This window comes from Elephas maximus, chromosome 4 (assembly GCF_024166365.1).
Source record: "Elephas maximus indicus isolate mEleMax1 chromosome 4, mEleMax1 primary haplotype, whole genome shotgun sequence".
In the NCBI taxonomy this organism is placed as follows: domain Eukaryota; kingdom Metazoa; phylum Chordata; class Mammalia; order Proboscidea; family Elephantidae; genus Elephas; species Elephas maximus.
Genome location: NC_064822.1, coordinates 107803128 through 107873451, shown reverse-complemented (window position 1 = coordinate 107873451; position 70324 = coordinate 107803128). Strand labels below are relative to the sequence as shown.

General features: G+C 47.7%; 5 protein-coding genes across 5 annotated transcripts in view; all 5 read left to right on the top strand.

The window, feature by feature from the left end:
• Window positions 1-1401: 1401 nt before the first annotated feature.
• Window positions 1402-6908, top strand: LOC126074727 (keratin, type II cytoskeletal 6A-like). The gene is made up of 9 exons (XM_049881550.1): window positions 1402-1920; window positions 3180-3394; window positions 3754-3814; window positions 3936-4031; window positions 4156-4320; window positions 4815-4940; window positions 5961-6181; window positions 6544-6578; window positions 6691-6908. Exons 1-9 carry the CDS (start codon window positions 1402-1404, stop codon window positions 6906-6908), a joined length of 1656 nt encoding a protein of 551 aa, XP_049737507.1.
• Window positions 6909-16115: 9207 nt separating this feature from the next.
• On the top strand, window positions 16116-25740 carry LOC126075449 (keratin, type II cytoskeletal 75-like). The gene is given in 12 exon segments (XM_049883203.1): window positions 16116-16403; window positions 16406-16469; window positions 16472-16623; window positions 17187-17401; window positions 18372-18432; window positions 18787-18882; window positions 19922-20086; window positions 22024-22114; window positions 22117-22142; window positions 22296-22516; window positions 23893-23927; window positions 25360-25740. Coding segments are annotated over 12 exon segments (1659 nt in total). The 3' UTR covers window positions 25605-25740.
• Window positions 25741-28021: 2281 nt separating this feature from the next.
• On the top strand, window positions 28022-42791 carry LOC126075452 (keratin, type II cytoskeletal 5-like). Its single transcript, XM_049883205.1, is given in 9 exon segments — window positions 28022-28501; window positions 30302-30510; window positions 33780-33840; window positions 34634-34729; window positions 35917-36081; window positions 38843-38968; window positions 39624-39844; window positions 40450-40484; window positions 42592-42791. Coding segments are annotated over 9 exon segments (1593 nt in total).
• A 3866-nt stretch (window positions 42792-46657) lies between these two features.
• Window positions 46658-59373, top strand: KRT82 (keratin 82). The gene is made up of 9 exons (XM_049884885.1): window positions 46658-47062; window positions 48858-49066; window positions 52280-52340; window positions 53071-53166; window positions 53572-53736; window positions 56588-56713; window positions 57898-58118; window positions 58533-58564; window positions 59132-59373. The coding sequence occupies exons 1-9, from the start codon at window positions 46658-46660 to the stop codon at window positions 59371-59373; spliced, it is 1557 nt and encodes a 518-aa protein (XP_049740842.1).
• A 9202-nt stretch (window positions 59374-68575) lies between these two features.
• Window positions 68576-70324, top strand: part of KRT84 (keratin 84) — a 7998-nt gene continuing 6249 nt past the window's right edge. Inside the window, exon 1 of the mRNA XM_049883202.1 lies at window positions 68576-69127. Coding sequence (XP_049739159.1) covers window positions 68576-69127 — 552 coding nt within the window. The remainder of the gene's footprint in view (window positions 69128-70324) is intronic.

Sequence of the window (70324 nt, the reverse complement as noted above, 5' to 3'; positions counted from 1 at the left end):
CAGGAGATTTACCCAATGCACTGTGTTGTTTGATTTCTTGACTGCTGCTTCCATGGCTGTTGATTGTGGATCCAAGTAAAACGAAATCCTGGACAACTTCAATCTTTTCTCCGTTTACCATGATGTTGCTTACTGGTCCAGTTGTGAGGATTTTTGTTTTCTTTATGTTGAGGCGCAATCCATACTGAAGGCTGTGTTCCTTGATCTTCATTAGTAAGTGCTTCAAGTCCTCCTCACTTTCAGCAAGCAAGGTTGTAGATTGTAGAGTTCAGAAAAACCCAGAGAAAAAAAATAATAAGCCATCTCAGAAAGGAAGGCCAAATTAAAAACAGTACAAAAGGAATAGACATTGCTGAATGCACAATCATGAACATACAGAAGAAGATACTGAGAGAAGTGAGCAGTATGACATGAGAATCAGAGAGTGTGAAAAGAGACTCAAGAGAAAATATAAATATGAAAGACAAAGTGGGCCCAACATAAGCATAATCAGAAATCTTAAGGAAATGAGAATTATATGAGAGATTAGAGATTGTATACAGAAGGAGAGAACTCACACTGAAGAAAGGCATAAAACAGTACAATTACTGGAAAGATATACAAGGAGTTGGTAACAGTGCTTTCCTACAAATAGGGGAACTGAGTGGGGGATAATCTTAAGCACGTATTTTGTTTCGTAAATGTGTACTATTCAACTTTTAAACATGTGAATGAATGTGTAAATAAAATATTAAATATTATAAACAGACATTTAACTACATTTGGAAAAATGTAAATACATAAGAGAAACTTCTTAAGTTTTAGATTTAATTACTAGCCTATATGGAGACAGTGGTGGGTATACAGTCCATTTGTTGTTCTACTTTTCTAGCTGCTTGAATTTTTAAAAAGAAAAATTTTAAACTTAACATTTGTATTTATTTAAAAAACAGTGATCTTCCTGTTAGGGCATATGCAGTGGATTACATCTTATCTTTAATGTCTCAACTAGTAGGAAAGACTAGGTTAGGGAGAAAAGATCCCTCAGTACGTTGTAATACACAAACATAACATGTCAAACCTTTGATGAAGACAGTGACTAACTCCTGACTACAGTGAATTGAGAAGAGTTTTATTGTATTGAGATCAAGTCAAAGCTAGAAGGCAGGAGAATTTTTCCCTGACTAAAGGAAATTAAAACAGCAATCTTCATATTTCATAACTTTTCTAGTAATCTGGGTGTGACCTCTCTCTTTGTAAAGCTCAGCCCTTGTCAACTTGCAAGCTCATCTTCCAGGACTGAGCCTAGCCCATTCTCACCATATATAAAGTACCCCAGGAAGCCCTCCTCAGAGTTTCCCTCCTGTCAGCTCCACACCACAGCTTCTCACACTTTCCTCACCTTCTCATCTTTAGAGAACCATGTCTAGCAAATCCACCATCATCCGCCGTGGCTTCAGCACCAGCTCGGCCAGAGTCCCTGGAGTAAACCGCTCAGGCTTCAGCAGCGTCTCAGTGTCCCGCTCCAGGGGCGGTGGTGTCCTCGGTGGGGCCTGTGGAGGAGCTGGCTTTGGCAGCAGGAGCCTCTATGGCCTGGGGGGCTCCAAGAGGATCTCCATTGGAGGGGGCAGCTACATCACAGGGGGTGGATGTGGCAGCAGAGTCGGAGGTGGCTATGGCTTTGGAGGAGGAGCCGGGAGCGGATTTGGTTTTGGCGGTGGAGCTGGTGGTGGCTTTGGGCTTGGTGGTGGAGCTGGCTTTGGTGGTGGCTATGGGGGCTTCCCTGTCTGCCCACCTGGAGGCATCCAAGAGGTCACTGTCAACCAGAATCTCCTCACTCCTCTGAACCTGCAAATTGACCCCACCATCCAGCGAGTGAGGACTGAGGAACGGGAACAGATCAAGACCCTCAACAACAAGTTTGCTTCCTTCATCGACAAGGTGAGACATGACAATGTTTTTCTCTCCATCAGGTATTTCAGAGTCTTCTAACTGAGAAACAATGAGTTTGCTGCCAGTGGGGAGACTTAGGAGGAGAGAGGAGGGGCCCTGATTAGCAATCCACGAGGATGCTACACTGGCTCCATGTTGGCAACAGGCAGAGGTGATGCAAATAATTTTGAAATAATTAATCTCTTCAATGACCCTCATTCCTGCCTAGGAAGAGTTATCAACTTGTGATAATATTGAAGTATAGAAAGGAAATAAAAGAATGTAACGTGTTCGCTTTTACTTCTGAACATTCGAAGCAGTTACAAAGAAAAGTCCAGTTACAAAGAGCTCTGGAAGGAAGGAAAAAATATGAGTTTATGTTAATAGTGGAGGAAAAATTTGGAAAAGGATAGCTAAAATGTTTGCACAACTTGACGACTGTAATCAATGTCACTGAATTGTACATGTAGAAATTGTTGAATTGCTATCTTTTGTATGTATATTTTCCTCAAAAATTAAGATAAGATATTAAAAAAATAAAAAGGGAGAATATTTTGCCCAGGCGCAGAAGGGTTTATATAATTTATAGAAAAAATTGCTTATCCTAGAAACAGAGGATGACCATCACTCAAGAACATTTAAGGCGATACTCAGACACTAAATGGGAAGTTGGATTCTAATCTAGCAATTAGGGAACAGCTAACATCCCTTCTGATTGCTCCCAGAACCAAACTCATTGCCATCAAGTTAATTCTGATGCATAGTGACCCTGTAGGACGGAGTAGAAATATCCCCATAGGGTTTTCAAGGCTGTGATCTTTAGGAAAGCAGACTACCACATTTTTTTCCCACAAGGAGGCTAATGAGTTCAAACCATCAACCTTCAGATTAGCTTCTGCTTAACCAATGAGCAACCAGGGCTACTATTTAAAAAAAAAAAAAAAGTTTTGTATAATATATCCAGTAAATACTATTTTTGAACAAGATTTATGTTTCTTCTTGTCAAGAGGACAGACATTGTTGAAAATCACTGATAGGCTCCATAACTACAGGCTGAGAAAATCTCAGAAGTGCATGGGGGAGTTCCATGGAGGGATCTGTGAGGTGTGAAGGAAAAATATCTGGGGAGCAGGACTCTCAGCTTGAGCCCTGAGCTGCTCCTCCAAGGCCAGAACCATGGAGACTTCCCAGACCTGCTTGGAGACCTGAGAACACAGACATTTCATTCTTTCCTTTGTCTACAAATGACCACCTTGTTTCCTCCCCAGGTGCGGTTCCTGGAGCAGCAGAACAAGGTCCTGGACACCAAGTGGACTCTGCTCCAGGAGCAGGGCACCAAGACCGTGAGGCAGAACCTGGAACCCTTGTTCGAGCAGTACATCAACAACCTCCGCATGCAGCTGGACAGCATCCTTGGGGAGAGAAGCCGCCTGGACTCTGAGCTCAGAAGCATGCAGGACCTGGTCGAGGACTACAAGAACAAGTGAGTTAAAGAGAATTTGTAGGGTATGGTCCTTGAAGATGGATCTTCAAGAAATAAGATATCACCAGATGTAAAATTGGCCTTATAATTCCTTAGCAAAACCAGTACAATGGAAATAAAAGTCACAAATTAATGTCTATAACCAAATACGAAAAACAAAAGGGAAGTAGGGGTAGAAGAGGAAAGGAAAAAAGGGGGGGACAAATGATGATTCATAAAAATCGTCCTTTATGCTGTCTGTGGAAAGAAAGCTCAATATGTAACTATTAATCTTTATGGGAAGCATTGGATCTCAGGCTGCCTTTTCTATATCATCTTACCCATTGGCTAAATTATATTCTACCTTTTTCTTTTTCTAGGTATGAAGATGAAATTAACAAGCACACAGCAGCAGAGAATGAATTTGTGACTCTGAAGAAGGTTGGTTGATTCAGATCATGGATTCAGGTTTCTTTATAGGAGCAGAATTGGTAGACAGCCCTAAAAGTGAATAGGCTGGGGGTGAGGACTCAGCTGATTTAGGTTGTTGGTCTTTCCCCAGGATGTGGATGCTGCCTACATGAATAAGGTTGAACTGCAAGCCAAGGTCGATGGTCTTACAGATGAGATCAATTTCCTGAAGGTCTTCTATGATGCAGTAAGTATCTCTATCCCCATGTTATGTAGTCTAGTGGGGTTCAGTAATGGGTGGAAGATTCTTGGGCTGGGATCCCCTGTGAATGTCTCTGGGAAAGATAATCTTACAATCTTCTTTCCTGCAGGAACTGTCTCAGATGCAAACCCACATCTCAGACACATCTGTGGTCCTGTCCATGGACAACAACCGCAACCTGGACCTGGACAGCATTATTGCTGAAGTCAAAGCTCAATATGAGGAGATAGCTCAGAGGAGCCGGGCTGAGGCTGAGTCCTGGTACCAGACCAAGGTGAGCAGTAAGCTGGCAGCTGTGAGGAATCCTGTGCCCCTCTCCCTGATGATGCAGTTAGCAGAACCAGCAAGACTATGTCTTTATTTAAGAAATGTATTTCAGAGAAGCTGAGGTCATCTCACAGAATGTACATCCTTACACTATTAAAGTAGACATTTACAGAATTTATGCCCAAATATATTAAGTAAAAGAATGTAAATGCAAAAAGAAAGTGACCATTGCTTCCAGATTCATCCTAAATCCTGGATTTCAGAAACATCGTATAGAATATCACCAGCCTAGAAGACAACAAGGCCAATAGTGGTCCCATAAAAAGGATGTTCTCTGATTCAGTAGTACCACATCTAATCACCTTGCAACATCAACTTTTCCTACATTCCCTTGATGAAAAACTATTAGCTCTGAGTTTTCTTAATGTCTAATTGAGAACTGAAAGCTATTGTCAGTATATGAAAACCCATACACACTGTCTCTCTCCCTCTGGACCACAGTATGAGGAACTGCAGGTCACAGCAGGCAGACATGGTGACGACCTGCGCAACACCAAGCAGGAGATTTCTGAGATCAACCACATGATCCAGAGGCTGAGATCCGAGATTGATCACGTCAAGAAACAGGTACGGTGATGGTGGATCAATGGTGAGGAAAAGCAACATTTCTTTGCTAGACCATCAGGCAGCCAGTCATCATTTGGGCAAGCTCCTGGGTACTGACAGAACAGCAGGGGAGAGGAGGAGATGCAGTGGCTGCCTGAGGGAGTCCCTACTGATTAGGAAAGATGGTCCAAACCCAAAAGCTGGATACAAACATGTGGACTGAAGCAGTCTTAACTGCTCAGAGCTATAAAAATAAAGGCTAGAGGCATTAAAATAAATTTACACAATTAGAATGATTGACTTGGGAATTGCAAAGGAACGTGTTAGGAAGGGAAAGGGCAGAAAGCTTGAGGAAGATTGTTGTGAATGCAATCAAAATTTAGGGTAAAAAGGGAAGTGGAGCAAAGGCAGAGGATCGAGAGCATTGTTGCCCAAGTATGTGAGAGACTCTGAGATGGGAGAAGGCAAGATCTGAAGAGTCTGATGTGAAAACCCATCACCTCAATTGAAGGTGTTTGTAATTTTGTATAAGTGGTTAAGAGCTCAGCTGCTAACCAAAAGGTCAATAGTTCAAATTCACCAGCCACTCCTTGGACACCCCATGGGGGATTCTACTCTGTCCTATAGGGTGGCTATGAGTCAGAATCAACTCAAAGGCAACAGGTTTGTTTGTCTGTTTGTTTTGATTAGTGTGGCATCCACATGAGATCATTAAAAAATGGTCCTGTTTTGATTTGGTACACTACACTACAAAATAAATAATGAGGACTCTTCTTTCCAGTGTTCCCTGGTCTTATGTCCACAGTAGTGTCTTCCATCAATCATTACCCACATCCTCATGGAAAGTGGTTAACATGAAGAGGCATGGGTTTTTCTCAAGCAGTTCTCCAACTTTACAAGACTTGAAAGACAAAAATAAGATAGGAAAAGGCTTCAATTCTGGGCTGTAGATTTCTTCCTCACTGGGAAAGAACAAGAATCAAGGTTAGTCTCCTCTGAGGAACTGGATTACAAATTCTTTCTGCCTATTTTCCCTTCTAGTGTGCCAACCTGCAGGCCGCCATTGCTGATGCTGAACAGCGTGGGGAGATGGCCCTCAAGGATGCCAAGAACAAGCTGGCAGACCTTGAGGATGCCCTGCAGAAGGCCAAGCAGGACATGGCCCGGCTCCTGAGGGAGTACCAGGAGCTGATGAATGTCAAGCTGGCCCTGGACGTGGAGATTGCCACATACAGGAAGCTACTGGAAGGCGAGGAGTGCAGGTAAGTTACGCATAAAAATTCCTCAAATATCCGGCTATATCACCAAGATATCCAGTCCCTGAGCACAATTTTAGGGCACTCTAATGGTGTAGTGGCTAAGTGCTAAGGCTGCTAACCAAAGGGTCAGCAGTGCAAATCCACCAGGCGCTCCTGTTCTACTCTGTTCTATAGGGTCACTATGAGTCAGAATCAACTTAACGGCAATGGGTTTTTTTTTTCCTTGTCATGGCCATATTGCTATTCCTGGAAGACAACCAAAAGGGCCATTCCCAAATGGACTGTTCCTCAGATATAGTGTCCCACGCTGACCCAGGTAATGGCTCTCCAAGGTCTCATCTTCCCTGTGTTTCCTCTTCCCCTAGGCTGAATGGGGAAGGCGTTGGACCAGTCAACATCTGTAAGTACCTTTGCATGGCTTCCTCATCTGCCTTTGCTCTTCTGCCTGGACTCAGGCTGGCAGAAGGAATTTCACCATGTTTCATTGTTTTCCTGTTCTTCTCCCCTCACAGCTGTGACACAGTCCACCATCTCCAGTGGCTATGGCAGCTCCAGTGTTGTTGGCGGTGGCTTAGGCCTGGACGCAGGCAGCGGCTACTCCTACAGCAGTGGCTTAAGTTCTAGCAGTGGCAGAGGCATTGGAGGTGGCCTCAGCTCTGTTGGGGGCAGCAGTTCCACCATCAAATACACCACCACCTCATCCTCCAGCAAGAAGAGCTACAAGCACTGAAGTTCTACCACCAGCTCCCAGTTCTCCAATGCTTCAGGCACCTCTCCAGCTGCACGGCTTTCACCTCAGGCTCCTTCTCGTCTCCTGGCCTCTCATCTTCTCTGCTGTCTGAGTTACAGCTGACGCTGCCTAATGTCCTCATTTCCTTTCTCTTCCTATACCTGCTCCACTTGAGCTTCCTTTGCTCACCGTCACAGTGTCAACAGTGTTTCACAGACATGCAAACATTCTTTTGATGTCCCCATGTTGTTACCAGATTTTTCAGTCTGAAGTAATTTTGAACAGAAAATGACTTAACACCTATTAGGAACAGAAACTGTGTTCTGCTGAAGAACGGGGCAGATTCCCTTTGATTATAATTGTCCTGTCAGTCATAGATAGCGCTACCTTTAAGAGTTCCCTATCTTACAAATAAATTGTCACAGTCTTCCCTTGCTGTATCCCTGGATGGTGTGATGTACAGAGACTGTATCCCTACAACATTTTTCTGAGATCTCTTAGCTTTCTTTTTTCCTGTTGAATAAAGCAGGTTTATAACATAAAAATTCCATGTTAGATTGTATTGCTCATCATGTAATGGTTCAGAAACTTTCTCATCCTATAAACTGTTCCTCATATTTGGAGAAGTAGTCCCTTGCCCACTGACAACCCACCATACTTCTGTGGGCAGAAGCCTACTAACAACTATGCAACCGTTGGTATTCAAGATTCTTTATTTAAAAAAAAAATAGTCTGTTTTAAAGTATTAGGAAAGTCAGGATCCTGGAAACTGGATCAGCATAATCTGATAACTGCAGAGTTCTTTCCCCACCCTGATCTCTGAGTCTCCCTCAGTGACACACCCTACACTGCCCCTCCCACTGAGGAAACACTGCACTGATCCAATCAGAACAGAGGACAGTTGGTAGGAATAGCAAATGCTTGACTCATCTCTATGATATTTAAGACAGTTGCCACAAAGTTGTTTTGATACAGTATATGAGATGCATCACAGTCAAACCAATTTGTACAGAAAAGGAACATCCCCAGATCTTGGTGTATGGATTCAAAGCCACTTGGTACTACCTTAGTGCGAATGGATTTTGTGTGTGTGTGTGTGCCCAAAGATACTTGGGTTGGACTAAAGAACTTCTCATGAAAAATGCTGGCAAAAACTCATAGAACTGTACACATAAAAAATGGTGAGTTTCACTCTGTAAATTATATCTCAACCCTGAAAAAAAGTGATGTCATAAAAAATTTTTTTAAATTTCAAGAAGTTGTTGGTTGCCCTAAGCCAACTCTTCAGACAAAGATTAGGCTGGACTATAAGACATAAAATGATACTCATGAAGAGTATGCTTCTTAGTTCAAGTAGATACATGAGACTAAATGGGCAGCTTCTGGTCAGAGGTGAGATGAGAAGGCAGAAAGGGACAGGAGCAAGTTGAACGGACCTGGGAGATCCAGAGTGGAAGGGAGGAGTATGCTGACATACGGATAGCAACTAGAGTCACATAACAAAGTGTGTATAAATTTTTGTATGAGAAACTAACTTGAGCTGTAAACTTTCACTTAAAGCACAATAAAGAAAAATGTGGGTTAAGAGACTTTGTTTTGAAGTGCTATTGGCAGAGATGAGTTGATGGTCCATGGAAAGAGATAGCCCTCGAATTAGCACGGAGGTGGCTCTAGCTGGGGAATGGTATCATTTTGTGACAGAAGATTAAAAAAACTATTTTAAGTGTAAACTTTTATACAAATTTTGACAAACAGATGTTGGAGGTTCATTTAAATCTATCCTGATATTAGTGCCATGGTTATAATTTTGACTTTTAGACAGAAACACAAGTTTATTCTAAAATCCAATCAGACATTCTATACAAGGCCTTTCCAATATGCAAAAAGAATAAATAGCAAGGAAAAAATTCACAAGAACAACAATAACAAACTCGGTTATAGTAGTATTTTGCTAACTTGAAGCTATAGCAAAGACTCTCTGCCCTGGGTCACAAATCAAGTTGATATCCAGCCTTCTTCCCATGGTGTGCAAGAAGTCTTGTTGCTGAATAGGTCACTAGACAGAAGCTTTGGAGCTGGGGGAGACTTTTGAGTATTAGTGACCTGGTTTAAAGTTTAAAAGATTTCCTCAAGGTAATAGTTTCAGGAGGTCATCCAGCCTCAATGGCTCCAGAAGCTGGATTCCACAAGAATTTGAGATTCTGTTCCTCATTTGACTCCCTTTTAATCAGGATTCTTCTATAGAATCTTTGATCAAAATGTTTAGTAATGGTAGCTGGGTACCATACAGTTCTTCTGGTCACATGGTTAAAGGAGGTAGTTGTTCATGGAGGCGATTAAACAGGCATTCCAGTTCCTCCTCTGATTCCTGATGCTCCTTCTTCCTCTGATGCTCCCAGTGAATAGAGACCAATTATCAAGTTAAATTAGGTTGTTTTAAGGCCAAATTCTACAGGTTTTGACAAATACATGTCATATACCCACCATTACAGTATCGTGCTGAATAGTTTCACTGCCCTTAAAATACCCAGTACCTCACTTATTTGAAGTACCTGGGTGGTATGAACAATTAATGCCCTTGTCTGTTAACTAAAAAGTTGGCAATTTAAGTTCACTTAGAGGCACCTCAAAAGAAAGGTGTCGTGATCTACTTCCAAAAAGTCATCCACTTAAAACCCTATGGAGCACATTTCTACTCTGACACATATGGGGTTGCCATGAGTCAGAATCAACTCAATGGCAACTGGTTTGGTGGTTCCCCCCAACCCCCAACCATTTTGAACTCTTTTGTCTGCAATATTTTCTAATTATTTAAAGAGTGTATGAAAACCATTAACTTCTATAACTTGATCTTGCAACCAACGACCTTGCTAACCTTTACCCCCACTTTAATAAGGAGGAAATCAACCCTCAGAAAGTTAAGTAATGTGGCCAATGAGTGGCAAAGCCAAGATTCCAGAATGGATCTCCCTGCTTTCAGAGCCTGTGCTCTTCCTCAACACCAGGTGCAGCCTGGCTGGGAGATGTGGTCTTGCCGGTGAATTCCAGCCCATCACCTCTATCACCTCTGCCTCTGGCCATGGGGAGAGCTGCCGATGTGAACAAGTAGGAACTCACCACAGCATCCTCTCCAGTCCATCCTTCCCTTGGTTTGCTGACCCTCTGGTGAAGGTACCGCCGCCCGGGGTGCCAAAAGCATTCATAGGACCAAGTTCCTCACATAAAAGGGACATCTTCTGGGCAATGACATCAGCCAGTGACATGGTTCATACACCAAGAGCATGCCCTTTAGCCTGAGAATTCCAGCCCACGCAGGGAGGAAGATGAATTACTGCTTTTGCCCAAGCTGGCACCACTTACCCCTCTTTCCTCCCCCAGCTCAGGACTCCATCCAAGATCTATTTGGCCTTTCTTCATCCTGAGAGCCCTTCCTAGTCTCTGAAGCCTTAGTTTCCCTGTTCTGACTTCTTATTTACTCCTTGGTGATGAGGGGAATGTGACTGTCATTAGTCTGTGTGACCCTCACCTCAAAAAATGCCTTCAAAACCTCTCTATTTTCTTCTATGTGGCTTATGTCACTCAGCAATCTAGGTTAAGATTACCTGTGGCCTAGCTGGGTTCTGGATACTGCAGAGCAATTTAGAAGAAGATAGTGCATTATAAATGGGTGTTGAATCCAATTGAATTATGTCCCTACCCTTGAGAGATGCCTCTCACCTGGCAGAGCTAGAAATACATCCATTACAATATACACACACAGCCTGCATAACCCAAGAGGCAAGGGATATGGGGGCAAAATATGAAGGTGCACATGTAATGGCAAGTCTGACTTCAAAGAGGCCAAGCGAGTGACAGCTCCTTCAAGGGAAAATTGCAAAGAACATGAGGAAGCCCTCTTTTAGCACTAAATCTATAGAACGTAGATGATCAAACAGTATTATCAGGGTAGAAATTACAGGTGCTTATTTCAGACATTAAATGCTCCAGAAAAAAAGTCTCCATTTATTGCAGACGCCTCCAAACCCCACTGCTGTTGAGTCGATTCTGACTCATACTCCTAAATCATTCCAGAAAGAATCTACAGAAATCTCTGCAACTTCCCTGTAGAGAGTATTTCCCTGTTTACCATTAGAACCTAGAAGCTCTTTGATACTGAATTAAATTTTTCTTGCTGAAGATGAAGTTCATTCCCTGGTGATTAAAATGAAGAAGGAGGAGGAGGAGAAACAGCTTGGTCTCCTATGTAATTCCTTTCCCCTTTCTTCACACTCCTATTTCCCAATTCATTCGTCATTTTCATTACTCTCCTCCAAGCTCACTCCAAGCTTGCCAACTCTTGCCTAATAAATGTGTGAATGAAAAGCACTTTCAGGCAGTTCCTTTAAAAGGAATTCTTCTCTCTCACTGGCTTGATGGGAGCGTATTTGGGCTATCTAGGCCCCACAGGGCAGGAATCACACAACGGGCACTGGGGCGTCTACCCGTGGTGTATGGTTTTTGCCCTTTTGTGGGAAAGGTGGCACTTCCCAGAAAAGGCTGCTCAGATGTAACCTGCATCAGACATGGCACTGCCCTGTTCAGTGAAGACTGTTTCACCCCCATCTGACTCCAGCAGTATAACTTGTTTTACCCTCTAGATGCCCTCCTGCAAAGCTGCATGCCAGTCAATTGAACTTTGAACACACACAAGAGGAGCTGGCTAAATGAAACAGCCCTCTGCTGAGTTCTTCAAAGAGACGAGTTCTTTTGCAATAACCAGTCATGAGCCCTGATTTTTTCATTACTATGTGTCTGGGCTTTTGAATATTCACCCATCTTAAAGCAGACCATGGAGAGGTTCCTGTTTTCCAGTTACCCTGAGTCAATCACTCCCAGCTTTCCCAACATCCTAGACATTATCATTGTCACCATCCTTATCATCACTGTGTGCTGATTTGGTGCTTGCAAGTCAATCTGGGCACGCTGCAGCCCAAAGCGAGGCAGGGTCTCCAGACCAAGGCTAGTGCCCTGTGGGATCATGGAAAACACCTCCAGCTGCTCCTGTCCTTGGAAACACCCAGGTAAATGATGCCTTGCCTAGATATTTCACATAGGTATGCAGGTTTGCACAAACAAGGTGGGTATACATTCAGCAAATAAACACAGTCCCATCTTAAGTATCTGTGAGTGAATTCATTGTGGCTTATCCAAGGTAAATGTGCAAACCCAGCCAGCTACCGCAGCCTCCCCATCTACGCTGAGGAGGCTGCTTCCTGCCAGCCTCTGCTGTGGGCCTGAAATGTGATATTTGGAGCCAGTGGGGAGGGCAAAACCTCTCTGACCCCTCAAGACCCATCTTGTCACCAATCATGCTATTCACTGCCTCAATTTCATATCTTTAAGGTATTTTACATACTGTTTTACATGACTTCTTATTCTTTCATATGTGTCAGCTTTATCTCCCTCTCAGCCCAGCAAGCCCCCAGCAAGAGGGTGGGAATCTCATAGATTATTGTATATCCCAGCACACTGTTTCCAGCTGTTTTACTTCCCAGATGATGACACACACTTCAACCCCCAACCACAAACTCCAGGCCCCCGTAACAAGCCAATGAGATGGTATCAACAGCATCCCAAGGCACACCAGTATCCCCCAGCCCACCCAGCCTGTGCCCACAGGCTGTTGCTACATGCCAACACTTACCTTGCTGGAATTTCTAGGTACTGTGCCCCTTGGTCCAGACAGAGCCTCTCAGTCTCCACCTGCTAGGAAGGACCAGAGAGCCATTCAGTTTCTCCCCACTTGCCTCTCCCAGAAATTTCCCATTTGGCAGCCCTCCTAAACACAGACCAGGGAGACTTGATGAAGCATCCCAATTCTGGGAACAAATAAGAAGATTAAACTGGTCGGAGGCACATGGCCAAGACACCCCTGGAATTTTTTCTCGTCTAAATCCCTTTGATCACTTTTTGTGGGGGTGCATCCCATCCACACCATTCCTCAGGCTTCAGTCATGCCTTGTGTCTCCCTGCCTTGTTTTCTTTTTCCACCAGTCTCAGACCCCTGATCGCCTCCATGGTCCAGTCTCTGGAATCCATCACCTGCCAAGGGCCTCAGTGGAGCAGAAGGGGGAGGAAACAGGGAAATTGAAGATGTTTGGCTCTCCCAGCTTGGTCTCCAGAGCACATACCATAGCCCTTGAATCTGTCACTCCCAAAAACCTCAAGAAAACACCTCCCAGCCAGACTCAGTAGTACAGAGTTGGAGAGACTCAGGAATGCTTAGAAGAGGGAAAGGAATAAATGAGACAACTTTTACCTTCAAAGGAGACAAACTGTATTAAGTGAGCTTTGTCCACAATTATGTTTAGTGTGCTAGGAGGTAAGCTGGGAAAAGGAGAAACACCCCTATCCCTCAGAATTAAATGAACACCCAGAGCACTAGAAAGCTAAAGCAGTGGAAAAATACACTGAAGTAAGAGCCAAATACAGGAGTTCTAAGGGAATAGGTGAAAAGGGCCAGTCTTTGGGGGTACTAGTCACTTCTTGGGAGTGACTTTTAAGCAGAACAATAAAGGAGGTTAAAAACAAAACAAAACAAAAAACCTTCCTTGGCAGAAAGGAAAAAAGAGTTTTCAAAGTCTGTGGCGTTTTTAGACGTTAAAGGGCTTGGTGACACAAGCTGTCAGGGAGACCATGGTGTCCTAAGCATTAATGTAGACAAGGTCATAGTGAAGGTAGAAGGTTAGAGAAGAAGGAGTGAAGGAGAAGAGAGGTGAAAGACTTATTCATGTCAACTTGTTTCACCAAAGTTGGTGATTAAGACACCTCTAGCTTCAGAAACAATCCTGGTGGAAAAATTAGAGAGTGGGAGGGAGAGATAGAAGTAGATGATCCCACACAAGAGGCGATGGCTGAGGGAAAGAAAGATGGAAATAAAATGAGATGAAAATGTCTAGGAATGGAGGTCCCAGGACAGGTCATGGGAAAGAGGAATGACCCAGGAGGAAAGGAAGCTTGGAGAGAGTTTCCCACTTGGGGAGATCAGTGGGAGAATGCCTCAGCAGCCTCCATTCTGATGGGTCTGTCAGATAAGACACTCTTTCCCTGGCCTTTGTTTGTTAGAGAGTTCTGCATAGGTTTACTCAGCACTGCTCAGGAAACAAGTGTCCCTTCTTCTGGGAGAGAGATTATCATGTACTAAGGAGTACAGAAAACAATGACAATTATTATTTCCACTCCAGGAGCATGCACCACCCCAGCTGGGACACCGGCATGTTGGCAACAAGCTTAGAGAAGCCCTGTGCTCTTCTTGGCCTGTATCAACAAAAGCTATGATTCATTGTTCCCTGTGGAAACTGAGACTCTCAAATGATCTCCAGATGGCAGGGAGGCTCACCTTCTGGCTTGGGCCTCAAGGAGGAAGCAGTTGAGAGAACAGAGAACGGCCACTCCAGCTGCCAACCTGCTGTTCCAGCCAAGCAAAAGTGCCTGCCAAACTCTTGGTTATCTTTGTGCCTCTGAAAGGACAACCATGAGGAAAGACTATGGAATTTGGTTCTGCCTCTCACTAGCGAGGCAGTATTGGTCTGCTTAAGTAACCATTCTGGGACTCAGTTTCCTCATCATCAAAATGGAGAACGAATAGACTTCATTTTCTCTCTCGTTCTCCCATCCCTCAAAATCACAGTAAGAGGCAAGAGGTCAGTAAGCTAAGAGAAGATCTAACAATGTCCCCACTTTACAGGCACATAAATTGAGGCTCGGGGGAGTTTCATGGCTTGCTCAAAGTTCCACAACTAGTAAGCAGCAGGGGTAGAACTCAAACTCAAGTCATGGTAGAGATGGGGAGAAGAGATGCAGAAAAAAGGACAACGAGGAGCCATGTAGACTCCCTACCAGCTTGTAGACTAATAGGGAATAACAGTCACAGTCAACTAGACTAATGGGGAAAAAAGGAAAGAAAAGTATTCTCTACAGGGTACAATCATCAGAGCTCTTTCAATGAAGGAGGAAGGAGTCTGGGATTCCCAGACCTTAGGAGGAAGAGTGACCAGTTTGGGAGACTTCTGGAATGAGGGAGCCTTAAATAGAGCTTGGAGGTAGAGCTTTATTGTATACTCTTTTGTTCATTATTTAATGTACTTCAGTTTTGTCTTCTCAGCAGGTCCATGAGCTTATTATTAAAGAAAAAAATGTGTATTGTGCTTCTTCTGAATCCCCAGAGGCCTTGTCACAGGACTTGGCACACAGCTGGCCCTTCATCGACACTCACTTGATTGTATTGGAAGGAGAGAAGACTCAACAAATATTTACTTAGCATTTGCCTGTACCAGGCATTGCAAAAGTCATTTTCACATGTTAGCTCACTTAATACTCACCATAAACCCCATTCTACAGATGCACAAATAGAGGCTTAGAGGAGTTTCATGACCTTCCCAAGATTCAACAACTAATAAATGATAGGGTTAGGATTCAAACCCAAATCTTTCTTACTCTCACAACTACTCTCGCAGAAGGCAGAAGGCCTGACTTGAAAGTCACATTATACTGAACTAGGGACACCTGCACACACACACTCTAATGCTCCAAAAAGTCGTTTATGAGCTACACAATAGAGATGGAAGAAGCTCTATAGCAAAACAAAAGGACCATCAAAACTGGGTGGATTCCTAAGGAAGATGCGTGTACAGCAGAATTTTCAAGATCTGGAGCTTGGCGGGGGGTGGGGGGGGCGGGAATTGGGCAACAGTGCCTGAGAAAATGCTCAGGAATAGGAAGGAAACAGTGCATAGCAGCCATTTGTATTGACATAAGATGTTTGGACTGGAAAGAGTCGGTCCCAGGCCTAGGAAAGTGGTTTGGAAATGAGGCAGTGTTTGTCCATCATAGGATGCATGATTAGGACATGACTAAAAGCGATTAACATGCTTCTCACTCATCTGCTGATCAAGTTGCAGCTAGAAAGGAGTTTCTATGTGGGGAAGGGATGCCAGGGAGCCAACCAGTGGTTTTGACCCATCTCCAATGGGGCACTGAATGTGAGCTCAGTGCTGGCAGGTGCCTGGGGGATGCCATCAGCAAACCCTCCTCCATTAGTTGTGCCCCACCCTTCCTGGAGAACCATAAAAGCGAAGGGGGCCTAGGGCTCCCCAGAGACTGTGTTTCCTCTATCCCCCTTCACACGCCTCCACCCAGGGCTTCTTCTTGCAGCCTTCCTCATCCGCCATGTCCCGGCAGTCCTCCATCACCTTCCAGGCTGGCAGCCGCAGGGGCTTCAGCACTACCTCGGCCAACACCCCAGCAGCCCAACACTCCCACTTCAGCTCCATCTCAGTGACTCATTCCTCAGGGGGCAATGGAGGGCTGGGGAGGATCAGCAGTGCAAGGGCTGGCTTTGGAAGCCGCAGCCTCTACAACCTTGGGGGGACCAAGCGAACCTCAGTTGGTGGGTGCAGCAGCAGCTTCAGGAGTAGCTTTGGTAGCAGGGCTGGAAGCGAGTTTGGCTTTGCAAGTGGGTCAGCAGTGGATTTGGCTATGGAGGTGGGGTTGGAGGGGGCTTTGGGAGTCCTGGCTTCCCTGTCTCCCCTCTGATGGCATCCAAGTGGTCACTGTCAACCAAAGCCTCCTGAGTCCCCTCTACCTGCAAATTGACCCCACCATCCAGAGGGTGCGGAAAGAGGAGCAGGAGCAGATCAAAACCCTCAATAACAAGTTCGCCTCCTTCATAGACAAGGTAAGTCAAGAACCTCATCTGTTCTACTGGGTCTGGGTTGAATGAACTCTCAGAGGCCCAGGCCCAGGGGGAAGCACAATAATGCTGTAGCCTCCCTGTGAGGAAGTACCACAGTTTATGCAGTCCCATGGGGCTGAATATTTTAAAGTTAGGCCAGCTTGCCCCACAGAACCTTGTAGAAATTTCTCATCGGCCTCTTTTACATCCATATGTTTTCGTTCAGAGTTAACACCTAGGGGAGAATCAAGTTGATTTTCCACAGGGAGGAGAATATCCACTGAACAGACTAACTTAACCAAGAGCAAGTGGTGTCAAGAAACTCAACTCAAGAATATAGGTTCCCCCATAGAGGCTTCTACACCCCAGTACGCTAATTTTATGGAAGCCGTAGGGGACATTGGGGTAGCTGCATAAGCTTTCTCAGTTTTAGCTGGAGTTGTCAATTATATAGCTGCCAAATGTGTGTCATGTGAAAAATATCTTTCTCTTCTCACCCTGAACAATAGAAGTGACTGGCTGTGCCTCCTCAGTGTCTCGAGATTTACTTCTCTTCTTCCCTCCAGGTGAGGTTCCTAGAGCAGCAGAACAAGGTCCTGGAGACTAAGTGGAACCTCCTGCAAGAGCAGGGCTCCAGGACCGTGAGGCAGAACCTGGAGCCCCTTTTTGATGCCTACACTAGTGAGCTCCGACGGCAGCTAGACCGCATCACCACTGAAAGAGGCAGGCTCGAAGCTGAGCTGTGAAACATGCAGGATATCGTAGAAGATTTCAAAGTCCGGTAAGTGGGGGACAGGCTTCTGGCCACACATGGCCATCCTTGGACTCCTTTTTAAGAGGACCAGAGAGGAGCAAAGGAGCAAATACCAATGTCAGCTGAGAGCTTTGGAACTTGCAGTCATTGTCCCATAAGATGAAGACAGCATGGTGTGGGGTCACCAAGGGACCCTCATCTCATGCATTGCTAGTAACAAATAGTCTATCCTTATCCATCTACATGCCTGCAAAAGGACACTGGTATCACCTAGAAAAGCATTACTGCTCACCCTGGAGAGCATATTATTTTACAGTCAGCTTGTTATTTAACACCACTGACCACGAGCCCTATTATTGAGATGGTTTGCATTTCCAGGACACGCATTAGCTGGGGAATGAAGAGAGGTGGCAAGGGAGAAGTGGGCGTATAAACGAGGCAATCTGACCCTCCTAATGAGGCAATTTTGACTGCACATCATTCAGGCTTCCGTAGATGAGGTATCTGATGGAAAGAGATGGTCTTAGCTAACCACTTAGTGGGCGTACCCTTGGTTTCTGAGTTTGAGCTTCATCTAGTCACAAAACACACACTGCTCAACTGCCACCTTGAGGTTCCGTGAAAATATATCAAAATCTTCCAGGAACAGTGTCCTGAACAGACAAAATTTACCCTACAATTTCAGCAGGCACTTGAGGCAGGAAATTTTTTTTTTAAGATTGGGACTATGCATCTATTTAAAAAAGTTCCATGCTCACCTTTTAGTCTTGAGGGAAAAAAAAAAAAAAAAACCTTCGGGCAGAAGAAATTATTCCTATTTTTTCGAGGGAGAAATAGAGGTTAAATGAATCATGCAAAGTCACACACAGGTCAGCAGAAGAGTCGGGAAGAAGGATCCACATTCTTTTTGCTCTTGCTTCACCGTTACAGTCTTCCTCGGCGTGGTTAAAAGTTAAATTGAACACTTGCTCAACAGCACACCTCTCTCCCCTTACAGGTATGAAGATGAAATCAACAAGCGCACAGCTGCTGAGAATGAATTTGTAGCCCTGAAGAAGGTAACTGGAAATGTCTCTCTAAGCAGAAGACTTAAAGTGGAATCTCAGAGTGCACTTGGCCCTACCCTTCGGCCACCCAAGAAAAGCCTCATCAACCTTGAGGATATCTAGAGAGCTCACACCTGCTGAAATGCTCCCTCTGTATTTATGGCCACACTGACCCTGCTTGGGTTTCTGTTAGCCCAGGGAACTCAAGCCCCCGGTACTGAGTATATCACCGAGCCCCAACCCCAAACACTCCAAACAGCATTTGCTAAAAACCAACCTAGAAGGACCAGAGAGGGGTTTTCTCAGCTTCCTTTGGGTGCCCTGCTTGGTGCCAGGGTCTCAGACGAGCCTGTGCTGTCATTCCAGGACGTGGATGGTGCCTACATGAACAAGGTGGAGCTGGAAGCCAGAGTCAACTCTCTGACTGATGAGATCAACTTCTTCCGGATGCTCTATGAGGCAGTAAGCATCTACAAATTTTTTGTTTGTTTGTTTGTTTTTCCTCTTAGGTTTGCAGCCTGGAAAGAAATGGATGCTCCGGAAAGTGTAACCTACTTAGTGCCTCTATATGGCATATGGCCCAAATACTCCAAACTCGGGCTTAGGGGCTAGTGGGGATCAGAGATACTGCTTGAAACCTTGAAACCACATGAAACCCCACCCCACAGCAGGACAACCCCTAGCAAGGAGGACATGCTGATTCGCGAATTCCAGGTCACTGGATAGTATTTTCTAGGACTTCTTGATCTCTCCTTTCCCCTTCCAGAAAAGTTCAAAAAGGTCAGCTTTCCCTCAGTTCACTGGCCAGGTGCTCCTTGCCCTCTGAATATGCCCCGTTCTTGTGCTGCCACTCTGAAAGCAGAGAGCAGGGTCTGTGGGAAGAGACAGAGAAGAAGGAAATGATAAAGTCACATTATGCAGGGGCACAGAGTCCAAAAAATCACTGCAAACCAAACCCACTGCCATCACGTCAGTTCTGACTCATAGCAACCTCATAGGGTTTCCAAGGCTGTGTATCTCTACAGAAGCAGACTGCCACATCTTTCTCACAAGGAGCCGCTGGTGATTTTGAACCACCAAACTTTCAGTTAGCAATCACTTTAACCACTGCACCACCAGGGCTCCTTAAAAAACTCTCAACCCTGAAGATACCTTCTATGCTGGTATATGAAAAACATATGTCATATTCAAATCTACGTAACTTGAATACAGAGAACGCTTAACTTATCCTTCAAGCCAGGGAAACCCACAGATGGGGGCTTTGAAAAGTGATGCTGGGAAAACAGTCCCATCACACAGATTATGGCCCAGAACCTTCCTGGGCATTAGTATGAGACTTCCTGAATGTCAGTGAGTCCCCAGAGAAGAGCTGGAAGAATACCTACCAGGAATATCAAAAAAGGGATTCCTGACCTAGTGGGTAGTCAGCTGGGCAATCTCAGGAGCCCTTCCAGTTCACAAGTTGTATGTCTTGGTGATGCTGAGTTTACTGGCTCTGCAGGAGCTGTCCCAGATGCAGACTCAGGTCAGCGACACATCTGTGGTGCTGTCCATGGACAACAACCGCAGCCTGGATCTGGATAGCATCATTGCTGAGGTCAAAGCGCAGTATGAGGACATCGCCAACCGCAGCCGGGCTGAGGCTGAGTCCTGGTACCAGACCAAGGTGAGTGTGGCAACTGCCATGATAGGTTCCAGGGCTAGTGTTCTCAGTGGCCTCGTATCATCCTTTACCTCTCAGCCACAAGCCTCGGGAAACTCATGAGCGTTTCCATTTATTTAAGTTGGCAGAAACTGTTTTGATGCTATGATACGCATGTGGACACCTAACCATGCATACTCATATGTGGTCAGAGGGACATCCACCATCCCCACATTACTTAGGATCTGGTTGGGGGCTGGATGAGACTTCAGAACAACCAGGGAACAATCGTAAAACAAATCCTAGAGAGCTTATCTGTTCACTACATATTTACTGAGCTCCAACTCCATGCCAAGCAGGGTTACAGGGTTGTGAGTGGATGCACTGCAAACAGAGAACCCAAGCACTAAGACACCATGAAATGAGTGGAAAATCATGGAAGGAAAAAAGATGATATTAATAAAAAAAAATAAAAAAAAAACCTTCCAGGAAGGTGGGCCTTTAGTTCCATTTGGGAGCAGTGAGAATCTAAAGATTGCCAAGGTGGGGGAGGTACTTAAGGCTAAGCAAGCAGCCCTGTGGGGCTGGAAGGCAGGATTAAGCACTTGGCCAAACAAGACAGCCAGTGTAGAGAACGGGAAAAGGGAGGTTGGGGTGACTGTAGAGAGCTACCGATTCAAGAATCAGATGGCCAGAAGGAGGTTTGGCTTTGGAGGGGTATAGACCCAACAATCCAACCAGATGAAATCATCTCTCTGCCAGACCCAGACCCCTTACAGGCAGCTGCTCACCCACAAGCGGCTCCTATCTCTTGCCCTGCTCTGTGCACTGCCTTTGTTCTGGTCAGCAGTGTGGTGGATGGGAAGAAGGGGGTCAGACTTCAGGGCTCCACAGTGCAGAGGCAGCCCCTTGACAGTGAGGGGGGGTGCAATACACTTAACCCCAAGGTGAAGTGGTTTGAATTAATAGTGAACAATTTCTTGTGTTGCTGTGGCTGTTGTTCCCTTAAATTTTGTGTGTCTGGGAACAGAGGAAGCTGTGCTATTCAGCACTTTCAAAACTGGACAGATCTTAGTTCAGGCAGGGGCTCTTCAGCTAGAAAAGGTGTTTTGTGTGCCACTCCAGTCTACTGGAGGAGATAGGTGCATTTATTTCTCCTAAATGATTGTGTCCTGGGTATGTACCATCAGATGGAGAGCTACCTGAGAGTGGGGATTCTTTTGCCAAGTCTCCAAACATGTGCCCTTTATATCCTCTGCACTACCCAACACTATTTCCCTCATCTCTTTCCCCAACTCCCCAGAACTGGCATTTGGAAGTCCACCAAAATTCATGGTCACTGTTGGTCTGAACACATGCCCCACAAGCAGGACCTCCCCAAGGACAGTGACCAAGTTACATCCTCAGTTCTGGAACTCACCATGCTGCTTCCTCCTGGAATCTTCACACAGGCTGTCTCCTCTGTCTGGCATGCCTCCCCCAGTGCCCACTCTCCCCCATCCCCTGCCACTTAGGTAACTCTTTGCCGTTCTCTAGGCTACAACTAGAGCACCTCCCATCTCCAGAAAGACTTCCCTGACCACCACCCCCCACTTCCAAATCTAGGTTAGATTCATTTACTGAACACTCTCCTAGGACCCTGTTCATTTCCTAAGGAGCCACTTGTCTCAGTTTAGAGCTACAAATTTAATAATCTGCTGATTTGATTAACTCCCTATTAACAGTAAGCTTCAGGGGAGCAGGGGCCCAGTTTTGCTCATCGTAGTATGCCCAGAACCTAGTACTTGCCTGGAAAGTAGATGATGTACTTAAGAAACTTCACCTGAGTAAATGAGTGAGGCAATGAGTGAACGATCAGTGAATGAATGGCCAGCTTGTGGCACCTAGGGCCAGAGTGTGCATGTAGGGAGTACTAGTCCAGGCATCTGACACAGTGACTGAGTCTTCTCTGGTTCTATCAGTACGAAGAGCTGCAGGTCACTGCAGGCAGACATGACAATGACCTCCGCAACACCAAACACGAGATCTCCGAGATGAACCGAGTGATCCAGAGGCTGAGATCGACAGCGTCAAGAAGCAGGTAAAAGTTTGGCTGAGCCAGGACCCCCCTGCACACTCATTTCTACCAGGTCATTCACCTATGCTTATAGATCTCCTACCAAAAAGCACCAGACCTCCAGAAGCCGTCAGAGGGAAACCCAAGTAGGGCTCATGGCTTCCCCCATCCTTGCAGTGTGCCAGCCTGCAAACTGCTATTGCCGACGCAGAACAGCGTGGAGAACTGGCCCTCAAAGATGCACTAGCCAAGCTGGTGGACCTTGAGGAGGCCTTGCAGAAGGCCAAGCAGGACATGGCGAGGCTGCTGCAAGAGTACCAGGAGCTGATGAACGTCAAGCTGGCCCTGGATGTGGAGAGTGCCACCTACAGGAAGCTGCTGGAAGGCGAAGAATCCAGGTGAGGGTGATTGCACTAAGTCTAGCTCAAGGCAAGTTGTGCTCACCCCAGATGCCTGGGCATTCCCGGGCACTAAGGCTGCTGCAGCCCCCTCTCACCTGGAAAAGGGAGCAAAAATCCAAGGTGGAATTGGGCTATGACAATATGACAAAGATTACTTCCAGGTGAGGAAATCATTAGCAGATTCCTGTATTTGAGATACAACTACTTTAGCACCCCATAGAAATCTAGGGTCTGATCATGTCTAAGTAACCAAATCTATCAAAGGAGAAAGTTGGTTATGAGGCAGGTCTGGATATGTGGTCTAAAAGGCTCCATATTGAAAATAAACTACCCTCATTTGGGGCTTACAGATCTACTTGTAACTAGCTATCTGACCTTGGGGAAGCCAGTATCCCCTCTCTGGACTTCAATCCCTTCAATGACAGAATGAGGCGGCCAGATTATATGATCCTCAAAGCTCAGTATGAGCTTTGTGCTCTGCCAATTATCAGCTGTGTAACCACCGGCAAAGTACTTAGCTTCTCCATGGCTGTGTCGTCACCTATAAAATGGGGATAGTAATAGTTTAAATAAGTGATATATGCTGAAGCTCTTAGAGTAATGCGTGGCATAGAACAAGTGCTCAGTAAATGTTAGCTGTCATTCAGTTTAGAGATCAAAGATGTAGACGTGGAATCAAATGAACCTGGCTTCAAATCCAGCTTTGTCACTGTAAGCAAGTTAGTTAACCTCTCTGAGTTTCAACTTCTCCATCCGTAAAATAGTACCTATCTAATGGGGTTGTTGAAAGAATTAAAAGACATAATGTAAGTAACAGGTACTCAATAAATGTTAGCTCTCTTGAATGTTCTAAGTATGTGTTTATGAATGGACTCCAGTTAAGTCCCTGAGATACTTAAGGAAAATTACTCAAGCTGCCAAGATAATAATAGACTGATAATTCTATTATTATTTTTATGACTCAGGCTCCTCTCCACACCTATAATAACCTCAGCACTGGCCCAGCGCCTGACAATAGCCCATTGTTGAAAAAGGAATCTTCCTGTTCTATGACAAGCCCTAACTTTCCAACCAACGCCCGTGTATGATTAGCTGTAATTTCCTGAAGATGGCTAACTAGTTTAAACCAAAAATGCAGTGCTGAGACTACAGGTTTTACTTCTCTGTGTCTCAAAAGCATATTACTTTCTTAATTAGATTATTATGTTTCATACTACTAGTATTTAAATAACTTCAACCTGTACTACTTCTGTAATCAAAATAATAGTTTTTTTTTTTTTCTAATGCATTTAGAACAATTACAAAAATGCCATTTCAAATTCCCCTAGCTGCTGATCACGGTAGTAACCTTCCTTTCCCCTTCCTCCAATCAGGCTGAGTGGAGAAGGCGTTTCTCCAGTTAACATCTGTGAGTATGAAATCCTTCCTGGGTCATTTGGAGTACATGTGGTTGGGGGACGGAGAGTTGACGGGCACGAAGGAGGGTGGGCAGCATGAGGCGTTAGAGGGGATCCCATGGATAGGGTTCATTTTGTGAAGGTTTGAGGTTTTGAGTCCGTTAAAAAGGGAGCTATATTAGCGGAGCTTCTTTCATGTCACTGGCAATGGGAGGTTTGCAGTAATCGCGACCCACAGGCCACGCCTCCCACCTCCCAGGATTCCACGCCTTTCTTTCTGGGGTTGTGAGTCCAGCTCAGAGTAAACAGGATTTATGGAAGCCTCTTTAGGCTTTGGAGGGAGCCTTCAGACTGGGCACAGTGCATGGCCAAGTAGGCAGCTGCTCCCCAGAGCAGGGTGTGGGGAGAAGCCCCACTGCTTGACTTAACTCTGCAGAGTGTAACTGCACAAAGTCGCCAAGGGTTTTCAAGGCAGTGAGAGCACCATAAAATCAAGCAGTTGGTCAGTTACTCCAAAAGAGAAGGGGCCTTGCACAGGGTTAACAAGTTGGTACAGGCTGGTGCCAATAAGACCAGAGCTATCACAGAACTCAGTGCTTGTCATGAGACCAACAGAAATCACTTTTACAACCAACACTTTACATATGAGTTGGGTTTTCTTGATGGAGGATTCATAAAAGCAACTGATCAGCCAATGATCCTGGAAGGCAGAACCGTCTGAATCACCAGGTGTTCTCCTTCCCTGGTGTCCTTGTCTAGTGGCTCCAGAGACCCTCAAAGCTAATTTTGGGACTGGACTCTGAGGCTTCCTTTCTATTAAAAGCATCTAAGAGTCCATTTTTTACTTCAATTTTCCTTCTGCTAAGCACAAAGTAAGGTACTAGAATGTTTAAGGAGATGAATGGTTGTTAAGTTAGGAAAAGAACAGATTAAGAGGGACAAAAAAGGGTTGACTGGCCAATGAGTTCATCTATCAGTTGGCCTATCAAAAATATCCAGGGATTCAAAGTGTCAGTGGAGGCTGGGGGTTACCAAGGGCACAGCACAGTTTCCCACCTAGAAGCCCCAGAATAAAGGGAGACACCAGAGCCAGGCCCAGAGAGGGACATAGAAATGGATGAAGCAACAGGGGAGAGTGAGACAGGGTCAAAGGGGAAGGCAGGTGGACTGGAATGGCTTCCAGGAGGAGCGAAGGCTCCAGCAAGATCTGGAAGGAGAATAGAGGCACTGAGTACCCGAAGCCATTCCGGACTGGGAAAATGTCCAGGCTGAAGCATGTAATACAGTGATCTCACTAAGCAGGAGGGGATAATTGTAAGGAGACACACAACTACCTGACGAGACAACCCCCCATTCCAAGGACTTCAGGACACAAAGACCCTGACACCCCCTGGTGTCTTCTCTCCTGCCTTTGATTCTGACATGTCTCCTCTCTTCTGGCAGCTGTGGTCACCAACACTGTTTCCAGAGGCTATGGCAGTGGCAGTGGCAGTGGTATTGGAGGTGGAAGCTTGGGCCTCAGTGCGGGCAGCAGCTACTCCTTCACCACCAGTGGCGGGCACAGCGTGGGTGCAGGGCTCGGGGGCTCTGCCTTCAGTGCCAGCAGCAGCCGGGGCCTCGGGGGCAGTGGCCCAAGCGTCAAGTTTGTCTCCACCACACCCTCCAGCCGGAAAAACTACAAGCACTAAGTGTAACCACTCCGTTGCCTTACTGTGCTCTAGACATCTGGGTCCTTCTCCTTCTTCTTTTCTCCATAGACCCCTCTATGCTGTCCTGGCTAAACATCATTCCTTGTCCTCTGCACCCTGACAGTCTACAGACCGCTCATGGTCCCCATCTTTGTTCTAGACATGCAAAGCCAAAGCCCACTCCCTTTCAAGATTCACATCAGCTTATCTTGCAGAGACCCAGGCAGTCTTGCAACACCCCCTTCAGCTCTACCCAGATGTGGAGATGGTGGAGACTCTGTCTCTGAGACCATCTCAATGCTACATTGTCAGCCAGCCTGTCTAACGGTGCTTATAGGTTGCCTTCTGGAGGGGGGGTGCTTCGTCTCCCCCTCCCCCGGAATGTGTCTATTAAAACGCATGTGTGTTGTGTTTGGTCTCCAGCCCTCTTTTTGGAATGGTGTGGGACACTGAGTGATTCTTCTCCTGCTAGCCTCCTCCCAGAACCAGGAGTCACACAAGGAGGGCTCAAAACACATCAGACCTTTCCCCTTCCTTGTCCTTCCTCAGAGCCAAGAAGGCTGGATTGGGAAGAGAGGAGGGACCAGGATGTAGAAGTATGGGGAGACAGCCAGACAAACTCCCCTTGCCTCTGCCCACTTCTTCCTATCTCTCCTTGGGATGCCTTGTTTGGGAAGCCTGAGCCCCTGGGCAGAAGCCCTGCCCAGCCTCCCCTCTCTGTATGTCATCCAGGGCGATGCCATCCCCTCCCAAAACCAGACTGTTCCGGGGACACTGATACAGGGTGGGCAGCCCAGCCTTCAGCCAGCAAAGGGGCTGATTGTTCCCTGACAGTTTCAAACTTGCAGACCAGAGCAGAGAAATAACAGTCCACTGTTCAGACTTAGGAAACTTAAAAGTCAGCCCTGGGGCCAATGCTTTCACAGAGCAAAGAGCCATTTAGGCCCATAATTGCACGCAGCAGTGAGACATCCAAGAAGCTCCCACATTCCTGAATTTACAAGTCTCCCGGACCCCTCTCATCAGCCCTGAGCACAGGATGGAGCCAAAGGGGCCCCCAGAGTAGTGAAGCCAGTGTTGTGGGCTTGGGGTGGGGGTGCTTTCAATGATCAGGACCAAGCTCAAGAATGCAGGGAGCTTTGAGCCAGGGGTCTGAAAATCAATCTTCCAGGGTGAAAAAGAAGGGAGTTAAATGACAAGGAAGGGAGAAACCCTGAATCAGGAAGAGAAGGGAGAGTGTGAAACCAAGGGGCTAGAATTTAGAAGAGTTGAGAGAGGGAAGACAGCTGGAAGGAGAGAAATGACAGTGAGGGCAATTGTTAAATGTCCCCACCCCTCTTAGGGATGGCAAGTCAGACCCAGGGGAGGGGCAAGAGTTATGGCGGGGGCAAAAATTTGGTGATCCAAATTTGGTCCTGACTCTGCTTCTTACCTTGGACAAGTCACCTCTCCCTTCAGAGCCTGATGTCCCCGCCTGTGAATAGCGCCATGATTCAGAGCACATGACCTGGAGTCTGACCACCTGGGTTCTAATGTTCACCCCAATATTCACTAGCCAAGTCTCTTAATACTCTGCACGACAATTTCTCCGTGAATAACTACCCCTGTGGTGTTAGGTAAAGATCACATAAGAAGATTGGTGCAAAGCAGCTACCCATAAAGTTTTTATCGTTAGTTGCTGTTGAGTCGATTCTGACTTATGGCAACCCCATGTGTTACAGATGAGTTTTCTTGACTATAATCTTAACAAAAGAAGATTGCCAGGTCTTTCCTTCTGCAGTACCAGTGTGTGGGTTTGAACCACCAGCCTTTAGGTTAGCAGACCATTTGTAACACCTGGGGAACTTGAAAGCAGCTAAACATAATAGATGCTCAATAAATGTTGGCAATTGTTATTCCTATCAGCCACCCTCACAAGGTTATTACGGGAATTGAATGAAATAATGCTTTGTGATTTACCCAGTGCATGGTCTGGCACGTACTGGCTCCTCAATAAAAGGAATTATTATTACCATTATTTTAAGTGACCAGGATGGGAAGGCATGGTTAAGTGCTGGGGTTTAGAGTTCAAGACCTGGGACCGAAGAGGGGAGGGGCAGATGAGAGGTGGCAGTGGTGTCAGTGGCACGTGGCTGAGAACTTGGGTGGGTGGGGGGGTTCAGGAAACCAGGTCTTCTCCAGGCCTGGTCCTGCCCTGAGTAGGGTGTTCCCCACAGTGATTAGCAGGGCAGGAAAATGGGCCTTGGCCAAACATGCCATTGAGATGAACTCAACAGAGTGGTCTTTAATCTTCTCCAGCTAAGCCTAGTTCTTGAAAGGGATAAAAGTCAAGAAGGGGTTGGGAGAGCTTGAACTTTTAAGGATCCTTGTTCCTTTGACATTCTTGCTCCTCTGACCCTCTGGCACCAGCTTCCACCATGACCCAACGATCCTCTGTCACCATCAAGTCAGGGGGAACCTGGAACTTCAGTGCTTCCTCAGCCAGCCTCCTCCCAGGCTGCTGGACCAGCTTCAGCTCTGTCTCTGTGTCTCAGGGCGGGAAGAGTTTTGGGGGTGGTTTCAGTGGCGGTTTTGGGACCAGGAGCCTCCGTAGCCTTGGGGGTAGCAAGAGAATCTCCATCAGTGGGGGTTACCGCTCCAACTGGGTCAGCTATGGGGGTGCTGGCTATGGGCTGGGCCTCGGGGGTATCGGGTACAGAGCAGGGGAAGCCTGCAGTGGGTATAGATTTGGAGGTGGGATGATGTCTGGAGCCGAGGGCATCCATGAGGTCACGGTCAATCAGAGTCTCCTGACCCCCCTCCACCTGGAGATCAATCCCTCTCTCCAGAAGGCAGGGAAGGAAGAAAAGGAGCAGATCAAGACTCTCAACAACAAGTTTGCCTCCTTCATCGACAAGGTGAGATCCTGGGAGCTGGACAGCCTGCTGATGGAGTGGAGGGGAAGTGGTTTCCTACCTTGTTGAGCAGAAAAATGTCCATCCCCAGACTTAAGTGTTGTCTGACTCACTGCAAAGACTGCCATTTTGATGGATAGTGATCATATATTTGGCTTAAAATTAGATGGAAGAAGGGGAAGAGTTTGGAGGGAGGGGGATAACAGAAGGGAAAAGTTACGAGTTCAATTCATGGATGTGGGTTGGGGTCACTTTTTCTTACCCTGTTTAATAGGGGCTGTTTTCCTCCTGAGGCATAGGCATCTTCTCAGTGATTTGGACATGTATGGGTGCTGAGTACTTGGGGAGGGATGCACTTAAAGCATTTTTTACTTTTCTTGCTGTGAGAGGAGAGCTGTAACTTCAGCCCTAAGTACCCCCTGCTGTGTGGCCTGGAATCCTAGAGATTTCTTCAGCTCTGAGAGAGACCCCTCCATAAAACATTCTATTTTGCACTACCACCACCACATACCTGAGCTGGTTGTTTTTGCCTCAGAAGAAGCAATTCAAGGATCTGGATAATTCAGGCTCCACACCTGGGATTTGGAGAAAGAGTGGTAAACTAAGAAGCAACCAGTTCAACTACTGGGAGAGTCACCCAACTTCTCAGGTTTCAGTTGGGTTGGACAGGTGGACTCTAAAGTCCCTTGGCCCGTCTAACAGGGTATGAAATTCCACACCATATGAACCCAGATCATTGAATGTGTAGACCTAACCAAAGAGACTGCTAAGGTAGTGGTTCTTAAACTTCATTATCCCATGTCATCCCACCCTACCCAGTGCACCAACAGAGGTGAGATTCCCAGGAGCCTGGCTGTGAAGGGATTAATGTGGCCCTGCTTTTCTTTGGTTCATCCAGAGGAGATGTGGAGATTGAGGGGATGAGACTAGGGGGAACTTGGAGCCAGAGTTTCCATCCTTCCTCTGATAATCAGAGACCTGAGGGAGGGAGTTCATTTGTTAAAGACCCTCCATAGACATGCTGCCATCTCCAAAGTCATGGTGGCTCTGTTCCTACCTTCTCTGAGACTGAATATCATTCTACCTGCTCCCAGGGCAAGGATTTTGTTTGAGGGAAAGGTTATGCGTATTCCCCAAGGCTGCCTTCCAGGCTGTGGAGAAGATGGATGTAACTCAAAAAAACCAAGTTAGCAGCACAGGACCAGAAGGAACTTGAAAGAGCAGAAAAAGGAAGGGGCTTGCCCAAGGCCACACAGCTAGTGACAGACATGGCTGGGATTGTGCTCAGGTCCTCTGAATGAAACTCCAAAGTGACTCATTCTAGCATTCCTTGAATGTGCAGACAACTAGGTCCAGATTCTAGAACTGGACTGAGCACACACAACATGCTTGAGAAACCATATCAAAAAGAAATGAATAGATTGGATTTTCTACCAACAACCTCCTGGTCATTTAATGAGATTAAAAACCTCATCCAGTCATATAATGGTGGAGTATTCTTTTCTTAAGCTACCACATACCAGCATGGTTTGGTGCTTTCGGATGGCTTCCAGACCTTCTGGCCCTTGCTGCTTCTTCCCCTTCTAAACCTAGTCACTGCATGTCTCCCAAGCCCATTGCACCAACATTTGCTTGGCTCTCTACATTCCAGGCTCCTTTCAGGGTGAGGAAGAGAAGGAGCTTTCCACCTGGGCTCTGAGGTCTTGAGGAGCTTCCTGCACTTATGGGAGTACTGTATCCCAGAGTCCTTCAGGAGGCTGCTATAAGGAAGCTCTCACATTTTCTTATCTCTTATTGGTGCAGGTGCGGTTCTTAGAGCAGCAAAACAAAGTCCTGGAGACCAAATGGAGCCTCCTGCAAGACCAGAAAACCACCAGGATCAACATTGAGCCCATGTTTGATGCCTGCATCAGCAACCTGAGACATCACCTGGAAGGTTTGGGCGGGGAGCAGGCAAGGCTGGAGACAGAGCTGAAGAGCATGCAGGATGTGGTGGAGGACTTCAAGAACAAGTGAGTGGATGCTCAGCCAGTTCCTGAGCCAGAGCCCTGCCCTGGGGCTCCTGGGGAGGCCAGGAGGAGCAAGAGAAGCAGGCTTTGCTCTCCAGAAGTGCCCACACATCAGGCATGTAATGTGGCATCAGAAATAGTCAAAGTAGAAAGAGACCTGGGACTCTGGGGTCAAGAATGTGGAGGCTTTGGGAGGGGCTGAGGTTATAGATGAAAATCACATGGATACAAAGAGCTTAATACATACAACAATCCTTCAAACTCTGCAAATGAGTAAAGGAAGGCTCTGACTTATCCAAGTTTACACAAATGGCAACTCATGAGTTAAGAACTGAACTCACAGAATCTTACTCTGACATTTGTTCAACCAAATGCCACTATTAGCTTACACAGTATCTTAGTCATCCAGTACTGCTCTAACAGAAATACCACAAGTGGATGGTTTTAACCAAAAGAAATTTATTCTCTCACAGGCTAGTAGGCTACAAGTCTAAATTCAGGGCATCAGCTCCAGGGGAAGGCTTTCTCTGTTGACTCCAGAGGAAGGTCCATGTCATCAATCTTCCCTTGGCCTAGGAGCTTCTCCGAGCAGGAACCTCAGGTCCAAAGGACATGCTCTGCTTCCAGCATTGCTCTCTCAGGGTTATGAGATCCCTGTGTCTCTCTGCTCGATTCTCTCTTTAATATCTCAGAAGAGATTGGCTTAAGATGCTATCTAATCTTATAGATCTCATCAATATTGCTGCCACTAATGCATCTCATTACATCACAGTGATAGGATTTACAACAGATAGGGAAATCACATCAGATGACAAAATGGTAGACAATCATTCAATACTGGGAGTCATGACCTAGCCAAGTTGACAGATATTTTGGGGGGACACAATTCAACCCACGACAGACAGTTATGCATTCACCCCAATCCTGGCCAAGGGCAGGGGGATCAAAGAAGGAAGAGACATTTGCTGCCTTCTCCCAGGAACACACATACACACACACACACAAACACACACACACACAATTAAACATAATGGTATGCTCATGCCTATATAAACCAAAAACCAAACTCGTTGCCATGGAGTTGATTCCAACTCACAGCAACCCTACAGGACAGAGTAGAACTGCCCCATAGGGTTTTAAAGGAGCAGACGGTGGATTCGAACTGCTGACCTTTTGGTTAGCAGCCAAGCTCTTAACCACTACACCACCAGGCCTCCGCTCATACCTATAGATATGAGTAATTTACTTTTATCTTTAATTTTCTTGGTCCAAATAAAATAAGTAACTCAGGAATAAGCTTTGGTTATTGTTTGTAGACGATAATAAGAGATCGGATTTTAGAGTTACACTGTCCAATATGGTAACCACATGTAGCTATTGAAATTTAAATTAATTAAAATGAAATAAAAAATCCAGCTCATCAGTCACACTAACCACATTTCAAGTGCTCACTTGCCACAGGTGACTGGTAGGTTTTGTATTGAACAGCACAGACATGGAGCATTTTCTTCATCACAGAAAGTGTGGACAGTGCTGCAGAATCTAGAGCGGTGGCTTTAGAATCTTGGTTCAACCAATTACTAGCAGAATGACACCAGGAAAACTCTCTAAGCCCCAGTTCCTTTATTGGTTAAAAGGGGCTATTAATGGTGCTCACCTCACAGAGGGGATGTAAATATTAAATAAAAACTTGCACATAAAATACGTGGGATATAACATTCTTAATACATGTGCGCTACTTTTATTGTACTTTGATCAGGTATATGTGTGTAGTGATACAGAAATCAGAAGCAAATCCAGGTGTATAATTTATAATATTTATCTAAACATGGAGTAAGAGTTTTAGATCAAAGAAGACTTCCTGGAGGAGGAGACTAAAGCTCAAAGTTGAGATGAAAGGGAGGACAGAGGAGAGATATGGAAAGGGCTCAATTGAAGTGTGTCCCCCTGGTTAGTGGACAAGTGATGTTTCAGTGACAGGTGTCAGAGAGTCCTCACAGACAGAATGTGAGCTGGGAAACACAGCTGAGGACTGTTGCATAGAGCTAGGTGAAGAAAAGATGTTCAAATTTCATAAAAAGGCAACTCAAGGAAATGAACTCAATTTTCCCAGAGAATGTGGGAGAAGGCACAGTACTGGAGATTCAATGGCAGAAAAGAGTTTTCTCAGGTGCTACTGGACAATAGAGGCAATATGAAAGCAGGGGATATTCCGGTTACATACAAAATGTGTGATAGTACTTTGTGGTTTTAAAAGAAGATCTACATTCCACCTCATAGGTGGGAAATGGCCTCAGAGAGGTTAAGCAACCTGCCCAAAGTTTCTCAGCTGATAGGTGAAGGAGCCAAGGCCCGAACTACAGCTAACCAGCAATGCTAAGCCACTTACTATTGAGTTGACTCTGACTCATGGCCACCTCATGTGCGTCAGAGTAGAACTATGCTCCATAGGGTTTTCAATGGCTGGTTTTTTGACAGTAGATTGCCAGGCCTTTCTTTTGAGACACCTTTGGGTGGACTTGAACCTCCAACCTTTTGTTTTAGCAGCCAAGCATGTTAACCATTTGCACCATCCGGGCACTCCCCTAGCAATGCTGATAGGGTGGAATTTGCTGATGCTTGGGAGGATTGGGTGGGGAATGGGCCACCTATAACAGAAGTGAAACTTCCTACCCAGAGATGAATGAGCAGGGAGGCAGCTCCACGTGCCCTGCGGCGGGGGCGGGGGAGTGGAGCTGGGCAGGAGGAGAGTGGGGTTACTGCCTGGGCACAAATTGAAGAATGAGAAAACTTTGTCTGGGTTGCTCCAGAGTGGCTGAGAACAGAATGTGAGAGTCTCATGGGGAATAAGAGCCAGGCCAGAGCCCAGGAGACACCCCCCTCACTGCCTGTTTGGGCTGGGACAAAATCATGAAAAAAATTTAAATAATAAAAAATTTAAAAACCTCACAGAGGAAGCACCCATGCATGCACCGTCAGGGAGCCCAAGTCTTCTAAGACCAAAGCTGTGAGAAAAGAAACCGCAGAAAGAACCAGGGGTGGTTCTGTTTGATTGCTGTTGTTTGGTCTTTTGCTTTGTTTTCAGAGGGGTGGCTGTTTGTTGTATTTGGAATTTGGGGACATGTTTGTAACAGGAGAGCTGTGCTGTATTAAAGCATTTTCCAGATCTGCTCTGGAGATGCCCCACTGCCTGCCCAGCTACATCCCCCACTTCCCAACCTCGGTCCTGGAACACCCACCCTCAACCCAAGTGACCTTGATCTTGCCCCCAGGTACGAAGAAGAGATCAATAGACGCACGGTGGCGGAGAATGAGTTTGTCATACTGAAGAAGGTGAGGAGAGAGGGACAGTCTGCTGACTCCCGGGCCCAAGCAGCCACTTAAGTAGTAATAACTGCCACTATGCCAGTCACCCTACATACAAGGCCTTATTAATTTGTGCAACAGATCTTGGAAGCAGGTTTTACTTTAAAAGTGAGAAAACTGAGGCTCAGGAAGGTTAAGTAAGTTGCCAAAAGTTACCAGGTAATCAGAGGTGAGCCAGGATCCAGGAATCCAAAGTCCCTTGGGAATCATTATACTAACACCCAAGCCCCACACAGTCCTGGGCAGAAAGAAGGGGAGAGAAATGAGCCTGGTCCTGAGCTGAGTCTTCACTGGATTAGGCGCAGGAGGACAGGATCAGCTCCACAGAGTTCTGGATGTGCCTGCTTAGCAGGCACAGGCAGAAGGAGCTAAGCTGGAGCAGAATGGTGCAATAGGGTGTGAAGGGGAGGACACCACCGAGGGTGGGAGGAGAAGGGAAAGTCACCACAGGTTTCAGGGAGAGGCTTGGAGAGCCCAGAGGCAATGGAGGCCCAAGGGCCCAGGGCAGGGCTTGGCCTCACCTTGCAGAGGTGACATAGGAGACCTTCACCCATGGCACCAGCTCATGAACAGGGTGGGCATTCCCTGAGAGCCCTGGTCCTCACACAGTCTGGACACCCCCCCCCAACCTCCACTCCATAGCCTGGAATAAAGAAATCCCCTCATCCCCATGAGTAAAAGTTCTCCCACTTAACTCACCACCTGAGGGGGCTGATGAGGAAGGCTAGGACTCAGGGTGACAGTGTGTTCTGTGCCCCAGGACATAGACGCCGCCTACATGAACAAGGTAGAGCTGGAGGCCAAGGTGGACACCCTGATAGACAAGATCAACTTCCTGCAGGCCTTCTACGAGGCGGTAAGGAGTGCCTGGACTTGCCCTCAGGAGGCTCGGTGGCTGGTGTGCCTCAGATGGACACAGAGGCCGCTGGGTCCTTCCCCTGTCTCTCTGCTCCTCACCCTAGTCTTGGGGTGGAATTCCTGGGACAGACGTTGCTTCCTTTACCAGGAGAGAAAATGAGGCTCCCTGGGGCAGGGAAGGAATTCAGCCTTGGACCAAGCATGTTCTGCTGTCAGACAAAAGAACGGCTTCCTGTCATTGAAATCCGCTGGTTTCCAGAAGGCCATCTGAGCAACCTGGCTCTCCTGGCCCAGCCCAGGTTTACCTGCTGCTCTTCCTAGAACGGCTGCAGCAGGATGCAATTACACAAATTCAGTGGCAATTAGTGAGCCCTCGGGTGCTTCTAGAAGCACGCGACCCAGTTGTCTGGTTCTGGGCAGGACGCAAAATTTTGCATTTCTAGCAAGTTCCCAAGCGATGTAGCTAGTCCGAGGATAACGTTTTGAGAACCACTGCTTCAGGTGATTCTGAAAAGCGATCATTAACAAGTTAATTAGGGGCTTACTGTTTCAAAAATAATCTTACACAGATGTTAATTTATTTAATCCTCAGGAAGTTCCTAAGAGGCCAGTATTGTGAATATCCCCTCGGAGACTCACAAATGTTATATATAACTTGCCGGGCAGATCCAAGACTTGGATTCTTCAGCCTGGTGCCCCTTCTGCTGTTTTGAGCTGATTTTCACTTCCCAAGCTGGGAAATAGCATTGGGAAGAGGCAGAGCTCTCTGGCTCCTTCTGATTCAATTGTCTTTCACAAGATGATTTCTTTATTTGGTGTGTAAATCGGTGGATTCTCAGAACATGAGACATCATGGTTCTGACAAGTTATGACAAAGTGCATTCCTTTGGCAACAGGAGTGACTTCTGGAGAATTCTGGCTAGCCTTACCTGTGCTGCTGCTCCATCTGAGGAAATGAGCTGACAATATAAAGGACAAGCGTAATTTCAGTGACCACTCTAATATCTTTTTTGGCCTTTTCAGACCTAAGCAGGGTGTTCCACCCTAAAAGTACAAGTGAGCTGCTGCTCAATGCCATGATTTGTTACAGAGTCAGGTCACAATCTCCTAACACACACATACATGCATACACACACACCACACACCATACGCCCTGCTCAGTTCTCCTATGTGTGCCTATTACAGGAGTTGGCTCAGCTTCAGGCCCAGATCTCTGAGACCTCTGTGGTCCTGTCCATGGACAACAACCGCCACCTGGACCTGGACAGCATCATCTCTGAGGTCAAGGCCCAGTACGAGGACATCGCCAACCGCAGCCGGGCTGAGGCTGAGTCCTGGTACCAGACCAAGGTGAGGTGTCAAGTCAAGTCAACAAGCCCGGAACACTTAGTCCGACCAAGACCAGAGTTACAAAGGCCCTCGGTCTGGTGGGATTGAAGGGATGTGAGTTGAGGTTGTAGCTTACCCTCTGTTCTGAGCATGGCCTCAATGCAGCACTGTCAGAACCTGGGGGAATAGCCAGAGGAAGGTGGGAGGAAAAGGCCACACCTCCAATACCTATAGCAGAGGGACAGGGGCAGCTGGACAGTGGTGGCCATCAGTAGAAGCAGGGGGGACAGAGGGGGAATGGGAAGAGGTTTAGCCTCCTGGAAGAGGCTAGAGGATCCAGAGAAGAGAGGTAGAGCTGAAAGGCTTCCCAGGTGACCAGAAAACATGGGCAAAGGCTTGGCATTGGCCACAGAATGAGATTTTCCAGGATAGAGCAAACACTCCAAGCTGGGGAGTCACTGGGAATGGAGAGAGGTGGTGCCAAGGAAAACAGATACAAAGAAGCTTAAAGGTCAGAGAGCGATGGGCTGTGGAGACCCCGCATTGTGCTGAGTTTGTGAGGGTGAGATGTGTGGTGTCAAGGGAGCAGAGGACAGACTGGACACAAGGAGAAGGGAAAGCGCAGAGCCACAGCTGTGGTCATAGAGAGCAAAGGTCAGAGCCCAGAGACAGTGCAGAGAATGGCGCCTCAGACCTCAGCATGGATTTTTTTTTTTTCTGGTGGGGGCAAAAGGAGTAGTATCCAATCACAATTAAAAAGCCTGTTGGAGGCAGCCAACAGATACATGAGAAAATGCTCTCGATCATTAGCCATTAGAGAAATGCAAATTAAAACTACGATGAGATTTCATCTCACACCAGCAAGGCTGGCATTAATCCAAAAAACACAAAATAATAAATGTTGGAGAGGCTGCGGAGAGATTGGAACTCTTATACACTGCTGGTGGGAATGTAAAATGGTACAACCACTTTGGAAATCCATCTGGCGTTACCTTAAACAGTTAGAAATAGAACTACCATACAACCCAGAAATCCCACTCCTCGGAATATACCCTAGAGATACAAGAGCCTTCATACAAACAGATATATGCACACCCATGTTTGTTGCAGCTCTGTTTACAATAGCAAAAAGTTGGAAGCAACCAAGGTGTCCATCAACGGATGAATGGTTAAATAAATTGTGGTATATTCACACAATGGAATACTACGCATCGATAAAGAACAGTGACAAATCTCTGAAACATTTCATAACATGGAGGAACCTGGAAGGCATTATGCTGAGCGAAATTAGTCAGAGGCAAAAGGACAAATATTGTATAAGACCACTATTATAAAATCTTGAGAAATAGTGAACCTGAGAAGAATACATACTTTTGTGGTTACGAGGGGGGGAGGGAGGGAGGGTGGGAGAGGGTTTTTTATTGATTAATCAATAGATAAGAACTGCTTTAGGTGAAGGGAAAGACAACACTCAATACATGGAAGGTCAGCTCAGTTGGACTGGACCAAAAGCAAAGAAGTTTCCAGGATAAAATGAATGCTTCAAAGGTCAGCGGAGCAAGCTCGGGGTTCTGGGGAACATGGTTTGCGGGGACTTCTAAGTCAATTGGCAAAATAATTCTATTATGAAATCATTCTGCATCCCACTTTGAAATGTGGTGTCTGGGGTCTTAAATGCTAACAAGCGGCCATCTAAGATGCAGCAATTGGTCTCAACCCACCTGGAGCAAAGGAAAATGAAGAACACCAAGGCCACACGACAACTAAGAGCCCAAGAGAGAGAAAGGGCCACATGAACCAGAGACCTACATCATCCTGAGACCAGAACTAGTTGGTGCCCGGCCACAATCGATGACTGCCCTGACAGGGAGCACAGCAGAGGACCCCTGAGGGAGCAGGAGATCAGTGGGATGCAGACCCCAAATTCTCATAAAAAGACCAAACTTAATGGTCTGACTGAGACTGGAGGAATCCCGGCGGCCATGCTCCCCAGACCTTCTGTTGACACAGGACAGGAACCATCCCCGAAGACAACTCATCAGACATGAAAGGGACTGGTCAGCGGGTGGGAGAGAGATGCTGATGAAGAGTGAGCTAATTATATCAGGTGGACACTTGAGATTGTGTTGGCAACTCTTGTCTGGAGGGGGGATGGGAGGATAGAGAGAGAGGGAAGCCAGCAAAATTGTCAAGAAAGGAGAGACTGAAACGGCTGACTCAAGAGGGGGAGAGCAAGTGGGAGTAGGGAGTGAGATGTATGTAAACTTATATGTGACAGACTGATTGGATTTGTAAACGTTCACTTGAAGCTTAATAAAAGTTATAAAAAAAAATAATAAAAATAAAAATAATTTTAAAAAATTAAAAAAAAAAAGCCTGTTGGAATGTGGTTTGCAGCTGAGTTTCAGCATAGGAGATGGAGATAGCATAACTGTTCTCCAAAATACGATGGGGAATTTTTTAAATCTCTTGGGAAGGAGGGAACAGAAGAGAGAGAAAAGAAATAAGATTCATGAGCAACAAAATGGAGAGGCCCAGAAACTTTTAAGGAATGAGGTGAAGATTATTCAGCTTTAATTTGTATGAGCTGTTGTGATAGAAACTTTCCATCATCCCCCTCAAACCTTCAGGGAAAGTTGGCTGTACACCCAAAACGAAGAAAAAGAAGCCTATCGGGCCCCAAGAAGTCCCAGCCTTCTCTTCCCTGACCTTGACCAACCCCACCTCCTGCAAGGGCCCCTCACACAAAACCTGCTTCCCTCCGCCTCCCCCCCGTCCCCAGTACGAGGAGTTGCAGCGGTCTGTCGGCCAGCACGGCGATGACCTCCGCAACACCAAGATGGAGATCTCCGAGCTGAACCGTGTTATCCAGAAGCTGCGCTCTGAGATTGACAACCTGAAGAAGCAGGTAAGGCTGAGCTCGCAGGGGTCATCCCTGCCATGCCCCTGCCTCCACACAGACTGTGCCTGGTCCTAAGCCCACCCATGCAGAGAGAAGCTGCCCCAATGAATGGCCTCTCCGGATTATTATCGTGCCATCCCCTGGCCAGCCAGGGATGCCAGAGATCTGACTAGTATCAATGCTTCTAGGAAAGGCTCTGGCCCCTGGAGGCATAGGTGGCAAAACCTGGACTTGCTTCATTTACCCATTTTATCCACAGAAGTTCAGTAATGATAAAGCCAAAAACCAAACCCATTGCCATCGAGTCTATTCCAACTCATAGGAACCCTAGAGGACAGAGTAGAACAGCCCCACAGGGTTTCCAAAGAGTGGCTAGTGAATTCGAACTGCCAACCCTTTGGTTAACAGCTGTAGCTCCGTAACTACTGCACCACCAGGGCTTCAGCAATGATAAGAGCCTCGAAAAAAACATTTTCTCCATCCCGGTTATATCTTAAACTGTTCAAGGTAGACAGTGATCAAGCTTACTCTTAAAGATGACAGTGCCCCAACCCCCTCTGCATTAAATCCATTTCAGTAGATTCCACCAGGGGTGTACCTAAAGCCCATAGCACATTGCATCCTATGAATGATTTCACACACTCCTATCTCCTCTTGGCAGTGTGCTGCACTCCAGGCCGCCATTGCTGATGCCGAGCAGCGCGGGGAGCTGGCTGTCAAGGACGCCAAGCACAAGCTGACCGAGCTGGAGGATGCCCTGTAGAAGGCCAAGCAGGACATGATGAAGGTGGTGTGCGAGTACCAGGAGCTCATGAATGTTAAGCTGGCCCAGGATATTGAGATTGCCACCTACCGCAAGCTGCTGAAGGGCGAGGAGTGCAGGTGGGCTACCTCTCCTCCCTCCCCTGGCTCCAACAGAGGCCACCAGAGAGCCACTATAGCAGTGCCCCAGAAGCCACTTGGGCCCCGTGACATCAGGCCACTAGATAGAAATCCCAAAGACTGGGTTCAAATGCAGCTGCTCCCATAGAAGTGGCCTTCAGTTGCAGCCCCTCCCACAGCAGCTGCTGGACTCAGGTCCAGGGTCCAAGGCCTTAAGGGAGTGGTGCCCTTGGCTACCTGGAAGGCCTTAACCAGGGCCATTTCTGCCCAGCCCTGCAACAAATGACACCACACTCGGGTGAGCCCCAGGGGCTCCGCGTTTCCCTGGAGATGCTCTATAAACTGACGAGCTCACTCTACCTGTCTGGTACGGGCCGCTCAGCCCGTTCTCTCTGTATTTTTAACTTGCTCCCTTCTAGGTTTTCTGCCACATATTCAGAGTAGCTTCCTAAAGCTATGAGGTGAAGGAAAAGCTTGTTAACCACTTAGCATAGTCCCTGGCATCCAGTAAGCACTCTGGACTGATAACAGTTTAGATACGAAGAACTCAGGGCTCTTTAACTTCTCTACAATGAAATGTCTTTTTCTCTCCCCACCTGCAACAGACTCACTGGAGAAGGTGTTGGGCCTGTCAATATCTGTTAGTAAATGTCTTGGGATGATAGAAAAAGGGGAGACAACGGCATCCTGGCATAACTCATTAGGATTTGCTGGCTAGAGAATGGCCAAGTTGCAGCACGGATGTCATTAAGTCCCTCTTAAGGGCTCTGCAACCAGTTGCTGTTGAGTTGATTCCTACTCATGGCAACCCCATGTGTGTCAGAGTAGAACTGTGCTTCACAGGTTTTCAGTGACAGATTTTTGGAAGTAGATTGCCAGCCTTTCTTCCAGGATGCCTCTGGGTGGACTTGAACCACTAACGTTTTGGTTCGCAGCTGAGCATGCAATGGTCAATTTTTTTTTTTTTTATGAGGAAGACCCAGGTTCAATTCCCAGCCAATGCATCTCATGCTTAGCCACCAGCCATTGGATGTGGGAGATGTCCGTGTAGCTATGATGCTGAACAGGTCTCAGCGGGGCTCCCAGACTAAGACAGACTAGGAAGTCCTGGTGATCTGCCTCTGAAAATCAGCCAGTAAAAACCCTATGGATCACAACAGTACAATCCACAACTGATCATAGGGATAGTGCAGGACCAAGCAGTGTTTTTTTCCACTCGGCACGGGGTCACCATGAGTCAGGAGCTGATTCGATGGCAGCCAACAATAACATAGGGCTCTGTGGAGACTCCCTCTTCTTTGGCCCCTTCTCCTAGTGGAGCCAAGAACACTTCTCAGAAGTGAGACAATCCATGCCACTAAAGGAGAAGTTAGAGTGGGGCTCAGTGACTTTTCTCCTCACTCTGCGATAATCTCTTCAGAGACTGCAGATGACCCCTCATCCCCAGGGGTGGTCTCAGTGGGGCCACATGTCCACAGGAGCGTGACTCCACCCTAGAACCTGGCACCAGAGAATCATAGTTATAGGACAAGACTTCTCACAGCACAGAGGATCTCCAGTCTAAACGCCTGATTTCTCAGCTGAGTTCTGGCAGGAACTCAAACTAATACAACTAACAAGAGTCTACTAAACAGGTTAAATGGAAAGACCTACATTTAGATTTTACATAATTTAATTGAGCAAGGCTTCAACTCATAGGAAGGGTCTGGGAGGAATAATCTCACAGAATGACCTACCAGGACTAAAAAACAAAAAAAATCAAACCAGTTGCCATTGAGTCAATTCTGACTCATAGTGACCCTATAGGACAGTGTAGAACTGCCCCGTAGAGTTTCCAAAGACAGCCTGGTGGATTCGAACTGCCGTCCTTTCAGTTAGCAGTTGTAGCACTTAACCACTACCCCACCAGGGTTTCCGCCAGGACTAAGTGGGCTGTTAAAAAAAACTCAGCCCTCAGGCGGCATTAAAAGGAGCATGGGAAGTAAAATACCTGTGTGCCCCATGAGGATCAGACCATATTAGGCAGACCTACAAAGAGCTTGAAACCAGCTAATAAAAGGAACAGGAATGTTCATCTGGAGAAACTGGCCCTGAGAGGGGGGCCAGAGGGACGTCTTCAAATGTTTGACAGGCTGTAGAGAGCTGCACCCTGAGGTGACGCACTCTCTGTTGATGACAGTATTAGAGCAGAAGCTAAGTGAGTGCCTCTCAGTGACATAGTAGAGGAATTCCAATCTCAGGGGGGAGGTTCATCTAGATGGTAGTAGGGCTTCTTCCAAGATGGTAGCCTATGATTCTATAACAGCCATCGATGAGGAATGAACACAGCATAGGAGCCTAAAGACTGGGTTTCTGGCCTATGTGACCTCGGACATGCCACTCTGATCTCTTTGCACTTCCATTTCCCCTATAAAATGGGAGTGCTCATAGTCATGGCGTCCTCCGGGACCTGTTGTAGTAGTCAGCGTGGTCACAGATGTGAAGGGCTTTGAAAGTTGTGACGCCCTATACAAATGCACATGCTAAGGCTGTGTGTGACAGAATGGTGAGTCCAGGCCCCATTCTCTGACTCCGTGGATCTCAGGGTCCTGAGGGGATTCCTGGTCTCTGACGACCTCAGGGAAGAGGGGGTTGGCTTGGAGCAAGACACCATGAGAGGCATGGCAATGAAGGGCGTTCAGCAGGGAAAGTACAATTTGGGAAACCTGGGGGAGCCTGCCAATGTGCCCTGTGACTTCTCTCCACAGCTGTGGTCTCTTCCACTGGGGGCACAGGCTACAGTGGGGGCGGAGGCCTCTGTGTGGGTGGAAACGGCTACAGCATTGGCCTCTACGGTGGTGGGAGCAGCGGCTTCAGCTCCACCAGCAGCCGCAGCATTGGTGGGAACAGCTCCAGCGTGCGCATCATCTCCAAGACCTCGTCCACCAAGAAGGGTTACAGGAGCTAAAGTGCCCTGCCTGCCTCAGCTGCCTCCCCTTAATGCCCCCAAGCTTTCTGGCACCACATTCACAAAACCAACAGCAGGAGAGGCACAGGGAGCAGGGAAGTGGCTTGTGAGTTCTAAGGTCACCATGTCCATCCATCCCTCTACCTCCAGACAGGTCCCCACAGAGGTATCCCATTCACTCCAAATCTCAGAGCCCCCAGGGTCCAAAGGCATTTTGTCCCAACTAGCACTGACTCAACTGGTTTGTGCCAGGCTAGAATCTGAGGGGACTCAGATCAGGACAGCCTTTGCCCTTAAGAAGCTTCCAGAATAGAGGTGTAGTCAGCCTCCTTCCTCCAGTTTAACCCAAATCCGCTGCAAACACAAGATGATTTCTCTTAAGTACTTCATAGGGGAGCTTATAATTGACCTTGGTTCCCCATAGTACATCAATGTCGTTTCTAATGGCAGACAGGAAATGTCCTTATAAACTGCACTATGTGGATTGCCTTCTCTGCTCCTGCTTTCCTGTCCCAGTCCAGGTCCCCTCACAGCTCCTACAAGGAGAATTTTTGAATGGAAATCAATAGTCTTTAAGGTGTCATCAACTCTGGTTATTCACACTAAGATGCAGTAAGTTTGTCAAGAATCCAAAAGTTCTCCATGGCTTGGGACTGCATTAAAAAAAATTTCATAGCCAAATTCCTTTCAAACCTGCCTCATTGAAGTCAGTATTAAGATTGCTGTCCCTAAACAGAAATGTTCTGATGATGAGGGGGGAGGAGACCAGCTCATGGGAAGGTGGGGGGAAGGCAGCTCAGTACAAAACGCCTGCAGTAGATGCTCCAGAAATAGGACCCACTTAACCTGTACTACTAATTGCCTGGTGAGATTCCTTTTCGCAAAATAATCTTCCAGGCTCAGGACTTTTCCTCTTTGCTTTGTGCTAGCCATGGCTCTCCTGTAGAAAGCTGTCTTTCCTTACCCATGCCACCTGTACCCTGCCACCCTCTTACGTCTCTTCTCTTTCAACACCCCTCCTGTCCTCTCCTCTTCTTCACTTCTCTCTTTTCTTCCTCTCCCAGTCTTCCTATTTGGCAATGGAGTTCTTGCTGTCTTCCTCCTCTGACCTTTCTTTTCCTATCCCCTGTCTCTGAAATGGCACTCTTCTGTGCTGATTTGCCTGTAGCCAGCCAAGGCTAGAGGTGAAGCTCTCTATGTAAGAGCATCTAATTCCCTGCCCCCCAGGGAAGGCCCAAGACAGCAAACCTAGAGGAGAGAGACAGTTCTTCGATTTTTTTCCCTTGCTCTGAGGGGACATGTTAAAAAGGCAGAGGTAAGATGGGGGTGGAATGGAGGCAGGTAGGCACAGAGATCTGTGTGAGGCTGGCCTGCATGGTGTTGTTTCCCTATTTAGTCTGAACCATTGTAAACCCTCAAAACACCTGCCATTTATTCAATACCAAGATGCACTCTGACGACAAGTAGAAAATGTCCGCCACACTGCTGACATGAAGACTGGGAGTCAACTATTTCAGAAAAAAAGTCACACCAGGTTCGATCATTTCAACCCCTTCTGAAGAGGCAGCCTGCTCTCTTGTGCTTGCCTATTTCCTGAAATCGCTTCACTAAAATGTCACAGTGCTCTCTAGGTGTTGGCTGAGTCTGTATCTTGTCTTGCACTCTGAGGGAAGCCTTGAAGCTGATGGGCTCTGGGAAGAGGTGCCTTCCCCGCATGGAGAATCCTAGGAACCACACTGCCCTGTGCTCTCAAGCTCTGGTCCTGGGCTCTGAGAAGGCCAACATGGTCACTGAGACCATCCTCTGGCCTGGACCAGTTCATGACCCCTGCCCTCACAGTTCTTCCTGCTATTATACACTTTCCCCCTGGCAGGAATGGCTCTGCCCTCTGGTCTGGCCTCTCAACATTACCATCACCTTTAACACTGTTTCCCGGGCCCACCTCTGTGGCACTTACTCCAGGGCAGAATGAGAATCCCCTTTCCCCACATGGTGTAACAGGACACGCCCCACAACTGCATACCACCATCACCCACAGTCTCTTGTTACACTCTCACCTCCCTAAGCCCTAATCTTCCCTCCCACCACTCTAGGACCCAAAGTCAAGACTATTAAAGAGATTATTGTTGGTGGTGGTATTATTGTTGTTAGCTGCCATCAAGTCAGCCCCCAACACACAGTGGCCCCATGCACAACAGAACAAAATACTACCCAGTCCCGGGACATCGGTCAGACTGTTGTGATCCACAGGGTTTTCACTGGCTGGTTTTTTGAAGTAGATCACCAAGCCTTTCTTTCTGGTCCATCTTAGTCTGCTGAAACCTGTACAGCATTATAGTGACACACAACTGAGAATTCCAGAGGTTCAAGAAACTTTTGAATTCCAGTCTCCAAATCTACAGGTGGGAAAGCTGAGCAACACAGAAGCCATAATAAGTACTGGCAGCCAGTTCCTGATTCCTAACTCAGGCTTCTTTTCCAGAGCAGCAGACCATAGTGAAGTCAGAAAGAAGAGGACTGAGTTCCAGCCTTATCCCAGATAAACTGTGTGACTTTGGGAAGTTATATAACCACACTGCTCTTCAGCAAAAGTAACTATAGCATGGTATTGTCATAAGAATTAAATGAGACAATGGATGTAAAATGCTGAGTGTGGTCCCAGCACACAGTAAGAACCCAATAAATGGTGGTGGTGGTGTTGCTATTATTATTATTAGCTTGATTTTTGACTTGGAAAAAAAAATCACCGTGGAGAAGAGAAAGACCAGTCTGCCACAGCAGAGGTTTCACTGATGGGATTGATGAAAAGGAAGAGGAAAGAGAAGGAGGGAAGGGACTTTAAACACCTCCAAAAAGCTGTGCCTTTGACCTGGTGCTGGCGAGAAAGCCTGCAACCTACATCTACCTGAAAAATTTCTGAAGGCATCGGCGGTGCTCAGAGATGTTCTCAGGCCAGGCAAGGCTCTGTCTAGCTCACAGAGGCTTAGGAAGGCCTAGGAAGAAAGGGAAAGGAACAGGACGTGGAACTCCAGAGCTAACAGCTGAAGTCAATGCATGCTTCAGAGGGGCCCAAAAAGCCTTGAGGAGGAAGAGCACCCCTCCCTCCCCTCCCCTCCCCTCCAGCACAGCGCATCTTCTCTTGAGCACCTGCGCCACTTTTTTACTAAAACGCCCCAGAGAGAAGAGTCAATGCCTGGAGCCTGGCTACCCTCAGGAGCCCTGTTGGGAAATGGGGTAGCTCGGCCAGAGACAGGACCCCGCCTTCCTGAGGAAAGGCAGGTCCAGCGTGCTGTAGGAAGGCTTCTCCATCCCCAAAACTCTCCCTCTCTGGGAGCCTCTAGGGCCACCTAGTGGCCCATGGAGGGCACTTGGGTCTGGACATCCTCAGAAAAACATAAAAGCAGCCTCAGGGAAACAGAATATACTGAAGCCTTTCTTTTTTTTCTAATTTGCCCTCTAATCCCAGGATAGTCAAGGTGTATAATTCATGTTCCTCCCACCTCCCCTCCTACGAAGCAGCACAAAGTCTCAACTCTCCCTTTCCTTGAGGCTGAGCCACTGAGTACACCAAACACATCTGTCTGGTTGACCCGTTTCATCACCCGCATAAACAAGGAAGGGGGACAAAAAGGCCAGCTCTGGCCATTTGCTCCTCCTCTTTGCTACCCTAATTATCCACCTTGGCACTTAGCAACTGCCAGTATCCCAAGCTTATAAATCCAATTTAATGGCGACTTGGGGTTTGACCTAGCTCAGCCCTCCAATCCCCTACAAGATAAAAGGGGGAAAGCTGAGCAGGGACTTGATAATTCATGCCTCCCATTCTCCCCTCCCGGGCACGCACCTCTCTGTCTCTCTCTTCTGCCATGTCGTGCCGCTCCTTCCAGCCGGGCTGCAGAAGTGGCAGTCGGAGCTTTAGCTCATGCACAGCTGTCATCCCCCGGACAGTGACCCATTACTCAGTGAGCAAGGGACCTTGCCGGCCTGGGGGTGGTGGGGGCCTCCGAGCCCTGGGCTGCCTCAGCTCAAGGAGCCTGTGCAATGTGGGCTTTGGGAGGCCCCGGGTCGCCTCCAGGTGTGGCCTGCCTGGTTTTGGGTACCGAGTTGGGGGCCCCTGTGGGCCTTCTCCTTGCATCACCCCTGTCACCATCAATGAGAGCCTACTGGTGCCACTCGAGCTGGAGATTGATCCAACTGTGCAGAAGGTGAAGAGGGATGAGAAGGAGCAGATCAAGTGCCTCAACAACCGCTTTGTATCCTTCATCAACAAGGTAAGAGGCCAGGGCTCAAATGGTCCAGGGATGCAGGATGAGAGCCATTGCAGGGAACCTGGGTGTCTGATCCCAGAGCAGCAGGGAGACATTGACAATAGAGAAGTCAGGGTTTGTCCATTGGCTGCTCCTATAGTCCACAGCCACTAATTGTTGTAAGCTGGTTAGACCAGGCTCAACATAAAACATTTTTGTGGCCTTGTCCTTTTTTTAAGTATGTCATCTCTCTCTGGATATTATCTGATAAAGTTATTGAAGTTATCTAAGGTTAGACTACAAGAAGAACTTCCAAAGTAAGGAAAGAAATTACCAAAGAGGCAGCGAATTGTTCTCCCCGAAGAGGCTTTAAAACTACAGCCACATTCTGTGTGCCCCAGCCAGGTTGAGACACCTGGGCATGGAGGCCGCGATGGGCACTGTGACACCAGAATTTGCCATCAGCTTAGACCTTGGATGAGCAAAATGTGGGGCAGTCTGAGCTAGGGGCACTAGGTGACTATCATCCAGGTTTGTCAACCTCAGAGCCACAGCTCTGAAAAGGCTATGGGAAGGGCAACACATTGCCTTAGAAAGCACCAAACTGGCCTGTCACTCTTCAGCTGTCCCCAGGGCCTGTCCACATGCCCCAGGGAAGCTCTTGGGATCAGGATACATGCCAAGGGCTGAGTAAGTGTTTCTGGTAACCTCAAGGTTTAGAGTAAAAACCTGGGCCCTGATGCTGGCTCTCTACTATTATCCTGAGGGCCTCATGCAAGCAAGCCACTTCCTCTCAATTTCAGGGGCTCTACTGTGTGGGGGGGGGTGGCGGGTGGGGTCAACTGAAGAGGTAATGTGTCCTAAAGTGTTTCCAAAAGGAAATGATTTTAGTGAGATGGGCACTATTATACTTACAGTTTTATTTTTAAAGCTCATTAAGTTCTGGTTGTAAACTCATTCCAAAACACAGGCCCTGATGGTCAACAATGTCACAACCATCTTCTGTAAGGGTGGGAGCCTCCTGGTGATGTGGCTGTGGAGGAGAAGCAGGGCAACATTAGTTCTTCCGCTGCTTTTTTGAGAGACAGTGCACAATATGGAAAATCCCAGGGAGCGGACCGAAGATGGTGTTCTCTTTCCCAATGGCCATGGTCAACTCACTCAGCTTTTCCTCATCTGTTTCCAATCCACAAAAATAGAGGCAGTGGGCCAGCAGCTTCCGTGTTACTACGCTCTTGGCATTTTTTGGATGCAGCCATGCAGAATGTGGCAGAATAGGTGAAGATCTTAGAGTCCTAAGCCAAAACCCTTGATCTGACCTTTCCGCCTTGAGTTCCCCTGGGCTATAATAAAAGCAAGCCCCTACTCCCAAGTATAATATCATCATCTTACATTAGTATGAAGATTTGCAAAGTGCTTTCCCACACATGATCTCCAGTAGGAGTTGTAGGAAGCAAAGTAAGTTTGAAGGGATGGGGTGGCTTGGTCAAAACCACAAGGCTAGTGAGAGGCAGGCAGGCAGGACAGGAACATGGACCTGCCCCAGGCATCTTGGGACTGCACCCTTGCTATTACAACCTGCGGCCCCTGAATGGAAGGTGGGGGTCCTATAACCTCAGGCAGGGGAGACACAGAGGCAAATATCCTCAGGGGCCAGTATACACAGAGACCCTAATCTTTGCAAATTCTAGCACATTGGTGGTGGTGTGTTGGAAGAAAAGACATGGCCCCATTCCACTTCCCCCGCCACCATTTACTCTCTCCAAGCAAGGTCCCCAGGGTCCCTGCTTCCCCAGTAACATCATATTCTTGGCTGCAGGTACGGTTCCTGGAGCAGCAGAACAAGCTCCTGGAGACCAAATGGAACTTCCTGCAGCAGCAGAGGTGCTGCCAGAGCAACATTGAGCCCATCTTCGAGACCTACATCTGCACCCTCCGGCGACAGCTGGACTGTGTGGCCGGGGACCAAACGAGGCTGGAGTCAGAGCTCTGCAGCCTCCAGGACGTTCTGGAGGGCTACAAGAAAAAGTGAGTCTTCCCATGAAGGGTGACATGAACATGGACTTCAGAGCCTGACAGAAAACATCATAAGCCAGCCTGAGACCTAGGGCAAGCTGCATAAACAATTTGGACCTCAGTTTCTTCATCTATAAGATAGGAAGCCTAAAAGTTAATTCAATGATAGAACAACTAAGTGGGATAACACAGGCAGAGCATTTAATATACTGCCCATTTGTCACATGATGGTGTGGGTAGCTGCCAGCAAGTTGGCCCTGACTCATGGTGACCCCATGCACAATGGAACAAAACACTGCCCTGTCCTGTGCCATCCCCATGATTGATTGCAGATCAAACCATTGTGACCCCTAGGGTTATCACTGTGACCCATAGGCTGATTTTCAGAAATAGGTTGCCAGGCCTTTCTTCCTAGTCCATCTTAGTCTGGAAGCTCTGCTGAAACCTGTCCAGCATCATAGCAACAAGCAGGCCTCTACTAACAGATGGGTGTTGGCAGCACTTGAGGTGCACCGAGCTCTGAAATTATACATTTCCATCTTTATCTCTCTCCCCACAACCCTGTCTAAATAAGGCCCTTATTTTCTCTCACTGTAAGCCAAATTCTTTCACCTGCCATTTCAGCCACGCCAGGTTTCTGCTGCAAACCACCTCTTCTGCCCTGTCTTATGTCAATCCCTCTGCAGATCCTGAGCTACTTCCTGTTCTCCAAGCAGATTCCCACACCTTTCTCCCCACAAGCTTTTCCTTCTGCTGTCCCTTCCTCCTGATAAGCCCTCTCTCTAATAAGCACGTCTTCATACCACTTGCAGGCTAACATGTTGTTGTTGTTAGTTGCCCTTCAGTTGACCCATGTGGCAACCCCATGTGTGCAGAGTAGAACTGTGGGTTTTCAAGGATGTAGCTTTTCAGAACCAGATGGCCAGGCCTGTCTTCCAAGGAGACTCTGAGTCGGTTTGAACTGCCAGACTTTCCACTAGCAGTCCAGTGCTTAACCATTCGCACCACTCACGGACTTCTGCAGGCTAATGTAGCTCATGTTTTCTCTCAAGCCCTGACTTCCAGCTTCCCAAATCCCTCACTGTCAACAACTGGAAATAATCACCTTCTGCTCTCAGTTCGGAAACCCTGGTGGCGTAGTGGTTAAGTGCTACAGCTGCTAACCAAAAGGTCAGCAGTTCAAATCCACCAGGTGCTCCTTGGAAACTCTATGGGGCAGTTCTACTCTGTCCTGTAGAGTCGCTATGAGTTGGAATGACTCGAAAGCAACAGGTTTGGTTTTTGGTTTGGCTCTCAGTTCCCACAGCACTATCAAGTCTCTGTCTCCTTCTCTCTCCTCCCAGCTCTTCGTGGTTACATGTTACCCATCCTACTAGACTTGCCCTCCCCTAGGGCAAGCTCTAGGGTCTGATGCACAGCCTAGAGTGGGTAGTTGACATGCATATGTTAATGAAGGATGTGCAGGCAAGCAGAAACCAGTGTCTGCAAGAGGTTGAAACCCAGAAAAATGTCACCACAAGTCCTGGGGGACCCATCCTGGGCTAGTGACCCATTGAAGCGCACATTCACATGGGGAGGAGATGAGCCAAGCACATTTCCAGTGATGAGAAACGAGTGCAAATATATTGAGAGTAATGATTGATAAGGATGTGGGTCCATGGAGTGAAGCCAGGTGGGGGACGCCAGTGCAGCAAGTGTCAACTGTGTGCCTACCTGGTGCCAGACCCTGTGATGGTAGGTGTGGGTGTTTGAGAGAGGAAAAAGTCTGGCTCCTTCCTGCAAGATGCCCCAGTCCAGTATGCATGAACCACGCATGCTTGCACAGGGACAGCTACAGTGTTGTTAAAAAAGCCGGAGGGGAGAGGAATTCCAAGGGAGGGAGAGAGCAGAAGGGACCCAAGAAGGCTTCCTGGAGGAGGTGCCATTTTCTTGGGACCTTGAAGGATAAGTTTCATTCCCACGGCTTCTTAATAAGAGGGGTGTCCAGAGGAGACCCTGGGAAAGGAGAGGACAGAAGCAGATGACAAGAGTATATCAAATGAGAGAGACAACTCAGGCAAAACCTGTAACAGAGACAAGATGCAGGAAGGCCAAGGAACAGGAGAAGCGGGGAAGGAGGCTGGCCCCCCAGGTGAGAAGTAACTTTCTGAGGAGTAAGTAGCAAAGTAAGACAAAAAATGGTTAGGAGACATTGTTTGCTGCTCAAGCTGAGGACTTCGGATTTTAAAAGCAGGGCAGTAAGGGAAGGGTGAGATCAAAATGGTATTTTAACAATAATAGCAAACACACAGTACCTACTCCCTGCCAGACACTGTCCTAGTGCTTTGCAGATACTAACTCACGTGATAAATTAACTCACAACAGATCTGTGAGACAGGTACTCTGTGAACAGGTACCTGGCTGTCCTCGTTCTGCAGATGGGGCGCAGAGAGGTTAGGTACCTTACCTAAAGTCACAAAACTAGCAAGTGACAGAGCTGGAATCCAAACCCAGGCTGTCCAGCTCCAACGTCCACTGCCAGAGCCTCAGCAGTGCTCTTCGTCAGGAAGCACAGTGAAGCTTGCAATGGATCAAAGTCACTCATCAAACTGAGTCATTCTGAACCCCGGGAACCTGATTTCCTCACCTTGGGAGCAGTGAGTAGGCCGAGGAGTTCCTTCGGAGCCTAGGAAAGAGTTGAGCAGCCTCTGTGGGCCTGGTAAAGTGAGTAATTGCTACCTCTGCAACTGAAATGCCAGGGGTGGGCCAGCTCAGAACCTCCCGGTGAGGAGTGGGATGGGGTCTGTGGGAAATTCAGCGACCGCAGTCAACTCTCAGAACAACTCCAAAGAGGCAGAGCTGTGCCAGCAGCAGCCAGCGAGCTTTCCTCCACCTTCCCAGAGGAAACAGCTAGATGAAGTAGGCTTCCTTAGCAGAAAGATCTAACGAAGTAGCTTTAAGAAGGTCTTTCCAGGGGATGATTCATCACAAGAACAGGCTACTGGGGGAAGAAGGTAAACTTGAAAATTGGCTAATGAGAGGCTGTGGTGATAATCATCTGTCTTGAATGGAGGGAGGGGGCTAGAGGTGCCCAGAAACACGTGGCTAGGCCTGGTGACCCCTTAGGCCTTCAGTCAGAGACAGGCACATTTGGAACCTAAAGACCTCTTCCCTCAGGCCTGAAACCAGGCCTTTTCCAAATTCCACAAGCCCAACTCAAATATTTCTTTCTCCTCAACCCTCCAGGTATGAAGAGGAGCTCTCCCTGAGACCCTGTGCCGAGAATGAGTTTGTCGCCTTGAAGAAGGTGAGGGGGAATGGGGCAGAGTGGGAGAAGACCCAATGCCCTGGCACAGCTGGCCTAGGACAATCAGCCCCTAGACTGTGTCTGAAAGTGTCTGTTGCTCACCTACCCGCAAAATGGTCTCTCCCCACTCAGACTCCTGTGCCAGCCCCACTGCCCCCCAGAAAAGGGAAGTCAGCTCCTCCCACCCCTTGTAAGGGGGCAGTGATTGATCTGGCCTCAACCTCCCAACTCACTTGGGCCAAAGCAGGTTAAGAGTGGTGTCTACACCTGCCCGAGAAGTGGAGACGTGGTAATCCCAGATCAAAAATAAAACAAAATCTCTGACAGAAACACCCCAAGATGAAAAGGGTCGTGATGATTCCTTAGACAGACACATTGCCAGATATTTCTAGGCCTGAACTCCACAAAGTGAGCTCTGAGGAACCACAGTCAAGGTTCTTTTAAGGCCGTGCTCCCTTCAGATCCTTCCCCATCAGGGTTCCAGGCCACAGCCTGGGGTCCTGGGGCTGAGGACCTCCCTGCCCCCTCCCCCCCGCCTTGGTTCTGTCACCCTTTCACTTCTACATGGGTCTAAATGAGGAAAGAGGACCAGAACCTGCCACCTGCCACCAGCTGGCCTGGGAGGGGGCACTGGCTGGTAGAAGGTGGCCTTTTGAGGGAAGCTTGCTGGTAGCCAGACCACAGCCAGTGCCCCAGCCCCAGGTTATGGTCTGTCACTGCTCTGCCACAGGATGTAGACACAGCCTTCCTGATGAAGGCTGACCTGGAGACGAACGTGGAGGCTCTGCTCCAGGAGATCGACTTCCTGAAAGGCTTGTATGAGGAGGTACCTGCTACCAGGCTGCCCACCAGGTGGTCAGTCTGTGCCAATCCCAAGGGAGCAATGGGATGGGAACACCCCTGCCCACGGGTACATTTCCAGGCTAGCAGACTTAAAAATGACTATGTAACAAAATCAGCGGGGACAAAGGTTCTCAGGCAGTGAGACTCCCAGAAGGTGGATCTTTCAGACCTGGGCTCTCAGGCCCCTTTGGGAAAGTTTCCATGGGACTCAGTGTAACTAGGCAGTGAGGACGAGGAGTAAGCTGATGACTGAGGCCCAGAATGGCTGTAGTAAAGTCCGGTGCAGATCTGTCACCCAAAGGTCAAAGCAGGTGCTTCCCCTTTCCCGGTTTCCCTCCCTCTTTATCCTCTAAGAGCTCACTCATCCTCCCCCGGGGCCCTCCCCCAGGAGATCTGCCTGCTCCAGTCTCAGATCTCAGAGACCTCGGTCATTGTGAAAATGGACAATAGCAGAGAGCTGGACATGGACAGCATCATCGCCGAGATCAAAGCCCAGTACGACGACATTGCCAGCCGCAGCAAAGCTGAAGCCGAGGCCTGGTACCAGTGCCGGGTGAGGCTCAGGGAGTGAGAGGTGGGCGGGAAGTGACCCCAGACCTGCTCCCCCAGAAAGCAATGAGAAGCTAATGAGGGCCATGCCACACCACAGTGACAGGTAACCACATAAACCCCACCCCTGTTGTTGCTGCTGGTCCCAAGGCCAGGTCCCTGCAGAGCACGTGGGAGGGGACCCCACAGACAGCCTAGACCTGTCATTAGTGTGTCATGGGCACCCAGCTTTTTTTACCTGCAGACTCACCAGAGGTACTGGCTCCAGGCCTGGCCTCTAAGCAACAGTCAATAAATACTAATTGTTGATGAGGCCAAAGAGGGCTCTGGGCTTCCAGGCGTGGGAGGTGGCTGGTGACATGGGGTGGTTACTAATGGAGCAAAAATAGTGATTAAGGTGGCCCAGAGTTAGGTAATTAGGGGCTTGCTAGCAGGGCAGGGGTGTCCCTGGAGGCAAGTGGATCTAGCAAATTGTCATCTCAGTTTCATCTGCCCTGCTTGTGGAAGGTACCGCGCATGTGTTCAGTCATTTGCGCATTCATTCATCCAGCTGTTGTTTATATCAAAAACCAAACCCATGGCTGTCAAGTTGATTCCAACTCATAGCAACCCTATAGGACAGAGTAGAACTGCCCCACAGAGTTTCCAAGAAGTGCCTAGTGGATTCAAACTGCCGACCTTTTGGTTAGCAACCATAGCACTCAACCACTATGCCACCAGGGTTTCCAAGCGTTTATCAATCAGCCATTAAATGCCAAGTGCAGTTCCAGACGCTTGAGATCCAGCAGGGGACAGAACAGACACAGTCCCTGTCTTGTGTCACTTTCATTCTGGAGGCAGGAGAGACAGGCAATAAACCAAATCAATAAATGCAACAGGTGTGTTTTAGACACTGTGTGCTATGGGGACAATAAATCAGGGTAAAGGTTAGGGGGTGGTGCAGAGTATAATTTTCAATAGAGAGGTCAGGGAAGCATGGCCTTGCTGAGGACTGTGGCCCTGAGAGGATATGAAGACTCAGACATTCCCTGTCCTCAAGGAGACTGGGGGAGGGAGGCAGAGGCAGGAGGGAAGAAGGGTGTGTGTAAGCAACCAAACCAAAATACAAGGTAGCATGAAACGATTGCTAAAGCAAGCAGCAGGCAGCAGGCAGCAGGCTGTGGCAATGATGGCAGAACAACAAATCATGTTTGGATCTTGAAGGACAAGTAGATTTCAATAAGCATAGACTAGAGGGCGGGTGGTCAGGCTGAGGAGCAGCAGGAGCCAGGAGGGGGAAGCATGGACGTACACAGCTGAGGTCCCTGGAGTGTGATATTCATGAAAGAGATCAGGCCCAGAGGTACCCATGGACAGATCACAGGTCTGCAGAGCTATGCTAAGGACTTTGAACTTTTTTTCTGAAGTCAGTGGGTCTCACCGCCCAGGGAGAACCCCAAGTGATGCTCTATCCATTTTCTAGAGGTGCATGGTGATCAAAAGTAGCAAACCCTGGCCTGGAGTCAACTCCTGGCCCTTCCACAGCCAGGTTTCACCCTAGCAGGCCCTTCCTCAGATTGCCTTCCTGGACCACCCATGAGTCAGGTAGTCTCAACCTCATTTTCCCATCCTCCTAAATCAGACAGGATCAGAAAGGCAACTCTAATAATTAAGGACTGTACTTAGTTGTGAGGATCAGAAATCAAACCATAGTTAAAACAAATTAGGTTTTTACTTTTTGCTCAAATAACTTGAAGTACAGAAATAGATTACTAGAGATGGCATGGTGGTTCTCTGATGCTATCAGGAACCCAGGCTCCTTCTAGATTTCCATCATCCTTAACATATATGTTCATCCTCATGGCTGCCTCATGTCCCCAAATGGCTGCAATATCTCTAATCTCACATACTCATTCCATGCAGGAATAAGGAGAACAGAGGGCAGAAGAAACATGCCAGCTGAGTCATCCTCAACATTAAAGAGCTTCCCTGGAAGCCCTACACGGCAATGTCTCTAGTTCTGACTGGCAAGTCCTCCATAGCTGCAAGGAAGGCTGAGAAATAAATCTTTTATCTGGGCTTACTGCCACCCCAAACAAAAGCAGTGTTCTTTTTTAAGAAGAAGGGGAGAGTAGATATTGTTTAGACAACTTCAGGGTCTCCTACGGTAACCAAATAACAAAAGAGCTAAAGAGAGTGACTTTGTGATTAATTCTTATTTGGGATTTTCTGTGCAATATGTTCCCATCCATTATATACAGAAAATCTAGAGTTGGACAATTTTTAAAAATACATAAATGTAAACTATAACACTTATTACACAGAAATTGTTTTCAGAGTACAAAAGTTTTTAAAAAGATAGGACATAACATTGCATTTTGTTTTCAGAGAGAACATTAAAATGTACTGACCTCAGTGGGCATATATGGCCTGACCTCAGTTCTTGATCAGTTAGGTGTCCCAGGCTGAGCTCAGAAACCCCTTCCAAGGTCCAGAGGGACATCTAAAAGAGAGACCCAGCCTTGGGAGACTACTGGTCTCTGGGACAGAGAAAATAGGATGAGACATTGAGAAAAGCATGAGCAACAGAAAAGCTAAACAGAGAAGAGGGGGTCTTGGAGCTTGGACGCAGGGATGCAAGGTGAGAAAGGACGGTAAGGAGCACCCTATGCAAGGTCACAGAAATTGGCCAGAAACGGAGAGGAGACAGGAGCAAAATAGGCATAAGAATTCTGAGAGCACCTGAGCCAGGATCCCTGGAGAAGGGACACAGGGCACCTAAGCTAGGATCACTATAGAAGGGAGTCGGGTCAGTGAGGGAGAGAGGATATTCCAAGTGTGGGGGCCTGGGGTTCTGACCTCCCCTGTCCTGACAGTATGAGGAGCTGAGAATGAGAGCTGGGAACCACTGTGACAGCCTCCGCAACCACAAGAATGAGATCCTGGAAATGAACAAGCTGATTCAACGGTTGCAGCAAGAAATTGAGAATGTCAAAGCCCAGGTGAGGCCAGGGAAGACCTTGCTGCTCTGAGAACCCATCAGAGGCTGATCCGCTGTCTGGGCCATGTGGGGCAGGCCTAGCACTCCCTGGGTGTAAGTGCTGAGGAAGAGGGAACAGACTTGTGCTGTCTTGCTTAGGAGGAAGTGAGCCCCTTCTTCAGAAGAACTGACCTGTGTCAGGATGAGCAGCCTCAGGAGAGTGAGGTCCCCAACAGAGGCTAGGTGACCTACTGTCAAAGATGAAATAGCAAGGGTGCTTCACGTGATGGGAGTATAGAAAAGATAGTCTCCATGGTCCTTTCCAACCCCCCCCCCAAAAAAAACAACCAAACCCATTGTCATTGAGTCAATTCCAACTCACAGTTGGCCTATGAGACAGAGTAGAACTGCCCCATAGGGCTTCCAGTGAGCAGCTGGTGGATTCAAACTGCTGACCTTTATGGTTGGCAACCAACCTCTTAACCACTGTGCTGCCAGGGATCCAACCCAAAGATTCTGTAATTCTCTTATCTTGAAATTCAAGGTGACTCTGAGGAGTTCAGGAAACCAGACCCACTCTATTCTCCAAGACTAGTGAAGACCAACCAAAAAAACAAAACCTACTGCCATCGAGTCGGTTCTGACTCATAGCGACCCTATAGGACAGAGTAGAACTGCCCCATAGAGTTTCCAAGGAGCGCCTGGCAGATTTGAACTGCTGACCTCTTGGTTAACAGCTGTAGCACTTAACCACTAAGACACCAAGGTTTCCTAGTGAAGACCAGAGACACTTAAAACCTACTACCCTCAAAGAAATTGCTCAGCACATCCAAGAAGGAAATCTCAGATCCCCTTGAGGTGTTATAGACAGGAGAACCAAAACCAAACCAAACCCACTGCTGTCGAGTTGATTCTGACTCATAGCGACCCTATAGGACAGAGTAGAACTGCCCCATAGAGTTTCCAAGGAGCACCTGGTGGATTTGAACCACCAACCTGGAGCACTTAACCACTACGCCACCAGGGTTTCCATAGACATGAGAGCGGGTCCCAATTCCCTGGAGAAACTATGTCACAATCCTAGGATGAAACCCACAGCAGATTTGAGTCTGGCATGTAAACATCACCATGTCCTCTCTGCTCTTTTGAGAGCCTGTTCAGGACTCCAGGGGCCCCCATAATACTTTTCTGCACCCTCTCCCCCAGCGCTGCAAACTTGAGGGTGCCATAAACGAGGCAGAGCAGCAGGGCGAGGCAGCCCTCAGTGATGCCAAGTGCAAGCTGGCCGGGCTGGAGGAGGCCCTGAAGAAGGCCAAGTGGGACATGACCTGCCTGCTCAAGGAGTATCAGGAGGTGATGAACTCCAAGCTGGGCCTGGACATCGAGATCGCCACCTACAGGCGCCTGCTGGAGGGCGAGGAGCACAGGTGGGTTCAGTGAGGGGAGGTTAGTCAAGGATGGGTACCAGTTGTGTGTATTGCCCATCCCTCTGGGTGCTGCTGCTGCTGCTACCCAGCCCACAGTCATCGAGAATCCAAACCTGCACAGAGTCCACAGCCCTCATAATTACGTGGTCCATGGTAAGGGCCTCTAAGAAGCCCTGCTGGCGCAGGGGTTGAGTACTCAGGTGCTAATCAAAAGGTCGGCAGTTCAAACCCACCAGCCACTCCTCAGGAAACCAATGGGGCAGTTCTACTCTGTCCTACAGGGTCACTACAAGTCAGAATCAACTCAACAGCAATGGGTATGGTGCAGGCAGGAGAAGGGGAGATGCAAACGCATATCTGCCTTGCTCTGTTTGATGCTGTTCCTTTTGTGTCTTCTTTTTCTCTTATCCCCAGGCTCTGCGAAGGTATTGGGCCCGTGAATATCTGTAAGTAGACGAGCCATGCTCCAAGGGCTCTGGCGGGGTGTTGGAGGTTGATCAGGCCAACATACACAGCCCACACCATCCCTGCCTGGGCCTTTGCAGGCCCCCAACCCCAAAAGAAGAACTCTGTCTGCCAGGAGTTCCTGGTCTGATGGCGTGCTCCCTCCAAGCTATCTTTTGGGGGTCAGAACTAGGAGCAGATACTTAGCATGGTTTTAGTGCTTCAAGGCCCGCAAGCTGCAAGGAACCATGCCAACAAGGGGACACTTTTCTGGAGAAAGGGAATTTGAAGCAGGCTCAGCAAAGAGGGACGAGGCAAGTAGAAACAGAGAGGGGTGACCCAGATAACAGGACCAGCCTTGCCAAGTCTCCAGGGAAAGGCACGTGGGGAACTTCTAGACACTTTATGTGGCCGGAGTGGGAGACATGGACTTTGGTAGCTGGGGTTGGGAGTGTTGTTAGAGGTGAGTGGCAACAGGTGGAGGCCATGGCCTGGCTGAGACATTTCAGGCCAGACACCCCTAGTGCCACGTGGTGCCGGGCCCTGAGCACCCCTTCCTCCTCCCACAGCCGTGAGCAGCTCCAAAGGTGCTGTCCTATACAAGCCCTGTGTAGTCAGCACACCCATGCTGAGGACCGAGTGCAGTCCAGGGGGCACCAGCGTCCTGCAGAGCAGTGGTGGCTGCAGCATCGTGGGCACCAGTGAACTCTCTGTCTCCTGCGAGCCCCAGGGAATACCGGGCTGTGCGAGCGGGCGCCTCTCCAGCATGAAGCCAGGGGCTGGCGGTGGCTCCTCCAGCCACAAGTGTTAGCCCCTCCCTAGAGGCTTGAAGCACAGGGAACAGGGCCCCACCACCCTGGTCCCGGATTTGTACTTCCATTGGAGCTGAAGACAAAGATATTCCAAAATCCGCATCTCCCTGTATTAACTCCAGGTTTCCCTTGGTTTTCACTGGGAGCAGCCCCTCAGTGCACCCATATCTTAGCTATGTGCAGAGCCTGAGTTAGGCTCTGATGGTGGGGGTGGGCTGCAGAGAAAGATAATGCATCCCCCGTGTCTCCTGGACTGGTGACAGTCCAGCCCTAGTGTGGCCAAGAGAATAGCTGCCCCCAACTACTTCTCTTCCAGAAGAGAAGACCTGCTTTGTGGATGATACTATAGAAGTTTCCCCACAAGGCCAGCTTCCTCTGCCCCAGGAGGCTCCCCACTCCACCTTATCTCCCGCTGTCTTGCAGCGTAAGAAAAGCGAAATTTTTTAATGCCCACCTGAAGCACATACTATTAAAAATACCACTGTCAAAAGGAGACACTCCAAATCCCATTCTGAATTCCAAAGCTAAAACCACAATTTCGGGATCACTGCCAATGTTCCTGTCAGCACAGGGAATAGAGAGGTGGTCTCTGGGCACTAGCTTTGCCTGCTCAGGTCTGTTGAACTCACGCTATGAAAAGGAGTCCTTTTCCTGAGCCCACACTGGCAGCTGACAGAGGGAGGCTCCCTGGAAAATGCCCAGAACAAAGGGCAAGAGGACGTGGAATATTTCCTGGAGAGACAGGATCAAAAGCTGAAATTATTTGCTTAATGGAATCAAGCCCTTTCCCCTCCCCTATTCCTGTGACTAGCCACCCAGTTCCTGCTCCCTCTTTCTTTAGTTTCTCTTGGTTCGGGTCTGATATGAACGTGTTTTCCTCACTACACGAATGCGCGGCTGCCCCAGCTGACTTGTGGGTTCTGGCTCTGAGGAGTTCACCTGACTGAGGTGGGCCCCGCCCACAACGCTGCATCACGCAGAAGCCCCTCCCATCAGGCATCCAAGGTCTCAGCCTTGATCAGCTTCTGGGCTTTTCTGTTCCAATAAACTGACTTTGGGTCACAGGCTACAGGAATCAGGATTATTCAGGCTGCACTGGGGGTGCATTGAGGCTGAGGGGGAACAGATAAGCAGCCTTTGGTGGATGGGGGGTTAGGTAGTGGAAATAAAGGCTGTTATAGAAAGGGGAAAGCTACATATGAATGATTTGCAAGTGGCCTGTGGAATAAATATGGGTCGTAAAAATCACTCTGAACACCCAAGTCGCTTGTCACATAAAAACCACACACCTACTGCACAGAGGCCTCCTCACATGTCCTAGAAAAAATCCTGGGTGCACCCCTATGGCGTCTACTGTACTTAAAACACCAGTTGCCGTGGGGGCAACTCCAACTCCTAGCAACCCCACGTGCGTCAGAGTAGAAGGGTGCTCCATAAGGCTTCCAAGACCAATATTTTGGAAATAGCTCACCAGGCTTTTCTTCCAAGGCACTAGTAGGTGGACTCCAACCTTTCAGTTGGCAGTTGTTTGCACCACCTAGGCACTCCATGTCAATTCTTAGCAGCCCCCAAGTCCTGGGCTCTGCCTCCCCACTCCCTGTCCATCTCCATATCTGGACAGCCCCTGCCAGAGAAAGCAGTCAAGATGGGCAGTAGCTGATGAAAGATGAAGACCAGGACACTCCAATCTCCCTTTTCCTCTTGTCGTTAGTTGTTGTTGAGTGGATTCCAACTCATGGAGACCCCGTGTGTTCAGAGTAGAATTGTTCCATAGGGTTCTCAAGGCTGTGACCTTTCAGGAGTTGATCACCAGGCCTGGCTCCTGCGGAGTCTCTGGGTAGGTTCAGACCTCCAGCCTTTCAGCTAGCAGTCGAGCACTTAGTCATTTGCACCACCCAGGGACTCCCTCTCCTCTTGGCGGGGGATCCCAAGTCCTGGGTTCTGCCTCCCTACTCCCAGTCCATTCTCGGTACCTGGACAGCCCTGGCTTGGGGGAAGCAATTGAGGTGGAACCCAGCTGGCAAAGGAGAAGGACCAGGACACTCCAGTCTCCTCTTAGAGAGCCCAAAGACCTAGAGACAAGACCTGGTCAGCAGCGGCTCCACCATCTGCGAGGCACAGATTCCCCTCTCTGATGCCTCCCCATCCCCCAACACTACCTACCCTTCCTCAGGGGCTCTCTTCCCTTTGTGGGCACCTCTCCTGAGAGTTGGGGTACAACCTCCAATCCCAGAGCCCTATGCTGAGCATCTATTGTGTGCCAAGTCCTGTGTTAGAGACCGGTGTTACAGACAGAGGTGACTTAGACAGTCTCTGAACCCTGGAAGGACTCTCAGCCTCGTGGAGGAGTCATAAACAACAAGTGCTAAAGAGGATGGGAGTGACCATGAAAAGCCACTGACGATTAAGCCTGCGAAAAGGGGTCACAGAGAAGACTGAAAGGGAACCTAGAGTTACAGATTCATGGGCAGCATTCAGAAGAGCCTACTCATTCAGTTTTTCATTCACTCAATATATATTTAATTGAGCACCTGCTATGGATCTGGTCACCCATGGGCTTGCGACACAGTGGTGGACAAGACAACCCCAGGCAGGGCTGACTACTCCAGTAAGCAGAGCAGACACAGTGCCTAGAACCAATGATACTTTTAAAGGCCCACAAAAATGTTTTAATTTTAGTTTCCTTCAAAATCAGAATTTAAAATTATATATAATAACTAATGTAAATAATGAATAACATATAATAATGAATTCAGCCTAGACTATATTTGTCTTTATACCAATGCAGGTGTAAAATGTCATTTTTAATATATGTTATGGAGGAAGGGGTCCACAGAAGACAAACTGTGCAACCCACACCTCGTGAAGCTCCCAACCCAGCAAGGAATACAGACCTGGAACCTGAGATCACTGATGTGAGGGTGCTTGTGGAAGGGCATGACAAAGGGCCATGAGGACATAGACAAGGGTGCCACCTTAGTCATGGGAATCAGGACACTCTCCAGCAGCAGGACAGGCAAGTCTGAATCCTGAGGATGGTGGAGGTCTGGGCAAGGGAGCAGCCACTGTGAGCCAGAGTGCAGAGCCGTGCCCAAGACAGCTGAAAGCGTGTGTGACTGAAGGAATCACATGCAGCCACTGGTGACAGAGGGAAGGCAACTTGGGTCCTCAGAGCCTTGGTGCCCCTTGAAACCACTCTGGACCTGACCCTAGAGCCTGCTAAGCTCCCTGCTGGTTAAAAACTCAAAGCTCTGCAGACAACAAGGGTGATCTAGCCTAGAGTTGGCAAAAACAGAGATTCCAAAGAGACGCCCATCTCTATGACCTACTGGGGTTTTCTGACTAACTAAGGAGTCAAGCAGGAGAGGGAAAGGAGACTCCTGCCACCTCCCTCCAAGGTAGGCTCCAGGCCTGGCAGCCATCCACGGGGGACTTCACATTCCAGAGTGCCTGGGAGTCTACTGAGTGTATGCTTGGGAGGGAAGGCTGTTTGGAGCCATCCATCAAGCCCTGCTCATTCCATTAGTGGGGGGTATCCCATCCCAGTCCTGGACCCATTTTAGAGGCATCCAGAGACTCCACCTCAGTGCTGACCAGGGATTCTTCCATTCCCTCCGTTCTCCTCACAGGAGAAAATGACTCAGGGCAGGTGAAACTAAAGTGCCTCCTGGTGGTGGCCCGGCTGGTTCACATTCCACTCATCTCAGCAAACATCTGAGCTTCTCCTCTGGGCCAGCCCCTCCCTGGATGCCAGGGATACAGGTATGACGAGGTCCATTGCCCCTGAGGAAGAAGAGACTTGGTCAAGGGAGGGAAGACTGGCTGCAAGAATTCAGAGCCTCATTGTATTCACCTTGGCTCAGGAATCCAAATTCTGGGTTCTTTGCAGAGCACCCCAGTGAGAACAGGAAGGAGAAGCCCCAAAAGGCATGGAGAGGGTGGGTGATGGGGAATGAAGCTCCTTGTCAATGCATCTGTCTTCCCAGAACTTCCACTTTCCTTGTCTATTCTGCCTCTTCCTCCCATAGTTCCCAAGTGGTCTTCTTCCACACTCCCTTCCTTGCTCCCCATCAGGTGCACTCTGCCTCTGCCTCCGAATGACCCTCATCCCATCACATCAATGAACTCAGGTCCACCCATTACTGCCATGCTCTACCACTGGGGTTACCAAGTGCCCAGGAAGAATCCCGGAGGGGCTGAGGTTGGGGGAAATGGCTTCAGAAAATGTACCATAGCAGAGAAGGAGGAACTTAGAACCACTGAGTCCCATAGAAGAGGACTGCATCCCAGCCACTCAGCACCTAGATACAATGTGAGCACACATCAAAAACCACTAATTGCCCTCCAGTCAATGTCAACTCATGGCCACCCCATGTGGATCAGAGTAGAACTGTGTTCCATAACGTCTTCAATGGCTGCGACCTTTCAGAAGTAGATTGCCAGGCCTTTCTTCCAAAAGTGGACTTGAACCTCCAACTTTTCAGTTAGCAGCTGAGCCCCCAGTGAATGTTAGTTAAGCCTACAAGGAGCAGCATTTTCACTCTGGACAGGTAGTAGCTCTGTGAGTGAGATGAGGAACTTAGATGAAAACTGAAAAAGTCATCCTGCCTGGGAGGAGTGTGGAACCAAAAGAGGGGAGTGGTGTTTAAATGCCACAAGAGCATTCATTAATCTAACAGGACAGAGAGGCAGATGTACTTAGCAAGGGTTGGCTTACCACCCCCAGCTGTCTCCTACTGCCGGGGACTCCCAAGCTTCCTTTCCCAGCAGGGGCAGGTCTCAGCATGAAAACTCATCCCCAGGCAAAACAGAAGCACTCTGAAGAAGGCAGCTTTTAGCAAAGCCTTCTCAGCATCTGGACTTCCCCTATGTCTCTCGCTCTCTCTCTCTCTCACACACACACACACACACACACACACACACAGCCACAGCAAGCCAAGGTTCCCAGACCCTTCTTAGCCAACCAGCCTACTTATCCCCCCTTCCACTTCTCAGCGTTTCTGCCTCCTCTCTCTCCTCCATTGATAGTATCGTGATGACCCAGCAATTATCACACACAGCTGAGACACTGGGGCTGGGCTCGGCCAGCAGATCTCGGGATTACGATCAGGTTGACTGACAACAGTCAGAAGAAGCTGTCACAGCAGCAAAACTTCCAGCCAGAGTTGTCAGGGCAACTCCTCCCCATCTCCTCACCTAAAAAACAGCTGAGTGGCGTGATGCGTGATCTGGAGAAATGATGTCTCAGAACTATAAACTGCTGATGGGAAGAGCACATACCGGAACAGTGGTTATGCTTGACTGGTTCTCATTACCCCTACTCCACCCGGCCTGCCAGGGCTGAGGAAGCTGAGACGGGACAGCCCAGGAATGGCTAATGGAGTAATGAACACCGCTGCCACAGGAGCAGGGAAGAGGTGGGGTGCTGAACTGGAAAAAGGATGCCTGCTTAGGAGTGAAGGGAAGGTTATGTAAAAGAGATAGGAGGGAGGGACAGAGAAAAAGAGAGAAAGGGAAAGAAATGGATGATAACAACAGTAACAGCTGCCAGGCACTATGCAGTGTACATCCCAAACATTTTCATAACTAATCATCACAGCAACACTGTTAAGTACATGTGGGTCCATTTTACAGATGAGGAAACTGAAGCTTAGAGAGGTTATACCATTTTCTCAATGTCGTTGGCACACCAGGGCAGGGGACAGGGTGCTGTTTGATCACTCACATTGTTTAGAATGGCCAGCATATGGTGATAATAAAACGCAGAGCAACTTTTCATTTGCTTTATTATTGATTTTAAGTTCTGTAGACAAAAAAAAAACCAAACCCATTGCCATCAAGTTGATTCCGACTCATGGTGACTCTATAGAACAGAGTAGAACTGCCCTGTATGGTTGTCAAGGAGCAGCTGGTGGATTCGAACTGCTGACCTTTTGGTTAGTAGCCTGAGCTCTTAACCACTGTGTCAGCTGGGCTCAAGCACGGTAGAACCCTTCCACCACCCTGCCCTCAGAGCACCACTGTCCAAGGTCACACTGCTGGTAGATGGCAAAGCTGGGACTGAACCCAGGACCATCTGACTCCAAAGGCTGTGTCAAGCTTCTGTCCTCAGCCTACAGGGGCTTAGCACACTTGCTGGTGTTCTCTATGCCATCCCTCCTTCTTCCACCCCCTCTTCCTTTACCCCTTTCACCTCTGGCTCTCTTCTCAGTCTCCTGTATCCCTTCACCTGGCCTAGGAGAAACAGAATGACCTTTCTTCCAGGCACCCAAAGTTAAGCCTCAAGAGGCGGGAGCTGGAAGGGCAAGCTGCGTTGGTTCCCCTGTGAACTTTCAACTTTCTGCACCATCATCTCAAGTGGTGTTCCTGTCCATTTTGGAGCCTGGGGTCTCCTCTTCCTAAAATACCTGCAAAACCAAATGGCTTAATTCCTCTTCTGTTTCTTTTACTCCCTGCTCCTTTCTCCCTTTTCTCTTCCTGCTTTTAATCTTTGTGATGTATTCATTATTCAATAAAATGATACAGCATGTCTACCAAGCATTAGGGATACAGAGCAGAACAAAGCACACCACAATGCCTGCCTCCCGGAGCTTGTATCCAGTCAGGGAAGACAGGCAGTAAACAGGCAAATCCATGCAGTAGAGGGCATGAAATGGTGGTAAATGCTGTGGAGAGAAGGAAGGAGGGGAAGGGGAGTTGGGAATACATGAGGAAAGGAATTTTAACTAGGTGTAGGAAGGTGATATACAAACAAAGACCTGAAAAAGCTACAGTACCAGCCATGCTAGCTATTTCAGGAAAGAGATTCCTAGCAGAGGAAAGAGCCAGTGAGAAAGTCCCTGAGGCAGAAGTTTGATGGACAACCAGGAGGCCAGAATGGCTGGAGCAGGGTGAAGAGCAGGGTGGATAGAGAGGGAGAAGGTAGACTGCAGGGTCCCGTACAGCATTTACTGAGTATGATGGGAAACCACTGTAGGCTTTTGAGCATAGAAATGACCTAACATGGCCTAGCATGGCTTTAAAGGATCACTCTGACTGCAATGTTAAGAAGTGGCAAAGGACAAATCAGGGAGGCTGGCTAGGACACTTTCATAGACCTTGTAAGAAGTGGCGGTCTTGGGACCACATGGTGGCAGTGGGGGTGATGAGAAGCAGTAGGAGTCTAGATATACTCTATAGAGGTAGAAGTTGCCAAAGGATTGAATATGGGGTATGGAAAAAAGAGTGAAAGAAAGGGTGACTCCCAAGATTTTTATCCCAGAATTACTACGGGGTTAGTGAGGCTGGCGAGAGGAACATCCTTAGGAGGTATGACCAGGAGTACAATTTTGGATATAGTGAGTTTGAGATGCCTATTTAACATCCAAGTAGAGACGTTGAGAATATATGTGTGGAGTGCAGAGGGGCGGTCAGTGATAGAGATATGTTTTGGTAGACATCGGTGGGTAGACCAGATTTAAAATCATGAGCCAGTATGACATCACCAAGGGAGTGATTGAGGGCAAAGGTGAAAAAAGGCACAAGGACTGAGCCCAGAGATACTTCAGTGTCTAGTGGTTGAGGAAATGAGCAGGAACTGGCCAAAAATACAGGAAAGAAGCAGTCAGTGATATGGGAAGAAAATCAGGTGAGAGTGGAGTCCTGGAAATCAAGAGAACGTGTTTCAAGGAAGAAGGTATGATCAAGTATGTCAAACACTACTGATAAGTCAGGTTAAATGAGGACTGAGAACAGACTGCTGGATTTGGCAACATGAAGGTCACACTGGTGACTTCTGACAAGAGGGTTGTTATTATTTTTTCTCCCCCTTACACATACACCAGGTAGCTGGATTTAGGGAAAATAGCGCAGAACGAAGCTGGATAGTTCAGGTCAAAAGCACACATTCCTTGCCAAGTAAAATCCTAAGCATCCAGTCAAATACAAGTTCCCCTAGGAGTAACCATGTCACTCACTACAATCGAAAAGGAAAACACCAGTCTGTCTCTGGGTCCTACATGATAACAATATCCAAATGCTTAGAGCTTTACAGTTTTTATCCAGATGCCTGGTGCTTTGTGTCTCTCCATCCTAACCAAAGATTCATCAATAATTCAAGGAATTATTGATTCAGTCCTGTGGTATATTTGGGGTACACGGTATAGTTCAGTTTCCACACAGACACATGGCTAAATCATTGGCTGATTTTAGCCTCAAATCAGGCCACAAAAGTGTTGACTTGTGGAAGTCCTCAAGACAAATCTTCCTTTGCCACCATAAGGATGTTGTTGTTGTTAGGTGCACCATCCTCACAATTATTGTTACCCTTGAGCCGATGGTTGCAGCCATTATGTCAATCCATCTCATTGAGGGTCTCCGTCTTTTTCACTGGCCCCTGTACCATAAGCATAGAAACTGTATTTTCATCTCTGTATCCCCACACCAAGCACACTGCCTGATAGAAAGTAAAGATAGAAAGTAGGCACTCAATACTCATTGAAAGGCTAAATGAATGGATATTCTCTGGCTGTCCCAAATCAAAGATGTGTCTATCCTAGCCCAAATGAGTTTTACTGAAGATTCAATCTTGTGTAAACAGCCAAACCAGGTGAAGAATAGATAAAACAGAGCAAAAAGGTTTTCTGACTATTCTACCTACAGAAATGTAATAAACTTGATTCATGCAATATCATTTCTTATTTGGAGCTATGTAGACCCTGCATCTCTTCTGTCCCCTCCCCCAGCTCTTTAGAAGATTGGATCTGTATAGATGGCTCCTTTGTAAGCCTCTTGCTGGAGCTGTTACCATCCTAACTTTCTGGTGGTTAGCCACACTCGAAGTGAAAAAGTCTATTGGATTTATGATCAAAGCAAATTAATGTCCCTATGATGGCAATTGTGGTGGATTTAGGAGAAAAATAGGACTATAATGTTTATGTGTTTTTAATGTTTATAGGTTTGATGTTATAACCCTGATCCTGATGAGAATAGGTGTGACTGAGACTAGGTCATTAAAAAGGAGGTTATAGGCATGAAGAGTTTCTGCTAAGTACCCAAGCTCATAAATGCCTCCAAGTGGCTTTTTTTCATTTTTATGGGGCCGATCCTCAGATACCCACACACATAAAAGGGGTAAGAGGGATCCACTAGCCTCAGAGGGACTCCTGGCTCCAGCTTGCCCCACTCTACACTTGTTCCTTTGCTTCGACCCAAAAAACCACCATGTCTTGCCGTTCCTACCGAGTCAGCTCTGGTCGCCGGGTGGGCAATTTCAGCTCCTGCTCGGCAGTGACACCCCAGAGCCTGAACTGCTTCCGGGCCAGCTCTCTTTCCTGCAGGAGTGGGCTTGGATTCCGGGGCCTGGGCAGCTTTGGTAGCCGGAGTGTCACCACCTTTGGATCATACTCACCCCGGATAGCGGCTGTAGGCCCTCATCCCATCCGCTGTGGAGTTGGCTTTAGTGCTGGCAGTAGGGTGGCCTTTGGTTTTGGTGATAGAAGTGGTGTTGGTCTGGGTTTTGGTGCCGGCAATGGTGTTGGTCTTGGGTTTGGAGCTGGCAGTGGCCTTGGCTATGGCTTCTGCGCCCCTGGCTTTGGTTACCGAGTTGGAGGAGTTGGAGTCCCAGCAGCCCCATCTATCACAGCTGTGACTGTTAACCAGAGCCTGCTGACCCCTCTCAACCTGGAGATTGACCCCAATGCACAGAGAGTGAAGAAGGATGAGAAGGAGCAAATCAAGACCCTCAACAACAGATTTGCCTCCTTCATTGACAAGGTACCTATAATAGCTGAATATCTGTATCTGGGATAATGACAGCTGGAATGCACTGTGGTCCTCTTTCTCTTATGAAGAACTGGCCGAGGTCTGGGGCTTCAACCTGTACCCCAGATCCTTCAGGTGTCAAGAAAAGGCATCATGGTGTGATTTCTGGGTCACTCTGCTACTGCAGAGTAAGGACAAGCCTGAGGAAAACTGCATGGTGGGATAGACTAAGACAGTGTGTCTTCTGGAGGAAAGTGGAACATCCAGCCAAATATGAGGGCATTAGGCAAACTAAGACCTACCATCTGGTAACTTAAAAATATCTCCCAAAAAAGGCTGGAAACTTTAGGACTTCAGCCGGGTGTCGGCTGGTGTATGTTTAAAAGGTTTTATCCTTTGCGATCCTCAGGCTCTTTTTGAGGTTTTCACAGTTTCTGAGGCTGGGGAACAATATCTACACAGGTCTAGGAAAGTGGAGAATGGAGTTGAGTAATTTTGTATTAAAAAACAAAGAATTTTTTCAACAATCTTGATTGTTTTATAGTGAAATACTTATTATCTGAGTCTATACAGCCCAGATTACTTCTGATTCTCTATTTATAGTATTGTAGACACAGCTTGAGTTTAAACTCCTCCAAACTGTGAAACTTGAGTAATGAGCTTATTTACTGGGAGTATGTAGTTAGGCAAACCACATCATTTGAAACCATTCAAAAAAAGTTTTTTTCAGGATTAAATTCACTTGGGAGTCTAGTCCATAAAGGAGAGAACCCATAGCCCCACCAACATGGAGTATCAAGATTCATGCTGAGTTTCCTAGGTTGGGAGAAATGGTAGAGAATGACCACCAGTAATCACTGATCTTCAGGCTGATGTAGGGGAGCAGTGATGTGGATAAGCCAAAAGAACTGACATCTCACAAACCATGTCTCCAAGAAGCTAGAATGCTTTGATTGTGACTGAGAATGGAAATTAATCTGTGAGCTTCAGTTTTCTCGTCTCTAAAATGTGGGGGTTGGAGCAAATGATGTTTAAGTTTTTCTACAGCTCTACAAGTCTCAGACAATGGAATATCTTGGATGGTGGATATGACTTACAACCTGGTAATTCCCATCTCTAGTACCATACAATGAAGCCCCATCCATACAATGAAGACACCACCCCACCCTAAATGTATTTCACCCTGCTTCTCATTCTTTGCTGGAATGA

Bases quoted from the DNA above. Each gene is read 5' to 3' on its own strand.
- LOC126074727 (XM_049881550.1), top strand. From the start codon at position 1,402: ATGTCTAGCAAATCCACCATCATCCGCCGTGGCTTCAGCACCAGCTCG. The intron at 4,032-4,155 runs GTAAGTATCTCT...TCTTTCCTGCAG, and splicing joins TGAAGGTCTTCTATGATGCA to GAACTGTCTCAGATGCAAAC. The intron at 4,941-5,960 runs GTACGGTGATGG...TTTCCCTTCTAG, and splicing joins TTGATCACGTCAAGAAACAG to TGTGCCAACCTGCAGGCCGC.
- KRT82 (XM_049884885.1), top strand. From the start codon at position 46,658: ATGTCGTGCCGCTCCTTCCAGCCGGGCTGCAGAAGTGGCAGTCGGAGC. The intron at 53,737-56,587 runs GTGAGGCTCAGG...CTGTCCTGACAG, and splicing joins AGGCCTGGTACCAGTGCCGG to TATGAGGAGCTGAGAATGAG. The intron at 56,714-57,897 runs GTGAGGCCAGGG...CCTCTCCCCCAG, and splicing joins TTGAGAATGTCAAAGCCCAG to CGCTGCAAACTTGAGGGTGC.